General features: G+C 38.4%; 1 protein-coding gene and 1 pseudogene across 2 annotated transcripts; both read right to left on the bottom strand.

Annotated features, from left to right (window-relative positions):
* Positions 1 to 24,323: 24,323 nt before the first annotated feature.
* LOC145106960 (RING-H2 finger protein ATL29-like) lies at positions 24,324 to 54,888 on the bottom strand. Its single transcript, XM_079043869.1, has 5 exons — positions 54,682 to 54,888; positions 54,388 to 54,477; positions 34,729 to 34,780; positions 25,756 to 26,477; positions 24,324 to 24,641 (listed from the first exon to the last, which is right to left on the bottom strand). Exons 1-5 carry the CDS (start codon positions 54,886 to 54,888, stop codon positions 24,324 to 24,326), a joined length of 1,389 nt encoding a protein of 462 aa, XP_078899995.1.
* Positions 27,346 to 28,721, bottom strand: LOC145109310 (zinc finger CCCH domain-containing protein 12 pseudogene; annotated as a pseudogene). The gene is made up of 2 exons (XR_013708929.1): positions 28,459 to 28,721; positions 27,346 to 28,141 (listed from the first exon to the last, which is right to left on the bottom strand). The product of XR_013708929.1 is annotated as a zinc finger CCCH domain-containing protein 12 pseudogene (transcript).
* Positions 54,889 to 72,089: the final 17,201 nt, after the last annotated feature.

The raw sequence follows: 72,089 nt of genomic DNA, 5'->3' as shown, positions 1-72,089 counted from the left end.
TAAAGTTGACTATGCATCTGAGTTCTATGAGTTCTCAATTGTTTGCATAACAACTTGGAAGACATGGTAGGCCCTTGTGCTATCAAGTGGCAAGAAATTAAGATTGAACAAGTTCAGTCCATATGAGTTTGGATTTGTCACTAACCTTGTCTTGTGATTATGGTTTTGACAAATTCTCATGGATAGGAACACATACACTATAAAAATCTAAGTGTCATAAGGTTTCTCTCTGATTCATGAAAATGATGGTGAGGAAACGCTGTCACTAAGCAGATTTTAAATAGTTAGAAATTGTGATATTTGCATTCTCAAATTCGTCTATGATTATGGCATCCTTTTTCATAATTCGAATTGTGAACAATGGGAAAGGTCTAAACATTATGATTACAACATCCCTCTTCATAATTGTTTAGACACACATGTGAGCTATCTAAGGAAAGGCGTATGATTTTGGGAAGCTTTGATAAAGTTTTATCAAAGCATCTCATATCAGAAACTGAACTTTGGTAAGAAAGTCAACAAAGTGTTGATTTCTAGAAGTCCAACTGATTTCTGAGTACATGTCAGAGCTAGTGGGAGCATAAGTGTTATACTAATAAGGACATAATCATCAAGCTAGTGGGAGCATGATTATTATGTTAAGTGTTGCAAGCTAGCAATGTTAATTATAGAAAACAAAAGTTTCAAATTTGCAAAGTTGCAGGGTTTGAAAAGTTGTTTTGCTATAATTAAGGGAGAGGAAAGTATACTTCATTTCAATTCCAAAAGCTTAGATTGAGATTTTAGTCAAATTTAGTCACGTATATATATATATATATATATATATATATATATATATATATATATATATATATATATATATATATATATGAATGTTATGTTGGAATGGTTCAACATAAGGAAAATTCTATATATGGGAACATTATTTGCGTTCTAAAAATTCGATTATGATTACGACATCCCTTTTCATAATCTGAATTATGAGAGCATGGCAAATAGTAATGTAAATATTATAGCAAACAACTAGTCTAGTATCATGTCTTTATGTGAGACATCATGAGTCGTGTCCCATATGCTTCAGATATAGGATCGATTACATGTGCTATAATATTCATCTGTTCTAATTTTTCCAAATGCCTAGGGCATTAAGAGGGAAAAAAGTACTAGAACTGGATATGACTAAAATGATTAAGCAATTTTCGAGAACAATATGAGGTTTACCAAAGATTGGTTGCTCATGGACGGTTGGAAGTATAGTGTTAAATTTTTTAAAGGACCATATTGACATATTCTGAAAAGAGGCAACTCTTGTTCAGAAGTGATAGTTAAAATGGGAATATGGAAATGTTTCCATAGGTGGAAGTTATTCTTCAAATCTGTGTAAGATTAGAAAACTTAATGCAAGAAAGATATTCAAAGGAATGTACTTTGAATGTGAGACTTCGTTTCCATGGAATTGCTCTCCATTGGAATACTTTGTAATCTCTGTTGCCAAGTCTTTGTGACTTTTGTGCATAGTCATTACAAGAGGATCAATGCATATAAGTTTAGAATCTAACAGATTTCGGTAAATGGTAAGAATTTGGTATTCTTACATTTATCATAAGGATTTGGAGTTGTGAAATGAGCATCATTGAAATGTTGTCAATTGATCTATTTCACAAAGAAAGGACCATAGGTAAACATAGTGTGCATGCTTGGAGCGTGGCATAACTATTGTTTTAATTCAAGTATAAAGTTGATTATCCGAAACATTATACAATGAATAATGAGTAATCAATATGACTCAAAAGTGTTTGGGCCATATATGATTAGTATTATTATTGTGTTTCACTTTGTATGTTTTGACTTCCTAAATAACTAGGTTATTCAAACCATCCACAGTCAATCATACTTTGGAAGTAGGTATTGAGGCAAGACTGTCATGAATGGGTCTGTAGTTTGTCTTGGCAGCCTAGACATAGCTGCAGTATTCATGGGTGCTCCTGGAATAAGATTCGAGTATTGGATTAAACCCACGCTCATTTGAATCACTTCATGGATTTTATCACGAGTGATCATGAGATGATAATATCTTATATTCTTGAAACTGAGAGATATGAGTTGCAGTCTACAAGTCGGTTACACATTGATAATGTGAAAACGCACCAGTAACTTGGTGTTATAAAACGCATTGTTGTGTGTGATTTGATGAGTAAATAGAGCAAGCATATGAGTCAAAGTTTATCCATTCCTTTTACCCTTGGAGGGATAAAAGCGATATATATAGGCCCCTCGATGATTTAGTGATGACAAACCTAAGTGCTCGCTCGGGCCTGGACTGATTTGATTTGTTCGATTAGTCAGTCGTCATAAATCGGAAATCGGGAAACAACAGATGGACAGAGAGACTGATTGTAATCCATGTCTCAGTCCATATGATATCCAGAATGGAGGAATATATGATCCCTTATCTAATGGACACGTCATTTACTAGGCCGGAGTTCGACAGTGGCTTTTAAGAGCTACGATTGCTAGTCGGGATTTTGGAGTCATACTTGCAATAATAGTTTTAGACTTATCCAAGTGGGAGACTGTTGGATTAGATGTCTAAGCCCATAACTATTATTGGTATGTACTCAACCCGAGAGTAGCATGGTCCATTTGGGTTGCATAGCACCAGGACAATTTGTTAGGATGGACTCTTGAGAGAAAGGTTATATATGATTTATTAATATATTATAAGTTCTAATATATTAATATGAAATCATATGTTTTAATTAGTATTGATCAAGAATTAATTTGGAATTAATTTAGTGATCAAAAGAGACTAATTAAATCTATGGGGACTAATTATGGTAATTAGTTATATTTATATGTGTTGGGCTTATGATCCATGTTGGACCAAGTTTGTGTATGGATACATAAAGAGTTGGGCCACATGAACCATGGATCATAAAACCCATGGGTATGGATTTGGGTTATACCCATGACCCTTGAAATCCAACATATAAATACATGCTCTTACCCTAAAAAACGCCTACACACATGTTCTTGGAGTTTATAGTGGTTTTTAGTGCATGGAGTTTCTCTCTCAAGAGTCACCTTTGTCCTAGGTGAGTTGTGATTCCATTTGAGGTGCAACACTTGGGGCACTAAGTTCTTAAAGGCCAAAGTCTTTCTAGCAACATCAAATACATCAAGGTTTCAAGCTACATAACAAGTATGTCACCCTAACTAGTATTACATATTGTTTATGTCAATTGCATGCTAGTAATAGGCTTAAAGCTTTGGAAACCATTTGCATGTATAACTAGTGAAAACATAGATCCAAAGCTTCTAGGGTTGTATGTGCATCATAGGATGTTGTAGTATACAAAACCCAACACTGTTACAGGTGTTGGAACTTTTGAATGTAGGACGACTAAGATGGAGGATGTGTTTTACGTTGAGGGTATGAAAGACAACTTAATCTTCATCATTCAACTTTGTGACACTGGTTATAAAGTTCTTTTCAACCGTTATAAGGGAAAGGTGTTTGAGTCTGAGAACAAAATCTTACTTTCTGCACTAAGGGACAACGATATTTATATGGTTTGATTTTATTGGTTTAGACATTGATACTTTATTTTGTTTTTGCTTCATGCTTTGCTACTCTTAAATTTCTGAACATAAGTTGCCACACTTTTAGTTTATTTTTTGTTTTTTTGCATTATTTTTTTTTACTTTACCAACGGATTATACATTGTACATACACATTTTGCTACTAACAATGACAATGTTCGTTCTTCTCTTTCCTCTGTATGTGTCAGGACCTTTTGTCTCCATCTAAACATTGATCTTAATTGATTAGATCAGCATGTCATTCCTTGAATGCATCACCCTCCTTGAAAGAGCTAGTTGACACTAATTATGCATCTTTTATTCAACACCAATTGCCCTTCTCACTGAAGCTAATGCTCACGCTGATGAAACTAGATGGGGGATAACTGTGCCACCAAGTGTTCTTCTGGACACATATCTCTTCTATCTTGAATAACCTATTTTGGTTGCAGTGAGATGAAGTGGAGTTTGGTGACATAGCACATCTAAATTTCATTAATGTTGTCACTACTACCTCTCCATCACCTCAAAGATCCAAAGATGTCTTCAACAAGACAGTGGTCCCACCTTCTCTTCCTTCATGGATCACAATGATTGGAACCTTCGAGTACTGTCTTAGTGACTCTCATAACTCGAAGGTTACAAAGATTGGATCCCTTTAACTCGTTGGTTACAAAGACTGGTTCATGCTCTTCTCTTGTTCTTGGTGAACATGAAGCTTAGAATCAACTTGCAATATCTCAATGATTAAAGGCATTCTCTCTTGTTGGTTACTTGGAATTGTATTTGTGTGTGATATGGTTTATCTTGTTTTCTCTCTTTTATAACCAAAATTCAAGGGGTAGATATCTCAAAAAATGGAAGTACATTTATGACCATTTAATTCAAAAGGTTTGATGGAATGGGTCTTTATCACCATTCTGAAAAAGCTTGTAACTCCCCGATTCTCAGGTATTGATTTTGTTATAAGATTTCCTTGACTTCAAGGTCTACTCGACGAGTTGGTTTCCCTGACTCGTCGAGTAGCAGCGGGTTGGTCCACGAGTTTAAGTGACCTACTCGCCGAGTCCAAGAAGGGACTCGACGAGTAGGTGTTGGGGGATGAAACCCTAATTCCCGAGGTCTTGTACCCTATTTAAAGGATCAATGGCCTCCTACAGCCTCTTATGAGACCAGCAAACCGTATTTCATGTGAGAGCTTCATTTGTGTGTGTTTTTGAGCATTGGAAGGTGGATATTGTGAAGGGAGCTTGAAGGTCAAGTGGCTAGCAGCAAGGGACTCGTGTGGATCTACAAAATCTACCTCAGTTAGCTTCATTTAAGATATCAAGTCCTGATCTTGGCATCATTTCTTTCTAGATTTCATATGGGTAAAGTTTAGGGCTTTTTGGCTTGGTTATGAAGCTATTGTTGTGTATAAGCAAGATCTGAAGTTGCAACTTCGGATCTGAACTCTCCTTGGGTTCTAGGTTCATAAAGTTTTTAGCTTTGTCATGTATGAAACCTTCCTTATGAGTTGAACTCTATTGCAAGCTTGGGTTTTGGCTTTTAGGTCTTTAGAGCCATGCAAGTACGTAAAAGTGGCAACTTTACGTAGGAAACATACCTTAGGAGCTTAGATCTACCATTTGGATAAGATGAATAGCTCAGAATCGACTGGACATATGTTGGGTTGCATGGACTCGGCGAGTTGGATAATCCAACTCGGCGAGTCGATGAAAGGTTTACGGCCATGGGTTTACGCTTAGACTCGGTGGGTCTGGGAGATGACTCGGGAAGTCTTCTGGAGTATTCTCGACTTCTGGACATGCTTGGACTCGGCGAGTTGGTTGGAAACTCGGCGAGTCAAGTGGAATGATTTATGAGTCCCTTAAGGACTCGACGAGTCAGGAGCTGCACTCGGCGAGTAGGGTCAACATGGACTGTTGACCGTTGACCTTAACCCTGATCAAGGGGTAGACCAGTTAACTTTAGAGGGTATTTTGGTAAATTGGGATTGATGGTGGGAACATTGGTGGAATAGGTGTTGGTGTTCGGGAGCGTCATTTGGAAGAGTCGACTACAGTATATTCGAACTACTTGCGAGGTGAGTTATCCACACTATATCAATAGGGTCTAAGGCACCAAGGCCGACCCTTTATGGATTGTATTTGGATTATCGTATGATATGCTTACTGATTTACATCCTGGTATTTAGGATGATGATATGCTATGCTTAGTGATCTGGTTAGGTCGGTGTACCTGGTATATAGGATAATGCCATGTTAGAGATCTGTTAGGTCGGTATCATGGTTATAGGATTGTTGCTATGCTTTGTGATCTATTAGATCGGTTTGACTGTTACATGCATGTTATTGCTTATATGATATCTATGTGCACAAGATTGTTTGTGGTTGGGTTGAGGCGGTCCTGCTTCGTGTTGTAGGCCAACATACCTAGGGCGGTCCGGATAGGCTGTAGGCCCTGAGGAGGCGGTCCAGTCAGGCCGAAGGCCCGAAGAGCGGTCTGGATAGGCTGTAGGCCCTTCAAGGCGGTCCAGTCAGGCCGAAGGCTCGGAGAGCGGTCCAGATAGGTTGTAGGCCCTGCGAGGCGGTCCATTCAAGCTGAAGGCTCATTACATGCTTGTTTGTTTATATGTTATTTATATGCTTCATGGTGTTGGATTCTGGGGGAACACACTAAGCTTTCGGGCTTACAGTTTCAGTTTATTTGTTTCAGGTACTTCTAGTGATCGCGGCAAGGCGAAGGCTTGATCGTACGTCTCCTCATGTTTTATTTGTTTCTGGGAAAAACTCTGATATGATACATTTTGAAAACAAGTTTGTAATGATTTAATTATTTTGAAATGTTTTTAAAAGTTCAAATTTGGCATGATTTTATGGGTGTTACAAGTTGGTATCAGAGCCTTGGTGTGAGTGAATTGGAGGAACACTTGTGTGAATCCAGTCTCAAATAAAGGAAAAGAATTTGAAAAGGATTTTCAAATGGTTTTCAAAATAATAAAGGAGGATGCAAGCGTATGATCAGCCGGAGTTTGCGGATAGACCCCAAAATACCATATTGATATTTGATGTTATGATTTGATAGAACAACATGCTAGAGATTGGCTAGGGATCTTCAGGAATTGCATGATAGAATTGCCTGATTATACGATGCCTGCTAGCCTAGGGTTTTTCTTATATGAGATTGACATCATTACTGTAGTCGCTTAGTGTATGCATCATGGTTATACATAATTAAGATCTTATAGCCTGAGAATGTTTGGTTTGGCCTTATGTCCTGTTCTTGTTTGATTGGGGGCTTAGGGTAGGATCGAATATTCGAAAGTCTATAGGGTCCAACGTTATGTGTGACTAGCATACACTAGTACTGCAGGGTTGGTGGAAGTTTCATGAGTGTGTCGCGAGAGGCCGAGAGGCTAATTATGAGATACTTAGCATTCCTCTAAGAGTGAGGATTGGAGCTCGCTATGTTTATGTATTTTGTTAGGGCGTTGTGGTGATACTTGGGATAAATATGGGTAGGTGCGGAAGGTAGTATGGCCCCGTACTACTGGAAGCACAAGATCCATACCCGTACCAAGGAAGTTACAACCCCTGGAATTTCGATGGGAGTTGGGTCCCTGTCATTTATGCAGATTATCTGATATCTTCCTGGTATATTTTCAGTATGGTGGTTACGAGGCGCTTTGCGACTGGATTTGGGTCAGGATCAGGATCAGGTGAGGGCAGTCAGGAGGGACCGACATCGCTCGAGGTTGTTGTTCAGATAGGGACTGATGAGATGGACGCCAGGATTCAGGAAATCCTGCATGATGAGGTTGCTACTTTGTTCCGGGCACAGCTGCTGGAGATGTTTGGGTCTATTAAGACCGCCATGGTCGAGTATTTCGATGAGTGCTACGCAACCCTTGCAGAGACGGCTGCCGTTGCAGCTGCATCGGCTGTATTTGCGGCGGGGAGTGGAGCCAGCCGGGCTTTCCAGTATCGGGACTTCGACAATACGAAGCCCCCGACTTTCGATGGGGTCCAGGACCCGAATATAGCCATGAGGTGGATGTCTGATGTAGAGGGATGTTTCTTCACATGCTCGTGTCCTACTGACCAGAAGGTCAGATGTGCCCTGAACCTGCTGAGGTCTGGGGCAAAGGACTGGTGGAGGTTGATGACAGGGTCGTACACAGATGAGCAGAGAGCTGCGGTTTCTTGGGAGCAGTTCAGGGATATGTTCCGCACTCGTTACATCCCTTGGGTTGAGCGTGAACGGTTAGCTCAGGAGTTATTGGAGTTGAGACAGGGTATGGAGTTGGTGACGGAGATCACCTGTATGTTCACTGAGAGGGCGATGTTTTGCCCGAAGTTTTCTTCAGAACAGGCTCAGATGACGCGTTATCTAAGCATGCTCAAGACTGACATCCGTCAGTTCGTTTCTACCCATCGCTGTGATACTTTGTTGGACTTACAGGAGGCCGCTAGGTGGCGAGAGCTGGAGATTGAGCTACAGCAGAGGGAGAGGAGGCAGGCCCCGACACAGTCGCAGCCGGTGCCGAAGCGGTCTAAGACCGCTGATTCCAGGTCAGGGGGACAGCAGAGCCGCACTTGTGGCAAGTGCGGGAAGAGTCATTTTGGGGTTTGTCGTTCTGGTAGTGGCTGCCACAAGTGTGGCAAGGAGGGGCATTATGTGAAGGATTGTTGCCAGGCCGCCCCAGTTCAGGATACGAGGATCTGCTACCAATGTCATCAGGTTGGTCACGTGAAGACCAACTGCCTGCATCTTGCTGATAGGCCAGCGCAGGCTCCAGCGCCGGCTACTTTGCGGAGTACCGATGGGAGGCAGGGTAGGGCAGAGCCTCCGAAGGCTCAGGGGCGTGCTTTCCAGCTTACTGGCGAGGAGGCCAAGGCAGCACCGGATGTGGTTGTTGGTATGTTTCTATCCTTTATCTTATCGATTGTATATGTTTTATGCTTATAGGTTGTACCTGTGATTAGGTACGTTTTTAGTGAATTCCTTGCCTGCATTGGTTCTTTTTGACTCGGGGGCGAGTCGATCTTTTGTATCTCAGACGTTTAGTAGGGAGTTCGGTATGCTAGTAGGAGAGTTAGAGTGTCCGTTGCGAGTCTCTATCGCCAAAGAGCACGGGGTTTCTGCTTCTTCAGTCTATCGAGGGTGTGAGTTAGAGATCTTCGGGGTATCTTTTCCGATCGACCTGGTTCCGATCCCTATGGGGGATGTTTGTGTGATTGGGGGGATGGACTGGATTAGCCAATTTGGTGCCATGATCGACTGCGAGGGTCAGAGGGTGGTGGTTCGAACCCCAAGTGGTGGAGAACTGGTTTGATTATGGCGAGGGCACCAAAGTGGGATTAGGGGTTTGTTCGGCTGCCAGGGCTTGGCAGTACCTTCAGCACAGGTGTGCAGGTTATCTAGCATATGTGGTGGATACGCGGGTCGGGGATTAGGTCTCAGTCTTAGAGGTTCCAGTGGTTAGAGAGTTCGCAGATGTGTTTCCAGAGGAGTTACCCGAAGTGCCCCCGGAGAGGCAGGTCGAGTTTAGGATCGACCTAGTGCCAGGTGCGACCCCTATCGCCAAGGCGCCATACCGATTGGCACCACCAGAGATGCAGGAGCTGTCATCTCAGTTACAGGAACTGCTAGGCAAGCAGTTCATTCGCCTGAGCAGCTCTCCATGGGGAGCACCGATCCTCTTCGTCAGGAAGAAGGACGGTTTGCACCGGATGTTCATTGATTATAGGGAGTTGAACAAGTTGACGGTGAAGAACCGTTATCCACTCCCGAGGATAGATGATCTCTTTGATCGGTTACAGGGTGCATCTTGGTTCTCCAAGATTGATTTGAGGTCGGGGTATCATCAGGTCCGGGTCAGAGAGGAGGACGTAGAGAAGACCGCGTTTCGAACTCGTTATGGTCATTACGAGTTCGTGGTGATGCCGTTTGGGCTCACCAACGTTCCAGCAGTATTCATGGACCTGATGAATCGGGTCTGCAGACCGATGCTTGATCGCTCGGTCATCGTGTTCATAGATGATATATTGGTGTATTCCAAGACCCGAGAGCAACACGAGGAGCACCTCAGGGAGTTGTTGGGAGTTCTGAGACGAGAACGAATGTATGCCAAGTTCTCGAAGTGCAAGTTTTGGTTACGAGAGGTCCAGTTCCTTGGACATCTCGTTAACCAGGATGGGATTTTGGTCGATCCGGCCAAAATCGAGGTGGTTATGTAGTGGGAGGTTCCGAAATCTCCCTCAGACATCAGGAGTTTTCTAGGATTAGTAGGGTACTACCGAAGATTCATTTGGGATTTCTCTAAGATTGCAATACCCCTCACTCATCTGACGAGGAAGAGGGTGGACTTCCGGTGGGGCCCTGAGCAGCAGAGGGCGTTTGAGACCCTCCGTCAGCGATTATGCGAGGCTCCAGTCTTGACACTCCTGGAGGGAGTTGAGGATTTTGTGGTGTTCTGTGATGCATCCATCTCAATTTTGGTGGCGGTCCTCATGCAGAGAGGACGAGTGATAGCCTATGCATCGCGGCAGCTGAAGCCGCATGAGACGAGATACCCTACGCATGATCTGGAGTTGGGAGCAGTGGTATTCGCTCTCAAGATTTGGAGGCATTACCTATATGGGGTCCGTTGTACCATATACACGGATCACAAGAGCTTGAGACACATTATGGATCAGCCAAACCTGAACATGAGGCAGCGCAAGTGGTTGGATGTAGTCAAGGACTACGATTGCGAGATCCTTTACCACCCCGGTAAAGCGAATGTGGTTGCGGATGCCTTGAGCCACAAGTCTGCTGGGTCTTCCACCCCAGCGATGTGTATGAAGATAGCGGTGGATTCTCCGCTTGTGAGTATGATCAGAGATGCCCAGGTCAAGGGCATGCGACCGGAGAACTGGAAGTTGGAAAGGATCAAGGGCGAGAGCGCCCAGTTTGGGCAGGATAGCCGAGGATTATTGACCCGATGTGGCCGGGTTTGGGTTCCGATGTCTGGTGGGGTCAGACAGACAGTCATGGAGGAGGCTCATAAGTCTCACTTCTTTATTCACCCGGAGGGCACCAAGATGTACCGAGACCTGAGTTTGAGTTACTGGTGGCCATGTATGAAGCGAGAAATCGCTTGGTATGTCGAGAGGTGTTTAACCTGTAGGATGGTTAAGGTCGAGCATCAGAGGCCGCATGGTATGCTGCAGCCTCTAGAGATTCCCATGTGGAAATGGGAGCAGATCACGATGGATTTCATTACCAAGCTGCCGAGGACGGTGAAAGGGTTTGATGCTATATGGGTCATTGTGGATCGGTTAACCAAGAGTGCCCATTTCTTGGTTATTCGGGAGAGTTCGTCGGCCGAGAAGTTGGCGGACGTGTATGTTTGCGAGATCGTCGCTCGCCATGGGGTTCCGGTCTCCATTGTTTCCGATCGGGATGTCAGATTCACCTCCCGTTTCTGGCAGAAGTTCCACGAGGAACTAGGAACACAACTGCATTTTAGTATAGCTTTTCATCCGCAGACCGACGGTCAGAGCGAACGGACCATTCAGACCTTCGAGGATATGTTGAGGGCGTGTGTCATTGACTTCGGTGGGAGCTGGGATTCCCACCTACCCCTTGCAGAGTTCGCCTACAACAACAGCTATCATTCCAACATTTGCGCCCCGCCTTTCAAGCTGCTGTATGGGCGGAGATGTCGCACCCAGGTTTGTTGGGGTGAGGTCGGACACAGAGTGATGGGACAGACGGAGGTAGTCTTACAGACTACCGAGAAGATTCAGCAGATTAGGCAGCGACTGCAGACCGCTCAGAGTCGGTAGAAGAGTTACGCCGACAGACGCCGATCTGAGTTAGAGTTCCAGGTCGGTGACATGCTACTCCTGAAGGTCTCGCCCTGGAAGGGTGTGATCCGCTTCAGGAAGAGGGGGAAATTGGGCCCCCTATATATTGGGCAGTTCAGGATTGATGCCAGGGTTGGCAAGGTGGCATACAGGTTGGAGCTACCGGATGAGCTCTGTCGGATCCACAACACCTTTCATGTATCACAATTGCGAAAGTGCATTATGGATCATGAGGCGATGGTATCTTTGGATGACATTCAGGTCGATGAGGGCCTGAATTATGTTGAGAGGACCGTGGCCATTCTGGAGAGGAAAATAAAGGTTCTACGGAACAAGGAGATACCTTTGGTAAAGGTACAATGGGAGCACCGAAGAGGGTCCGAGTGGACTTGGGAGCCGGAGGCAGAGATGCGGGAGTACTATCCGAAGTTGTTCACCGTGGCAGACTTCGAGGGCGAAGTCTAGTTCAAGTGGGGGAGAATGATAACGCCCCGATTCTCAGGTATTGATTTTGTTATAAGATTTTCTTGACTTCAAGGTTTACTCGACGAGTTGGTTGCCTTGACTCGTCGAGTAGCAGCGGGTTGGTCCATGAGTTTAAGTGACCTGCTCGCCGAGTCCAAGAAGGGACTCGACGAGTAGGTGATGGGGGATGAAACCCTAATTCTTGGGGTCTTGTACCCTATTTAATAGATCAATGGCCTCCTACAGCCTCTTGTGAGACCAACAAACCCTATTTCATGTGAGAGCTTCATTTGTGTGTATTTTTGAGCTTTGGAAGGTGGATATTGTGAAGGTAGCTTGAAGGTCAAGTGGCTAGCAGCAAGGGACTCGTGTGGTTCTACAAAATCTACCTCAGTTAGCTTCATTTGAGGTATTAAGTCCTGATCTTGGCCTCATTTCTTTCTAGATCTCATATGGGTAAAGTTTAGGGCTTTTTGGCTTGGTTATGAAGCTATTGTTGTGTATAAGCAAGATCTGAAGTTGCAACTTCAGATCTGAACTCTCCTTGGGTTCTAGGTTCATAAAGTTTTTAGCTTTGTCATGTATGAAACCTTCCTTATGAGTTGAACTCTATTTCAAGCTTGGGTTTTGGCTTTTGAGTTTTTAGAGCCATGCAAGTACGTAAAGGTGGCAACTTTCCGTAGGAAACATACCTAAGGAGCTTAGATCTACCATTTGGATCGGATGAATAACTCAGAATCGACTGGACATATGTTGGTTTGGATGGACTCGGCGAGTTGGATAATCCAACTCGATGAGTCGATGAAAGGTTTAGGACCATGGGTTTACGCTTGGACTTGGTGGGTCTGGGAGATGACTCGGAGAGTCTTCTGGAGTATTCCCGACTTCTGGAGACGCTTGGACTCGGCGAGTTGGTTGGAAACTTGACGAGTCAAGTGGAATGATTTATGAGTCCCTAAAGGACTTAACGAGTCGGGAGCTGCACTCGGCGAGTAGGGTCGACATGGACTGTTGACCGTTGACCATAACCCTGACCAAGGTGTCACAACTGGCAAAATTAGGTTAAGATGTGAACTCCTAAACAACATAATCTCCTTGTATAAGCCCAAAAACTCGATCCAATAAGCCAAATCCAATCATCTTTGGGCCTTAGCCCAAAAATCCTCAACTTAAAACCTTTTTTGGACCAAGACTCTCTTAGTAGGCCTTATTGGACCGTAAACAACCTTCTTGAACCTTATTGGGCCGAAAACCCACTTATTTAATCACTTTGGGCCGAAACCTCCTATCTTTGGGCTTTAAAACCCGAAAACCCTTTTCTTTTGGGCCAAAAACTCCCTCTTGGGTTTGGTTAGCCCATTTAAAAAAAAAGAAGAGGTGATTTATAATTGTGACACCTCACAATTACACCTCATGTTCCCATGCAATAAAACCACCATGCATCTAGGCTAAGAGTTATTGTCCAACATGTTTCTATGCTCTATCTCTTCTCTCTCTTTCTCTATTTAAGGCCGAGATCACCACCACCACCCTCACCTCATCTCATTTTCAACTCTCATCTCTCTCTAAAACACAAAAAAACTCCCTTCCTTCTTTCTCTAAAAACGTGAGATGTGGGTGTGTTCAAGGCTTTTTCTTCAAGAATCATTAAGTTGGTAAGTTTATATCATCATCCAAGTTTCACTTTCTTCTTATACTAAGATAATCCTCCTTACAACTTCATTCTCGTAATTTTGGACCTTAGATCCACCACCATTTCGAGATTCTCTCAAAGAACTCAAGCTAGGTTCAAAGAATTCTTCTTCTTCTTCATCTACATCTCAAAAACCCCAAGGTGAGCTTCATACCCCCTTGTTTTCGGTTTTATAATGTTTTTGGGGGAGAATACAAGTGCTTTTGTGTTAGATCTATGTATATGTGCATGTTTATGTGTTTAACTTTTAGATCTTTACTTGAAAATGAAGTTTATCACTTGGATCTTCATATAAACCTTGAGAAAAGTATGTGTCCTCACATATAATACTTGTAAACTTGTAGATCTGGGATTTATCCACTTAAAATAGCAAAAACAAGTGTTGTGAACAAACTTAGATAACTTAAACTCAAAAATCAGCCCTTGACAGAAAAGTTTTAGTCCAATCTCGAACTGTTTTGACCTCCTTAATGGTAATATTTTTCAAAATTGTTTTACATGCAAAACGTTCAGGTTATTACCTTTAACATTACTACTCTCACGTTTTCATACGATTTTTCAACTATTTTTGGCGAATTTTACAAAACTGCCTATCAGATTTGAAATAATTTCGGACCAACCTGTGAAGGTGAGCAATCTCACACTTGTTAGAGGCCAATAAAAATTATGAGAAAAATTGTGAACAAAGTAGACAAAATTTCCAAACTTCCAGAATTTACGGATCCAAATTTCGACTTACGATGATTTTTCTACAAATTTTCCAACAACTAGGTCAGAAAAGCCAAAAACCAGAAAAATGTGTATTTCACAAAAATCAAGCAAAAAATGATATTTTTGACAAAAATGGGTTTAAAATGTTATTTTTACCACAAACTAGTCAAAAACACAAGTTTTGAACAAAATGGGGGCTAAAGTGTTATTTTTACTATAATCGGGCCTTAATTGAAAACTTTGTGGCTTATTGGGCCAAGAACGTCATTTTTACAAAAAGTGGGCTTTTTATATCAATTTTGTAAATAATTGAGCTAAAATAAACAAAACAATAACAAACGGGTTAAAAACGATATTCTTATCCTTATTGTGCCTGGAAATAATATACATGCTTAGTGGGCCTTAGTGTCCTTTTACATGTATATTGGGCTCATAGTAGACATTCATATTCCTTTTGTGCCTGGAAATAATAGATACGTATAGTGGGCCTTAGTGGTCCACTTACATGTTTATTGGGCCTGGGAATGAGTTTTATAGTGGGCCTTAGTGGTCCACTTACAGTTAGACTAGGCCAGTCTAGGGTGACAAAAACCTTATTCTATTCCGTCGGCGTCCCAAAGACGCAAAGACAGGCGAAATTGTCATTATTTAGTATGGTTATGACGACTCACTTAGAGGAATTAACGTTATAAGATTTACGGGAAACCATTCTATTTTCTTTTTGGGATAAAACAGGAAACCATTCTATTTTCTTTTTGGCATAAAATGGGAAACCTTCTTTTTGATAAAACGACAATCTATAAGCATCGGTACTCAACCACCGGGGTTGAGATTTCAGCATTATCTATTTCAGACAACATCGGGTTGTCTGGAAATCATTCTCTTTCTATTTTTGTAACCATTAACACACATGCATTAATATAAGATCGGACACAAATATTTCAAACCATTTCTTTTTAGAAAGTATTATATATTTTTGAAAGCACTTTGAAAACGATTCTAAACAAGTACAAAAACCATTTTTATTCAAAACTGCTTATGAACTCACCAACTTTTTAGTTGACGCTTTTCAAAACGACTTGTATTCTCAAGAATTCCAGTAGCAGGTAATAAGTTCGACTATAAGATTAAGTGGTGCGACTTCAAGAAATTTTACTTTCTTACTTTTGTGTAACTGATGAACAAGATTCAATATGTAAACTATGTAAGTGTGTATTTCCAATGTATGATGTTTGGTTGCTATGTTTCATTCATATCCAATTGTTATGATACTTTACACGAGTCATCCACCCCCGGACGTTTCCGCCGTCCAGGTTCGGGGGTGTGACAGGTTGGTATCAGAGCATTGTTTATAGTGAACTAGTATATCTAACAATACAAGATATACAACTATAAATACAATGGGACTAAAAACACTCTGACTAAAAGTATACCTTAAGAATATAAGTATCTTCTAAAAAGTATACATACTTGCTAGAACCGTATCATAATAAGAACAAAACAAAAGTAATTAGATGTTGAACACTACAGTCAAACCTGGGCAGTTATGTAATCATATTTGGAATAAATAGAGCCTGATGAACTGTATTTATTTGAGATACGACCAACATGTGTTTGGGAGTGATGGTGGTGTTGCAACAAGTCTAAAACTTACAAATCCTACTTGAAAAGGAGCATTAGAACCAAACCTAAGGTTTAAAATACTATAGGAGTATTTTATGATACTAAACAATAACAACAAGTCTAAAAACGTATCGATTTCGTACATCAGGAAGCCCTATGATCAAACATGTAATACTATAGTAGCATTTTAGAATACCATATGACCTCCACACTTAAATCTTCTACATGTATCTCATACCTCCACTCTCGCGAAGGCAACATGATTGAGCTTCACCCCGAAGACCCCTACTACCCTACGGTGATAGCCAACGAATGGACCGAGGGAGAACCAGAGGAAGTGCAAAGGGAGAACCCAAAATTGGGTCCTGAAGAATACCAAGAGCGGAACCCCGAGGGAAAGGATTCTGATGAGGAGTCAGACATGGATGAAGGCGCCAGAGAGATCCTTAGCGAGCCTTACCCCCTTGGAAGCAATACCGAACCAACACGCAGAACAGGAAGACCTTACCAATCATCTCCGCCCCTTTGAAGAGGAGGTGACCACCCTAAGGCAATAGCTCATGGAAGCTGAGGCTAGGGCAGCCTTAGCAGAGCAGAGAGCGGAAGAGGCCACTCGTGAGATGAGCGAAATGGTTGGACACCTTTACGCTATTTAGACATATGAGGGTCATCACACTAAGTCCTAGGTCTACCATGTAATTCGTCACAACTAGTAGTAGTGAATCGAGAGAGGTACGCCCTACGAGAACTCATGTAACCTGAGCTAGCTTAAGGATCTGATATCTATAATCTATTAGGGTAACTTAACATTTGTACAATACCTATTTCTACATACTACCATTTATACATCATAGGTATGTAGGTCGAAACCACGAGAATCGTACAACAAAACATGTGATGTATATGCGTACACGCATAAGTTCATATCTATAATCATAGATGAGATACGACTAGGAATAACGATAGTTACTCATGAACCTGTTTCTCATCATGCCACAAAATCATGTCTTCCCATGGAAACAACCAGCTAGCCGGCGAAACACCAGTTCTGCAGATGGACCCCGCAACCTTCCAAGCCGCTGTAACGGCTGCCGTGACAGCCGTCATGGCGCAACTCAACGCCAACAATCCAAATGGAAATGGAGATGGTGTCAATAACTCCAACCGTAGTATCAACCAAGGAAACCAACGAGGGACAACTTACCCAGACACCCCAAACTCCAAACCTAAGGTCATGAAGCGAAAGCGGGGGAACAAGAAAGGAAGCGGATCGACTCAAGGGCCTACCAAAAGGCAACAAGTTGTAGCAGCCCCTAATCCCACTATCCACTCTACCCCAGCACCGAGAAAACCATATCATGGAAACCTCCCGCTCTGCAGCAAGTGTCGCTACCATCATCATGGAGTCTGCCGGGAATTGCATTGCAATATGTGCAACAAGAAGGGGCACATCTCCCGCATCTGTAGGGCCCCGGCCCCATGCGTCACTCCAACCCTCAACCCAGAAGTAAGTCCAGTATGCCACGCATGCGGTGATACGGGACACTTCAAGAGGAATTGTCCAACAGAGAAGAATGACGAAGGACCAGGAGGAGTTTAACAACAGGACATGATGAAGCAACAAGGAACCCTACTGGTATTACCGGTACGTTTCAAAACAACAAAAATTAAGCATCGCATTTTCACAAAATTTTTTGCCAATTAAAAATCATAATCATAAAGTACTCCCTCATCCGAACTAATCATATCCTTCGTAGGAAAACTAAAGATCCTTGCGAAAGTTATGATAACTTAGTGTAAACGTAAGGCCGTGTGTAATTAAGATTCTACAAACTTAGAGTGTGTGGACCCGCCTTAATTCTTATTCCTTGGTTGACTGTGGATTTAGGGCATAACCACTCAGTTTACAACCTTTTCAATCTTGAATTACGTACGACTAGGCTACATCAAACCATCATAGAGAGGTCTAATAGAAATCATACTACGAAATCACATCGTTTATATCAAGGCACTCGTATTGCTCGGACACCCAAAAATTCAGAACGAAATAACCACAGTGGTAATATTGAGGACAAAATTGGTAACATTACAAACTTGTGCATAGAACACACTATCATTTCAACCAACTACCCCTTTTCATATCTATCTAACGTCTATTACAATAAGGAGCCCAACGGTGTCAATTGACATGGGCTGACTTGATCCTCACCATACGAAATTCGTGTGCCAACGAGACTCTTTACCTTAACCAATTGATTAACGAAACCCCTACAACTTATAACGAAAATCCTCGAATTATTCCGGACATCTAGACCCTTAGGTACCCGTGCAAGTAATACCACACTCATTTCTAGCCCATAATAGGGATAAGAAACAAGGAGCAAAGGATACCTAGGGTAACCTAGAGATTTATAAACCCCCTAAGATGTTTCCAAATCCCTTTCGGAAACATCACCTACATGCCAAGATCGACTCAATTCATGGAGCCATTTTCGTAGCCAGACCACCGAGACCACTTAGCACCAACATAAACACCGAAGGTATCCGGTCGATGGAACGACCCAGTAAGTATGAGGTTATCAAAACAATACTTGAGCCTTAGAGAACGCCTATCCAACTCATAAATAGGAAGGGCTAAGTGTCCATAGGACCACTGACTACTAAGAATCAAACGAAACCATCCTCAAGGATCGATATCCCTTATCCCGAATCGAAGATTTACTCGACCTACTCGTAGAAACAAGCAAAGATCAACCTCCCACTAGTTCAAAATCTCTTAGTAAGAAACTCCCAAGACAACTTAAGAATTTTAAGACCAACTACATCATACGACCATAACTTTAGTGACAACAGTGTTCGTCCTAAGGTTTAGAGGCACTACTTTTGGGGCGTCAAATACATGATCCTCATTAACCATGACCATCCATTCACTTCACCATATAGGATGCAAAGGCAGAATACCTGTGTGTTGGGCTGAGATGACTAACACCTAACTAACCAAAAGAGCAAGGTCAAAGGCCAGTAGCAAAGGCCCGCTAGAACACTAAGCAAAGACTCAAATTCTCCTAAGAACAAAGAGACTAGACATAACAGAGACACTCACACCTTTTCCTTGATGCTTGAAATGCTGCTTTAGAATGAATTTCGGGACGAAATTCCCACTAACGGGGGGATGATGTCACAACTGGCAAAATTAGGTTAAGATGTGAACTCCTAAACAATATAATCTCCTTGTATAAGCCCAAAAACTCGATCCAATAAGCCAAATCCAATCATCTTTGGGCCTTAGCCCAAAAATCCTCAACTTAAAACCTTTTTTGGACCAAGACTCTCTTAGTAGGCCTTATTGGACCGTAAACAACCTTCTTGAACCTTATTGGGCCGAAAACCCACTTATTTAATCACTTTGGGCCGAAACCTCCTATCTTTGGGCTTTAAAACCCGAAAACCCTTTTCTTTTGGGCCAAAAACTCCCTCTTGGGTTTGGTTAGCCTATTAAAAAAAGAAGAAGAGGTGATTTATAATTGTGACACCTCACAATTACACCTCATGTTCCCATGCAATAAAACCACCATGCATCTAGGCTAAGAGTTATTGTCCAACATGTTTCTATGCTCTATCTCTTCTCTCTCTTTCTCTATTTAAGGCCGAGATCACCACCACCACCCTCACCTCATCTCATTTTCAACTCTTATATCTCTCTAAAACACAAAGAAACTCCCTTCCTTCTTTCTCTAAAAACGTGAGATGTGGGTGTGTTCAAGGCTTTTTCTTCAAGAATCATTAAGTTGGTAAGTTTATATCATCATCCAAGTTTCACTTTCTTCTTATACTAAGATAATCCTCCTTACAACTTCATTCTCGTAATTTTGGACCTTAGATCCACCACCATTTCGAGATTCTCTCAAAGAACTCAAGCTAGGTTCAAAGAATTCTTCTTCTTCTTCATCTACATCTCAAAAACCCCAAGGTGAGCTTCATACCCCCTTGTTTTTGGTTTTATAATGTTTTTGGGGGAGAATACAAGTGCTTTTGTGTTAGATCTATGTATATATGCATGTTTATGTGTTTAACTTTTAGATCTTTACTTGAAAATGAAGTTTATCACTTGGATCTTCATATAAACCTTGAGAAAAGTATGTGTCCTCACATATAATACTTGTAAACTTGTAGATCTGGGATTTATCCACTTAAAATAGCAAAAACAAGTGTTGTGAACAAACTTAGATAACTTAAACTCAAAAATCAACCCTTGACAGAAAAGTTTTAGTCCAATCTCGAACTGTTTTGACCTCCTTAATGGTAATATTTTTCAAAACTGTTTTACATGCAAAAAGTTCAGGTTATTACCTTTAACATTACTACTCTCACGTTTTCATATGATTTTTCTACTATTTTTGGCGAATTTTACAAAACTGCCTATCAGATTTGAAATAATTTCGGACCAACCTGTGAAGGTGAGCAATCTCACACTTGTTAGAGGCCAATAAAAATTATGAGAAAAATTGTGAACAAAGTAGACAAAATTTCCAAACATCCAGAATTTACGGATCCAAATTTCGACTTACGATGATTTTTCTACAAATTTTCCAACAACTAGGTCAGAAAAGCCAAAAACCAGAAAAATGTGTATTTCACAAAAATAAGCAAAAAATGATATTTTTGACAAAAATGGGTTTAAAATGTTATTTTTACCACAAACTAGTCAAAAACACAAGTTTTGAACAAAATGGGGGCTAAAGTGTTATTTTTACTATAATCGGGCCTTAATTGAAAACTTTGTGGCTTATTGGGCCAAGAACGTCATTTTTACAAAAAGTGGGCTTTTTATATCAATTTTGTAAATAATTGAGCTAAAATAAACAAAACAATAACAAACGGATTAAAAACGATATTCTATCCTTATTGAGCCTGGAAATAATATACATGTTTAGTGGGCCTTAGTGTCCTTTTACATGTATATTGGGCTCATAGTAGACATTCATATTCCTTTTGTGCCTGGAAATAATAGATACGTATAGTGGGCCTTAGTGGTCCACTTACATGTTTATTGGGCCTGGGAATGAGTTTTATATGTGTTCTTCTTTCTTTTCCGTGTAAATTTTCGATTAAGGATCTAGTGAGACCTGTCGGTTGGCACCTTTGAGTGTACAATCGTAGCCTGTAGTTATAACCAGAGTTTCCTGGAGGGAAAGCGGGAGTTTGTGTGTAGATCTATACGGGGGTGACACCCCACACCTAAGCTGTTCGCTACAGTTAGACTAGGCCGGTCTAGGGTGACAAAAACCTTATTCTATTCCGTCGGCGTCCCAAAGACGCAAAGACAGGCGAAATTGTCATTATTTAGTATGGTTATGACGACTCACTTAGAGGAATTAACGTTATAAGATTTACGGGAAACCATTCTATTTTCTTTTTGGGATAAAAAAGGAAACCATTCTATTTTCTTTTTGGCATAAAATGGGAAACCTTCTTTTTGATAAAACGACAATCTATAAGCATCGGTACTCAACCACCGGGGTTGACATTTCAGCATTATCTATTGCAGACAACATCGGGTTGTCTGGAAATCATTCTCTTTCTATTTTTGTAACCATTAACACACATGCATTAATATAAGATCGGACACAAATATTTCAAACCATTTCTTTTTAGAAAGTATTATATATTTTTGAAAGCACTTTGAAAACGATTCTAAACAAGTACAAAAACCATTTTTATTCAAAACTGCTTATGAACTCACCAACTTTTTAGTTGACGCTTTTCAAAACGACTTGTATTCTCAGGAATTCCAGTAGCAGGTAATAAGTTCGACTATAAGATCAAGTGGTGCGACTTCAAGAAATTTTACTTTCTTACTTTTGTGTAACTGATGAACAAGATTCAATATGTAAACTATGTAAGTGTGTATTTCCAATGTATGATGTTTGGTTGCTATGTTTCATTCATATCCAATTGTTATGATACTTTACACGATTCGTCCACCCCCAGACGTTTCCGCCGTCCAGGTTCGGGGGTGTGACACAAGGGTTGACCAGTTAACTTTAGAGGGCATTTTGGTAAATTGGGATTGATGGTGGGAACATTGGTGGAATAGGTGTTGGTGTTCGGGAACGTCATTTGGAGGAGTCGACTACAGTATCTTCGAACTACTTGCGAGGTGAGTTATCCTCACTATATCAATAGGGTCTAAGGCACCAAGGCCGACCCTTGATGGATTGTATTTGGATTATCGTATGATATGCTTACTGATTTACATCCTGGTAGGTAGGATGGTGATATGCTATGCTTAGTGATCTGGTTAGGTCGGTGTACCTGGTATATAGGATAATGCTATGTTAGAGACCTGTTAGGTCGGTATCCTGGTTATAGGATTGTTGCTATGCTTTGTGATCTATTAGATCGGTTTGACTGTTACATGTATGTTATTGCTTATATGATATCTATGTGCACATGATTGTTTGGGGTTGAGTTGAGGCGGTCCTGCTTTGTGTTGTAGGCCAACATACCTAGGGTGGTCCGGATAGGTTGTAGGCCCTGAGGAGGCGGTCCAGTCAGGCCGAAGGCCCAGAGAGCGGTCCGGATAGGCTGTAGGCCCCGCGAGGCGGTTTAGTCAGGCCGAAGGCTGAAAGAGTGGTCCAGGTAGGCTGTAGGCCCTGCGAGGCGGTCCACTCAGGCTGAAGTCTCATTGCATGCTTGTTTGTTTATATGTTATTGATATTCTTCATGGTGTTGGTATTCTGGTGGAACTCACTAAGCTTTCGGGCTTACAGTTTCAGTTTATTTGTTTCAGGTACTTCTAGTGATCGCGGAAAGACGAAGGCTTGATCGTTCGGTTCCTCATGTTTTATTTGTTTCTGGGAAAAACTCTGATATGGTATATTTTGAAAACAAGTTTGTAATGATTTAATGATTTTGAAATATTTTTAAAAGTTCAAATTTGGCATGATTTTATGGGTGTTACAAAGCTGCACATATTTCGTTGTTTAGACTATTTTATTGTTTGACTAACTCTTTTTGTTTTATTCTTATTTTTTATTTTGTACCATTTTTTCTAAAGGGATCTGACAGTAGCTTTTCTAAGCCTAGTATGCAACTTTTGACACATCATCGCCCTAGAAGCATGTTGTTGTATGTGACAAAATCTCTTTATGTTTTAGCTTCAGACACAAATCACGACGTGAGACATGAGGTTCTCACGACGTGAGAACGAGGAAACTCGCGTCGTAGTTGTCTGAGTCTGGAGCGAGTCGCTAGAATCAGACATTGTCGACTCTCACGACGCGACCAAGGAATGATCACGACATGAGACCTTATATTAGGGTTTGTCTAATGGATTTGACCCGGTTGACTTTTGACTTTGACCAGGATTTTGACTATGTTTGACTTAGGGGTATTTTGAGTATTTTGATCTATAATCTGAGTTTTGGCCACTGTTATTTGTAAAGGTGATCGATCGAGTTAGTTTCAGAGCAGCGAGTTATTTCAGCCTTTATCCGTATGTGAGGTGAGTTTTCTCACTGTATCCATGGGTTGAAGGCACCAATTCCAGCCCATTATTGTGTATCTAAGATGATAAATGCTATGTGGCTTATGTGTGTTTGTATGCTGGGCTGAAATATACCCCAGGGCGGGGCCCACTATCGTATGTTCGGGTTGAAATAGACCCAAAGTTGGAGCCCACTACTGTAGGATTGGGTTGAAAGATACCCCAGGGAAGGGCCCATATGTATTGTCGGGTTAAAATACACCCCAGGGAGAGGCCCCAAGGTGGGGCCCATGTGTATATGTCGGGTTGGAAATACCCCAGGGTTTAGCCCAGTTGTATGTTTTGGTATGTGGTACTTTGGGGAACTCACTAAGCTTTGTGATTACAGTTTATGTTTATGGTTTCAGGTACTTATGGTTCAAAAGGGAAGGACTCGACGTGATGGCACAACATCCTACCCTCATGATTTTCCGCGTTTGAAATAATTGTACTATGATGTATTGAATATTACGTTGATGATGGTTTTTACTTTTTAGGACAATTAATGAATGAAATTAATAGACTTTGAACGAAAACTTTTATCACTGTTTTTGGGCTGTTACACATAATGTTTGGCTATGCATTCGCAAGAAATCAAACTTCTAAATTTGTAATTCTTAACACAATGATGTATGTCACACATGGATTTTATTTGAAATATCCGTTTGTACTTCCAAACAACATATACTATAAAAGGGGATGGATTTTTTGAACAGATTTTTCCATACCTTGTAATGACTCTGTGTTTATCACTCTTCATAAACTATAACTGATATCCATTAGCTACATCATACTTTTTTAATTCAAACCTGAGTTGAGCAAGGGACTCATATAACTTTCCTACAACCGGCTTCATTTTTTTTTTCTATTTTACGTTTAGATCGTGCACCCTATACTCTGCACCAACTTCAAGGTCATTTTCATCATCAATATGTTCATGTGCTTGCTCGTGGACATGTTCATTGTTATCATTTTCTCCCAATCTGTCAATAGTATTCCTTAACATATTGTCATCACACAATATGTTAAAGAATGGGTTATCAGAAAGCGTAGAAGTTGGTTTAAAGGTCTCTAGTTGAAAATCTAAGAAGGAAAGGTCGATCATGTCATCATCAGAGTCTTCGTTAACCATGTCGATTTTCTCATGCCCTTTCTCTATTCTTGTGGTAGATATAGAAGCCATCTATAAAAAAAACATAATGTGTTACACATTAAGAACACTGATATTAAACCATATACCTTCAAAAGAGTTTCCATTTGATCATATCAAACCATGTATCTTCCAATTTCATTTGATTATCACTTTAACCGTCAAGCTTCGGTATGCAACAATGGTGTAAAACATATTCAATATCAAAACCCTCGTTATACTCTGTAAATCACTGAGAAAACCCTATTTGATGATCAACTTGATAGCAAAAGTTGAAGTTGGTACAAATGATACATATCTTCCATAGATATTATCGTCAATCGAATGGGCAATCAGCTAAAGAGGGTTTATCGGTGGTGATAGGTAACATTACTATATTGAAACAAACGACCCTAGATAATGGTCTTTGACTAACAAAAAAACAAATTGGGGCTAATTCAGATCAAGACTGTAAAACTAGTGTCTTTTATGGTAATATCAAAACCGTTCATAAATTATTTTGTATAAATTACAATATTAGTACTTTAACTTCTTCCACCTCAACATAAAAAGAAAAGACAAATTGGAAGGACATTTGATTTGATAAGAGGTCTTTTTATAAGTGATGATATTAAAAATAAGTATTCTAAAATACTAATTGATTTGAAATCTACAAATTTACGCTTTACACATTCTACATTTATTACTTAAACATGTTTATATTAAAAATTAGTCCCTTATTTTCAGGCCTTAAACTATTGTACCTCATCTTGTTATTCTTGTAACATTACGCTTGCACACAAAAACAAGGTTTGAAGGGAAGTGACCCAAGAACATGGATACAATTGAGAAAAAAGATATAAAAAACTAATATCATAACTTTTAAGAGTTGTCTCATTGATCCATTCTTGTATAATAATATATTTGGTTAATATATCCAAAAATGAAACAAGAAAAATAGTATCTCATCTTACAATATTCCTAACTAATCCTATAAACTTTCTAAATTTTGATAATAAACAAAATTTCTATAAACGGCTTATACTTTGTTTACATCTCTAGATGTCGATGTCTCGCCAAATCCTATACTACTAGCGGAAGTTCTAGTTTTGAATTCTCCAAACTCGGTACAACTTCGTGTCCAACTATGTCCATGAATGAGTTTTGCCTGTATATGTTCGGGCAATCTTAATGTAAACTTATCTTCGTCCTCACTTGCCTTACTATTCTTAGTAATCGAATGACCCGTTGAGTTGCTTCTTGGAAAATTTTCTGTTCTCTTAACTTCTCCTCGATCAATATCAATATTTACATGCTTTTCTTTCTTGTTGTCTTCTTTGGTATCCGTATTATTGTTCCTTTCATTTTCATCCCTAATATTGATAGTAAATGTTTCTTCGAGCAACTCATTTTCTTGGATCTCATGCATGGATGTACTATTTTGTGACACCGGAGATTTTGCTGGCGAGGCAAGCGGTGTTTCGAGGCCACGTCGACAAAAAGGGCATGATTTATGTGACTCAAGCCAAAGATCTATACAATCTTGATGGAAAACATGGTAACACTTTGTTAAAAGTCGAAGGACATTTTCGTTCTCAAACTCACATAAACATATAGCACATTCTAACCCATATGTTTCACGTCGAAATTCTTTAACATCAGAGTAGATAAAAGTAGGGAAAGTATTAATAATATGTTGGTCGAGTCCAGGGGGGGCACTGCTCCCTGGACCGCCCATCTGTGTCCCAGGAGGGTTATGACGAGTATTCCATGTGTAAAGAACATTTTGCATGAAACACCTGCAAAAGTATATTGTGAAGAAGCCAATAAAGAAAATGGCGAGGAGAATAGTGGTTAAAATGATGGTGATAGGAGGGGATGCATGTGGATCTGTTGCCGGTGCAACGGTTGCAACCTCCGTCGTCATTGGCCGAAGATCTAAAATTCCGGCCGGTGTCCTTTTCAGGATAAGGAAGAGATGGGAAATAACGTGATTCAGGTGAAATTCGACCGGAGTGTATTAAATTTTGGGCGTGCATTGTTGCATAGTTTGTGGGAAAATAGAAAGAGAAAAGGGGATGGATAAGTGATAAGGTCCAATATATGTGGGAAGATGGTGTGATGTGGCGTTGGTTTCCTTTAAATGGTAGAGCGTATATAAAGTCATTGAACCAGTCATATGTGGAACTTGGATGCAATAACCACTAATATACATTACCTCAGGGTCAAACACTTATCCACTTTTTTTTTATTACTTTTTAAACCATTTTATTTAACAAAACATAAGTCTTAATAATTTATACAAGCTACATTTTATTTTTCTTTGATAATTTGAAAACCATTTACGAAATTGGTAACAAATTAAAATTTGAATACATAATTAAATCTTGTTTGCATAAATATACAATTAACCCTTAGTCAAAGGACCCCAAAAAGTTGACTTTCAAGTAGTATGCTAAGCATGACCGGCATACGTGTTGTAGAGTATTGGTTAAATTAATGTTGATCAAATTTTACTATAATATTTTTAACTTAATATATAATTATCAAATCTTATACGGTGATGACATGTACAAAACTTATCTGATCATAGAGATACAAAGAGAAAAAAGGAGGTGAAGATGCATCTTTTTGGGCACAAAACAAAATCTTGACATAGGGAAATTGTTTGTTCACATATTCTTTTTTATTTTAGACTTAAGAGTTAAGAGTTTAGAATGATAATATCTTTATTATTAAAATTATTTAACAAGTCAAATTGGAGGAAATTAGTACATTATATTATAACAAACATACTAATAACAAGAATACCCGAAACACTTTCAATGAAAGAGCATTCAAAGATCCATACAAAAGCTATACATAGAGAAAAACAAGCACAATAACATTAGCGAAGTCCCCGTAGATCCAGGACCTAAGCTTATTACAACACTTTCACGAGCTTTAGATTGCTCATCATGAAGAAACGTGCAGTTGTCACCATAAGGACACCCTTCTTCAGTATAAAACTTCTTACAGTGTCTTTCTTCCTTTATAAGATCTTTGACTATCAACTGTAAAACTAGAAGACCCGAGTAATGGAATTTGAAAATTTTCTCTTGGTTCTGACGAAACTGCCCTTTCTTCCTCATGAGCAGCCACAATTTCTTGCCAATTTGGTGGAGGTCGTCTTAGTTCTTCAATGCTATGTGCAAAATTACAGTTTGTAATGTAAGGGCAAGTTCCTGCTCTGAATTTGCAACATAATTTTGTTTTGAAAAACATTTTTCCAATTGCTTTTGAGCGAATTGTGGCTTGTGCATCACCTCCTTGACCATTTCTTTTCTTGTTTGTGATTGTCTTCCATCGTAGTTGGAATTAGAAGTGTTATCAATGGATGCTTCTCTATCCCAATTCCCAAACACCATATTCGTCTTCAGTTGCCCATACGGGTTGATCCCCCCAATAATCACCGCCGTTTCTTGACCCTCCGGTGATTATCTGGACAACGTTTCCACTTTCTCGACCATAATCCATTTCGAATTCTTTCCAGTAAAAAGGTACAAGATAGAGCCCTAAATATTTGATGCGCGATTATGAGTGATGCTTGAATGTAAAACGAACAACAGGGTGGTTGAATTGAGTATTGGCGATAATTTGAGAAAAATGAAAGCTTTGAAGCTCTAAACACAACAAAGAGGGGTTGAGAAAAATGGACGATTAAACCACCTAAAGAACGATATCGATGGAGTTACAAATGAACCCAGATGGGAAATTATAAGAAAGATACAATTTTTGTGACAGAAATGGATCTAGATACTAGATTTTCTGAACATAACTTAGTAAATTTAAGAACTGAGAGCAGTTACAAGAAAGGAAACAGAGAAAGTACCAGATGAAAGCAGTTATTGTCTGATCCAAGTGATTAAATTAAAACTCAAGAGATTCAATTCTGAGAGATGGGTTCCCTTTTATTTAGGGTTTTTGGTAAGCTTTCTGCCATTGTTTGTGGGGAGATTGAGAAAGAAGAAGCCCTGTCATCAAGGAAGCGCAGGGTAACAAGAGATTGAGATTTGACGTTCTGATTTTACCATTTACAAAAAACCATGTAGTTTTGCTTTTGTTACTTTGATACCTGCGAACTTATCGGTGGTAGTTTTAAGGCCCTCCTATATGAATGTTCTACATCCTACTCGTGAAAATGATTTATCAGGGTAATTATTTTTGTCCTTTTGTTTATATTTAGGTAATATTTTTATTTTTTATATATTTAACCATTTAATTTGTTATATGTGTTCACATATTATTATTGTCACCTGCTATACCAGGTGACAATGGTAATATGTGAACACATTAACAAGTTAAATGATTAAATATGTATAAAAAAATTGTCTAAATGTGAACAAAGGAAAAATCAATTCTAAACTTTATTTTTTAATTAATAAATATATTTTTATTTTGTGAAATATTTTATATATCTTCTTATAACTTTTTTTTTTCTTTTTTTAAACTCATACAATATTTTTAAAGTAAATAGTATCTAACAATAAAATTAAATAAATTAAATATGTAGCAATAAGTATGAAGGGTCTTTAAAAAACATAAAAATAAAATATTACTTAGCAAATAAAAAAACAAAAAAAATCTATATAATGAAAATGTTTTTAAATTATTACAAAATTTTAATACTTTTTAATTAGAAGTTTATAAATTTTTAATTTTTTTATTACAACGTTTTAGACTATTATTTAACGAAAATATTTTAATATGTTATAAAAACTATTAAATTGTCATATAAAATCTATGAAACACTTTAAAAATGTTATAAAAGAAAGTTTAGAAATAATTGTATGAAAGTTATAAAAAATTGTATGAAAATGTAAAAAAAATAAGTTCAAAACTTGTAAGAAAAATTTAAAACATTTATAAAATATTTGGTTTAAAAGCACTTGTATTAAAATTATATGAAACTATAAAAAAGTTTTAAAAAAAAATTATAAGCAAAATTTAATACATTGTACTAGAAAAACCTATAAGAAAAAATTATCATAAAAATATTGTAAGAAATTATAAAAAGTATTGAGAAATTTTGTAAAAAAAAATTGTTCACATTTAGACAGTTTTTTTTTTTTTTTTTGTACATATTTGACCATTTAATTTGTTAAATGTGTTCACATATTACTATTCAGGTGACAATGGTAATATGTGAACACATTTAACAAGTCAAATGGTTAAATGTGTACAAAAAAAATAAAGTTGTCTAAATAAGACGAAAATGTAATTACCATCCCAAGTCATTTTAATTACACTCACAAGTTATTTTCCCCATTCTACTCTATCAAAGATCTTTTATTAATACAAACCAATTGAACATTCACATTTTGATTCTTTTTATCCGTTGTTTATAAATATAGACATTTCTACGTTGTTAAATACAACTAATATAATAAAAAATATAATAAAAGAGATGTTTATTAAATTTTGACATGTAATACTAAATTATAATACTTATATTCAGATTTGACATGTAATACTTATATTGTAATATTTATATTCAATCATATAATTTTACTTGTTTTTATCGGTAGGTTATACGTAAATAATTTTTTTGTACAAATTTTGATTTAATACTATTTTTAAGTATTTTTAAATGCAATTAATTTAAGAATTACTCATTTGTTTATTTTTTTTCAACCATATTCATTTGAACCCTCCCCCCTCTCTCACAATTATTTTAACTTATGGTATTTAATGGATTGGTTAATTAAAATATTTTTACTATATAACTTCTATAATTTTTAAGATTATGTTAATTACTTCATTCCTTAATCAAATTATATAAATTTAAATTGACCATATCGCTATTATTATTATATATAAACACTCTTTCTTAAAGTGTGTCATGATCTAGTAAAGTATAATCGACGAAAAAAAAATAATAATTCAGATGCCAGAAAAATGAGCATAATTTTTTTTTGTGTTGGTGGTGATTATCATAATCTAAAAAAAAAGTTAAGAACTTAATGAAGTTCTATCTCTACATAAAAGTTATTAATATAATTAGAAAAGTATGAAAAATAGCTAAAATGATTTATACAACACAATTATACCACAATCCTACATCAAACAAATTGTAACAGGTTAATTAGAAATGTATCATCCTTTTATTTTGCCTCTAAGTGTACAATTATAAACATTTTCATGAAATTTAAAGAAACTAACAAGAGAAAGAAGTGGAAATAATAAAGAAAATACAACATTTTCATGAAATTCAGATGTTTTGAGGTGCTTAGAAGCATAAAAATGTGGTCTTGATCATTTCTTCCCTTCAATGCATGTCCTACAAGGTCTTAATTGGTTAAGTAGTTAAGGTTTTTAGTGTTAAGCACTTCTTGGCAATGCAAGACCATAAAGTTGGAAACTTTATGGTCAAGGACATAAACTGGGGCTTGGATCTGACTTTGGACGTAAAGACTTCATGAATTAAGCTCTTAATGAGAAGAAGGGTTGACCAGGTGTGTACGTTGGGCGTACCAAGCTGTACGTTGCACGTACGCGGTCAAGGGTCCGACTTCTGGGTCAATCGGAGTACACCCCACGTACAGATGAGTACGCCCAACGTACTCGGCTAGTTTGTTGACTTTGACCTTTGACCAAGTTTGACCGAAGGGTAATTTAGGTCATTTGAGTGCTTTTGATTGGTCATTATTTGGTTTTTAGGTGACCGGTTGAGTTATCATTTAGAGCTGTGTTATGTTAGATACCTTTTTCAGACTGAGATGTGAGTTTTCCTCACTGTACTCGTAGGTCGAAGGCACCAATGCCGACCTACTAGATTATGTATCCTGGTTATAGGATAGTGATATGCTAGTATATGACTGATTAGTAGATCTGTATGATTATATGTATCTGCTGGTTATGTGTTTATGTTTTTTTGTTACATATGTCAACATATTGTGTTTGGGTTAATGTTGTCTTGCTTTGTGCTGAAGGCCAAGATACCCGGGGACGTTTAAATAGGTTGTAGGCCCTACTAGGAATTCCAGTCAGGCCGGAGGCCCGTAGAGCGGCCTGGATAGGTTGTAGGACCCACGATGCGCTCCAGTCATGCCGAAGGCTCGTAGAGTGGTCCAAATAAGCTGTAGGCCCTGCGAGGCGGTCTAGTTAGGCTAAAGGTTTATATTTGCATGATTTGTTTGTTATGTAATGTGTTGGTACTTTGGGGGAACTCATTAAGCTTTGGCTTACCATTTTAGTTTATCGTTTTAGGTACTTCTAAGGATTGTGGAAAAGCAAAGGCGTGATCACGCACATCTTCCTGTTTTATGTCACTGGGTCTTGGGAAAACTCTGATTTTGTATCTCAGTCTTTTAGTAGGGGTTTCGATATGACCCTTGGAGAGCTAGAGTGTCCGTTATGGGTTTCTATCGCCAACAAACACGATATCTCCGTCTCGAGTGTTTTCCGGTATTGTGTTTTGGAGATCTTTGGGGTGCCTTACTCGATTGATCTGATCCCTATTCGCATGGGATATGTGTGTGTGTGATTGTAGGGATGGACTGGCTGATCAAATTCGGGCTATGATCGAATTGTGAGGGTCAACGGGTGATAGTTCGAATCCTAAGTGGGGGAGAACTGGTTATTTATGGAGAGGGAACCAGATTGGGATCATCCTTTTTGTTCTATTGCTAGAGCTCGACAATATATTCAGCACGAGTATATGGTTTATCTTGCTTATGTGTTTGATGCTCAAGTGGGGAAATAGGTTTTGATTTTAGAGGTGTCAGTCGTTAGAGACTTTGTTGATTTGTTCCCGGATGAGTTTCCTGGTGTGCCTCCGGAGACACAGGTCGAGTTCAGGATTGATTTGGTTCCAGGTGCGGCCCCTATTGCTAAGGCACTGTACCGTTTGGCACCACCTTAGATGCAGGTGTTGTCCTCTTAGCTCCAGGAGCTATTGGGCAAGCAGTATATTAGACCAAGCAGTTTGCCGTGGGGAGCACCGATTTGTTCGTCAAGAAGAAGGATGGTTCACACTGGATGTGCATTGATTACCGAGAGTTGAACAAGTTGACGGTGAAGAACCGTTATCCCCTTCCGCGGATTGATGACCTCTTCGATCAGTTGCATGGTGCATCTTGGTTTTCCAAAATCGACCTGAGGTTAGGGTATCATCAGATGAGGGTCAGAGAAGAGGATGTGGAGAAGAACACGTTCCAGACTTGTTACGGTCGTTACAAATTTGTGGTGATGCCATTTGGGTACACCAATGCGCCTACCACTTTTATGGATTTGACGAGTTAGGTATGCAGACCGATGCTCGATCGATCAGTCATTGTTTTTATTGATGATATCTTGGTGTATTCCAAGACCAGGGAGCAGCATGAGGAGCACCTTTGAGAGCTTTTGGGAGTGTTGAGGCGAGAACGACTGTATGCCATGTTCTCAAAGTGTGAGTATTGGATACGATAGGTCCAGTTCTTGGGACATCTCGTTAACCAAAACAGGATTTTGGTCGATCCGGCCAATATTGAGGCCGTGATGTAGTGGGAGGTTCCGACGTCTCCCTCTGAGATAAGGAGTTTCTTGGGTTTAGCGGGATATTATCGGAGATTTACTCAGGATTTCTCCAAGATTGCAGTATGCCTCACTCGTCTGACGAGGAAGGGCGTGGATTTTCGGTGGGGCCCTGAGCAACAGGTGACATTTGAGACTCTGAGACAGAAATTATGTGAATCCATAGTGTTGATCCTCCCCGAAGGCGTTGAGTTTTTTATGGTGTTTTGTGATGCATCCATCACATGTTTGGGCGCAATGCTTATGCAGTGTGGGAGAGTTATTGCTTATGCGTCTCGGCAACTGAAGTCGCACGAGGTCCGTTATCTGACTCATGATTTAGAGTTGGGGGCAGTTGTGTTTGCTCTCAAGATTTGGCGACACTACTTGTATGGGGTTCTGTGTACTATCTACACGGATCACAAGAGTTTACGATATCTTATGGACCTTTCGAACCTGAACATGAGACAACATAGGTGGCTTGATGTGGTCAAGGATGATGTATATGAGATCATGTATCATCCCGGGAAAGCCAATGTGGTGGCTGATGCTTTGAGCCGCAAGGCAGCTAGTTCTGCGACTGGAGGTCGGTGTATGAGGATTTCGATTGATTCTCTATTGTTGGATTTGATCAGGGAGGCTCAGGCTGAGGGAGTCAAGAAGGAAAATTGGAAGAAGGAGAGGCTCATGGGAGAGATTGACAGGTTTGCTACTGACGGTCGTGGATTATTGTCCTGGTATGGACGGGTTTGGGTGGAAAACTTTGGAGGGATCAAATAGACTATGTTGGAGGAGGCACATAAGTCTAGGTTTTCAATACACCTTGAGCCACCAAGATGTATTGGGATTTGATACTTAGATATAGGTGGCCGTGCATTAAGAGGGAGATAGCATAGTAGTTTGAGAGGTGCTTGACCTGTCGGGTAGTCAAGGCCGAACACCAGAGACCGCATGGAAAGTTGCAGCCACTGGAGGTTCCCATGTGGAAGTGGGAACATATTACTATAGATTTCATTACCAAGCTACCTAGGATAGCTAAAAGGAATGATGAAATTTGGGTGATAGTGGATCGGTTGACTAAGAGTGCTCATTTCTTAGCTATCCACGAGAGCTCATCGGCTGAGAAATTGGTCGACTTATACATGTGCGAGATCATTGCTTGGCATGGTATTCCAGTGTCCATCGTATCTGATCGAGATGTTAGGTTCACATCTCGTTTTTGGCAGAAGTTCCATGAAGAACTGGGTACGAGATTGCATCTCAACACTGCTTATCATCCGCAGACGGACGATCATAGTGAGCGGACCATTCAGACACTTGAGGACATATTAAGAGCTTGTGTCATTGATTTTGGTGGGAGTTGGAAATCCTACCTTCCTTTAGATGAGTTCTCATACAACAAAAACTACCACTCCAGTATCGGTATGCGACCTTTCGATCTCCTCTATGGGAGGTAGTGTCGCACCCCAGTGTGTTGGGGAGAGGTTGGTCATAGGGGTCATGGGAACGAATGAGGTAGTTCTTCAGACGACAGAGCACATCCAGAAGATCAGACAGAGGCTTCATACAACTCAGAGTCGACATAAGAATTATACCGACAAGCGGCGATCCGATTTGGAGTTCCAGGTCGGAGACATGGTTTTGCTGATGGTGTCATCCTGAAAGGGTGTATTACGCTTCAGGAAGAGGGGAAAGTCGGGGCCTCGATATATTGGGCCATTTCCGGTGATATCCAGGGTTGGCAAGGTAGCATAAAAATTGGATTAGTTTGAGGAGCTCATCTAGATCCACAACACCTTCCACGTGTCTCAGCTTCGGAAGTGTGTGGCTGATGATTCATCGTTCGTTCCTTTGGAGGATGTACAGGTTGATGATGGCCTGAATTACATTGAGAGGTTGGTGGTGATATTGGATCGGAAGACGAAGGCTCTGCGCAACAAAGTGGTAATGTTAGTCAAGGTTCGGTGGAAGCATCATAAGGGTTCTGAATGGCATGGGAACCTGAGTCTAAGATGAATAAGCATTTTCCAAAGTTATTCGCGGCAGCGGACTTCGAGGACGAAGTCTAGTTTAAGTGGGGGAGAATTGTAACATCCCGTTGATGATGTATTTTCAATTGTAACCCTAAGTATGAAGAATTATTGCATTTTGGCCCTTGTGCATGAGAAAGATTGCAAAATGGCCCATAGTGGCATTTTTGTAATTTTTGTGGCGGGCTCACGTATGCGGGGCATACTCCTAGAGTACGTGGGGCGTACGTGTGTGAGCCACAAACCCTATTTTTTAGTTTTTGGCCCTATTTAATCATTTTATGGCCTCCAAACCTCATCCCTCATCAGCCTCCAACACCTCCATACGACCCTAAACAAACCCTAATCCATTTTGGGCAATATTGAGCTTTGAGTGTGTGTTTTGGTCACCTTGAAGGAGAGAGATAGAAGAGAAGATTACCTTGGAGGAGGAGGACTATTTGGATCTGAGATATCATCACGATTTGTCATCACATTGAGGTAAAAAGCTTTAAACTTGATGAAGCTATGCATAGATCTAAGTTAGCCATGAAGTTTGTGTCCCATCAGTTGGGTATTTTGAGTATGAGCTACTCCAATCCATTTAAGCTATCCTTTCAGATGTTTTGAGGTGCTTAGAAGCATAAAAATGTGGTCTTGATCATTTCTTCCCTTCCATGCATGTGCTACAAGGTCTTAATGCATTAAGTAGTTAAGGTTTTTAGTGTTAAGCACTTCTTGGCCATGCAAGACCATAAAGTTGGAAACTTTATGGTCAAGGACGTAATTTGGGGCATGGATCTGACTTTGGACGTAAAGACTTCATGTAGTAAGCTCTTAATGAGAAGAAGGGTTGACCAAGTGCGTACGCTGGGCGTACCAAGCGGTACGTTACATGTACGTGGTCAAAGGCCCGACTTCTAGGTCAATCGGAGTACGCCCAACGTACAGATGAGTACGCCCAACATACTCAGCTGGGTTGACTCGACTGGCTTATTGAATTTGACCTTTGACCAAGTTTGACCTGAGGGTATTTTAGATCATTTGAGTGGTTTTGATTGGTCATTATTTGGTGCTTAGGTGACCGATTGAGTTATCATTCAGAGCTGTGTTATGTTAGATACCATTTTTAGACTCAGATGTGAGTTTTCCTCACTATACTCATAGGTCGAAGTCCCCAATCCCGGCCCACTAGATTATGTATCCTTATTGTAGGATAGTTATATGCTAGTATATGACTGATTAGTAGATATGTATGATTATTTGTATCTTCTCGTTCTGTGTTTATGTTTGTTTGTTACATATGTCAACATATTGTGTTTGGGTTGAGGTGGTCCTACTTTGTGCTGAAGGTCAAGACACCCGGGGACGTCCAGATAGGCTGTAGGCCCTGCGAGGTGGTCCAGTCAAGTTGGAGGCCCGTAAAGCGGTCTGGATAGGTTGTAGGCCCTATGAGGCGGTCCAGTCATGCCGAAGGCTCGTAGAGCGGTCCAAATAGGTTGTATGCCCTGCGAGGCGGTCCAATTAGGCTGAAGGCTCATATTTGCATGCTTTGTTTGTTATGTAGTGTGTTGATACATTGAGGGGGAACTCACTAAGCTTTGGTTTACAGTTTTAGTTTATTGTTTCAGCTACTTATGAGGATCGTGGAAAAGCAAAGGCGTGATCGTGCACATCTTCTTGTTTTACGTCACTGGGTCTTGGGAAAACTCTGATTTTGTATCATACTTTTGAAACAATGCCTCTTTTGTAAACAATGTTGGTTAATGGTTGATTTTAAAAATATTAAATTTCTTTTATTTTTTTAATGTTACAGGTTAGTATTAGAGCCTTGGTTTAGTGAATTGTGTAACACTCGTGTTTCTAGACTAGGCATTAATATTAAGGTGATAGTCTAGGTTAACCTTTGTAACTCATTTTGAAGAAATGAAAAAGGAATTATGTGAATTCTATGTGTTTTATGTGTTTTATGCTTAATTACTAGGAGTTAGTTAATTAAGAATAAAAATGAGCGTCAAAATTAAATTTTAGATAAAGCCGCTATCTATTAAGAAAGTTGTAGTGGTCGTGACAAGGATTACGGATATATAAAGAGTGCCGAAATCCGAGTTATAACGAAGAAGTTATGACCTGTCGAAGTTTCACGACAAAACCGACTCGGTGCTAAATGTCGTAAAAAGTGAGTTTTCGATAAACTACCTTTTAGCCTTAGTGATCTAAACGAAACTCGTAGTGTTCGTTAAACCGAGAGTAAGTATAAAAAGAACGCCCAAATCTGACTTCGTATGAGGAAGTTATGATTTTTCGAAGTTTCAGCTTAGCAGTAGACAGCTAAAAACTCGAATTTTAGATCGAGTGATTTTTAGCCAACACAACCTAAACGAGAATCGAAGGTCTCGTCATTAGTAGCACAACGGTCAAAAGTCTGACGAAAACGGACGTCGGATGAAGAAGTTATGAATTTTTAACGGATTTCCTGTCCCGGTCTGTTAAAAATAATAATATAAAAATTAAAGTCAAAATTAGCCGACGAAGTCTAAACGGAAGTTGTAGAGCGTAATTTTACCAACGCGTGCATATAAAGAACGTCAAAAACGGAGCTCGTATGCGAAAGTTATGGATTTTAGAGTTTTTGCACAAAAACCGAGAAAATTCGCATAGTCACGATTTGCCACGTCACCCTCGCTTAGAAGGTGCCACGTGTCCGTAATTGGTGAGTCAGGCGAGCCACGTGTCCGAGCTGCTGAGTCATCCGAGCACCTGCCCTGATCTGAAGTGGTCCAATAGCGGTGCGACACGTACTCTCTTCCCTCGTGTCTGAAACCTCGCAAGAATGCCACAGATCCCCCCTACTTCGGACTAGACCTCGGTCCAATCAGGAGAGGACGGCGAGGCCTTCACACGTGCAGCCACCTGCGCACCCTCGCCTGCGGACGCCACCACCAGAACCGACTTCGGACCTAGGCTTCGGTCCAATCACAAGAAGCCAACAGCCACTTCGCACGTGCAGCCTCGTGCGAGCCATCCCCTGCGAGTCCTCGGATCAGCACACCTGGAGGCTTCTCAGCCGTTAGATCAGGAGGCTCGCCCCTATAAATAGAAGGGTGCGAGACCTCCTGGGGGTATTTTGAAAACTTGTCACTTTTAGCCCCTAAACTCATATTTCTTTCATATTAACATCCCCCGAAGCCCCGGTATCAATTATAAGCCCCAGAATACGCCACGAAGTGCCCGTGAAGCCCGAAAAATTTATCTTTTCGGTTTCGAAGCCCGACTTTTGCAGAGCCCGGTTTCTCAATAAAACTCCCGGTTTTATTAGAAACGATCGTTTTAGGAAACGAATTGCTGCCCGATTTTCATCAAAACAAGTGAGTGTGTAGTTACTTTCAATTTACACATAGATATGAAGTATTTACCTTAAAATACGTGTTATGTGTAAATATGTTAATTGTTTATTTGAGGTGACTGTTGAATTGATGTTTTATACAAGTTTTAAACTGTATATGTATTTTATCTACAAATATGTAGGGTAGAACATGGGTAGACAAAATAGTCGGTGGGTGTTAAAAATGATGAGAGGCCTCGGTGTCGGTGTTGTTGTTGGTGTTATCGTTGTAGTCATCTAGCGGAGTATAGATGACGATCACGGACCTTTCTAGACAGTCCAGTGGTACACTAGCAAGTTCGCAACTTGTAAGTGTTGATGAACTAAATGTTCATTGGTGTACTCCAATCCCCCTCATGGTTGCCTTTAGGACATGTATGGCTGAGGAGTCCCCTTAGCAGTAGTGTCAAACCCGATGATATTCCTTAGGTTAAGTCCCTTGTGTTAGGTGTTTAGGGACATAAAGTGAGGACAACGGGAATGAGTAATCAGGGTTATTGTTGATTGGTGAACTTAATATGTTATTATTATTGTGGGTTGAAAACCCTATATGCTCACCAGGCTCCCAAGCCTGACCCACTCAGCTTTTTATGATTACAGGTAGTGGACCCCGAGCATAGTCGGAGGACGATGAGAGATTTTTGATTATAGGTCAGTAGTTGTAAATAACCGTAGTAAGGCTTATAATGTCTTGTTTATGCTTTTGATCTGTATCGGAACATGACATCCCGAGGTTTTGATATATATATGGAAAATATATACTTTCTTAAAGAAGGGTTTTGATAAACATTATCATGTTTTATATTGGGGACCTATTCCGCAATATCTTTTGAAAAGATTTCTCTGATTTTATTTTAAAAAAACATAAATTAAATCGGTCTTTTCTGGCCGAGAAATTAGGGGATGTCACAAATTGGATGAACATTTCTGTGAATCCAGACTCAAACCAGGGAAATGCAAAAGTTTTTTAAAATGGTTTTTAAAATGATTTTCAAAAGTAACCAAGGAAGGATGCATTGTGTACGATCAGCCAGAGCAAGAAAGTATACCCCATGTTACATACACTATTATTTGATATTATGTTTATGATAGAACAACGTGCTAGTAGTAGGCTAGGGATCTATAGGAATTACAAGATAGAATTGCCTGATATATGATGCACGGTAGCCTAAGGATATTACCTATATGGAATTGACATTATTACTGTAGTTGCATAGTGTATGCATCATAATTGTACATAACTAAGATTTTTTAGCCTGAGAATATTTCGTTTGGCCTTATTTCCTGTTCCTTGTCTGGTTGTGGGCTTAGGGTAGAATCAAGTATTCGACTGTCTGTAAGATCCAGTGTTATGTATGACTAGCATACACGAGTGCTGCAAGGTTGGTGGGAGTTTCATGGATGGGTTTGTGCATGAGCAGTCGACTAGTTGAGGAATGTCTAGATATTCTCTAGGGAGTGAAGATAGTGTTGGATTAATGTCTAAGTCCATAACTATATTTGGTATGTACTTGACCCGACCCGGCATGGTCCATTTGGGTTGCACTTCACCGGCACAATTTATATGGATAGTCTTTTGAGAATAGTATATTTATGATTTATATTAATATATTATAAGTTCTAATATATTAATATGGAATCATATTATTTAATTAGTATTGATCAAGAATTAATTTAGAATTAATTAAGTGATCAAAAAGAACTAATTAAATATGGACTCTTATATATATGGAATGGGCCAAGTGTGTGAAAATAAGAGTGGGCCGATTTTAGTGTGCATACATATTCTCTTAAGTTCTTCCAAGGTGTTTTGGTGATTTGTGATTCCATTTGAGGCTTCCACACTATTGGGGCTAAGCTCTTAAAGCTTGAAGACATTAAGCTACATCAAAAGGTATGTCATCTAACTAGAACTTTGTAGTATAGGTGCTTCATAATATGCTAGTTAGGATGAAACCTTGGAATAGTTAATATTTGCATGTATAATAGAGAAAACATAGATCCAAGGTTTATAGGGTTGCATGTACACCATAGGAGTGTTAGAATGCTCAAAACCCAACAGTGGTATCAGAGCCATCGGTTGTTTTCTGTTATATTGATGCAAATATTTTATTTTCAAGTTGAAAAAAAAAGGAAAAAAAAAACATGACGTTTTTCAAATTTTAAGATAATTACTTGTTTTGTGAAAAACGAATTATTTGTAAAATTTGAATCATTTGTTATATGAGTTGAATTAGGTCAAATTTTGTAAAAGATAAAATGATATGAATATTTTATTAGTTTTAAAAGTTTGATCTAAATGTTTTAAGGAGTTACATATTTTGTCATAAAATTTTGGAGCTCAAAAGTTTTTTTTAAAGTTGTAATCTTAAGGATTTTTGAAACTTCCATAAGTTATGGATATGAAAGTTTTTTTTTTTTAAAAAAAAAAATTTGATTCAAAGTTTTTATGGAGTTACAAAATTTGGTGTTAATGTTTTAAAGAATTCCATAACTTGTTCTTAAGTTATGGAACATGGAAAGTTTCATCATAAAACACCATTAATTCCATAAGTTATGGAATCCAAAGGTTTTCAAGAATTACAAAACTTGCCCTCAAGTTTTGAAATTTGAGAAAAGTTTTTTATGAAAAAAAGAATTGAATTCTAAAACTCTTGGGTTCATAACTTAAACAATTAATTAAATGGTTTTAATTTTGAGTTTAATAATTGGAATTATGATGTTTTGTTGAATAGTTCAAATTAACTCTTATGGACTTTATTAATAGTTAATTAAAGCGTTTAATTAAAAGAGTATTATTAAATCCATAAATATATGGTTTGAGTTTAATTAAATTAAAAGTCTAGTTTAATTAATAGATTAAACCACCAAGTATTTTAAATGTCTAAAATACACCCTTATACTATTATAATATTAAAAGTTTAATATATTATATGTATAAGAGCAAGTCGTCTTACCATTAGTAGGTCTCATTCACGAAGCCGGTCTATAAGGGGGGTATAAGGTTACTACCTATAAAATGGCAGTTTAATGGGTGTCCACTCTCACTCACCGCTTCCTTGACCGGTGGAGGGTCGTTAGCCGAACAGGTAGGACAAGGACTATAATTCTCCCTTCATTATAAGTATAATGATAAATACTAAGTAACTAAACACTTATAAATTCCCAATCTTAGTTACTTAGGAAAATGTGAATAAGGTGCTAATCCATGAAATTACACTTTGCACTTTGTTTAAGCTGTTAGTGGAGCGTGTGTTGTTAACCGGCACACTAACCTGGACCTAACAAGGTAGGCAAAGGGTAACTTAATGTTTATCATAGTATCGTTGGAGCGTGTGTGGTTAACCGGCACATCGATTGAGGGGTAAATATTAAGGGTACCAAGTATATTTGCATGGTTACTTCACACCTTGTTTTGTGATCCTCGGCATCCCAGTCACAAAACCTGAAGGGCACACTCGAGATTGAAACATGCCATTGAAAAGTTCAATGAATCTCAAAAGAATCTATGAGTTTCAAAACCAATTAAAACCTAATAATACATTTCGTTTATCTTGGTGGAAATTGGTGAATCGTCATTCACCTACCTTCAAATATTTTATAGCTCGGATTACGGCATCCCTCTTCCAAGTTATAAAATAGTTTGTTGGGTCCTAGCCTTAATATATCATATTGGGTGTTATATTAAGGACTTAAATCAACTTTACGTGAATTTCTCCCATTGTTGATGTCTGGTTTAGACAACAATGATCTTCCCAAACCAAGCTTTCCTAATGAATATGACTTCCCGAGTTTGGCTCATGGAAGTCATACTTCTCTTCCTCCACCTCCTCCAATTATTCTCCCTAACCCACAAGTTCAAGGTCACTCAAGCCCTAATGGCAAGCAAGGTCTATGTGTGATCACATCTTAGAGATGAAGTCACATATTTACAAGCCGGGAGAGTTGGGTGTCAAAGTCTTGAAAAAGTTGGATGTTCAATCACTTTCTAAGTCACATAGTGAGTTCCTTTGGGACTACTATGAAACAGACTATGACATGAACCTTAATGATCATATCTATTTGCTTGGTGCTGCTGAATCAGCAATGATTTGGAACGATAGTAAAGCAAATTTGATTAGAAGATCAACTTCCCAAAAACTTTATGGACAGTGATATGGTGACACTGGAAATCCAGAAAAAGCATTCTCTTCCCAATGGAAAGGGATTGGCCATAGTTAACCCGGTTGACCAAATGGTAAAGAGAAAGGCTAAGTCTGAGATAGTCCCATTACCAAAGGGTCCATATGTTTATTTTGCCAAAGGAAGGGGCGTTGATTGCAAAGCTGCCAAATTTACCTAAGGATGTTAAAGTCAATAAGTTTGACTCTACATCAGGTAGAGCCCATTATCTAACTCTGTTAAGTTCTATTCTGAGATCCTCATTACATGATGTGACTGGGTCACATGTTGATGTTTTAAGAATCAAAGAATAGAGAGAAATCTTAAAGGAAGTATATGCTGATTCAGATCGCGAAGGTGGATTTCGATCGCATCAGAATTTTGAGCAGTTGCTTAAGAAGCTATGATATATTGCTAAGGAATAGATAACAACAATTTTCCATGTGGATTGTAAGGATAAGTTTTTCCGCAAAGTTTTAAAATAAAAGAACATTGTTTAATTTTATTTATTTGAAGTATCCTTACAATGGCATTTGTGGAAAATTGTTGCTTATATGATTCCACTGACAGCAATATTGGAAAATGGATTTGATTCTTTCATTTGTGGTAGTGTCTAAATTTACCAAATCAGGAAAGTTCCTCATCACCCAAGTTTCAATTGGACCGAAACTTGGAATCATGCAAGTTGAATAGTATGATGAATGAGAACTTTCAAGCATTGGAAAATCAAGACTAATTACTTGTTCACATGGATGTGTGAGTCAAGTGAAGGACTAAAGGGATCGAGTACACATTCTTGTGCACTGGTCATGTCCACCACAAAGCTCGTTAAGACTATTTGATTTACTAAAGTTTAGTAAATGTGGTTATACTTACAAGTTTAAGTATAATTCTGAAACATTGGAAAAGTCTGAATGTATGGCAGAACGAATGGGAAGAATCAAATTAGGCAGAAAGATAAAAGTTTCTCAAATCTAAAAAGATGGGAGAGTACTTTAGTATCATGTTTGTGATCATCTTAATGATTTAGAAATCATATCACAATTAGTCCTCTAAAGGTCATCTTAGTGCATTCTCATGACTAAGAAGAGGAGTCATGAATTGTTGAAATGGTTAGATCAGGAAGATGAGTCATACTTCGTTCCAAAACAATTCTTAGAGTCATACTCCAAGATTGTAACTTGAGTGACATATCTTAAAGAAAGGTTTAAAACACTTGTCAAATGTAAGAGTAAAAGTGTCCTACTCTTGTACATTTGAAATTGGTAAGTTGTGATGTTTTGGATAAAACAAAGACCAACTAAGGCCAATTGTGTGAAGTGTTTGTCTTGATAAAGAATCCGCACTATCTCTTGAATATTTGGCAAGATAGTCTTATAAGTTCAGTCCATATGAGTTTGGATTTGTCATTATCCTTGTCTTGTGACTATGGTTTTGACGATTCACATGGATAAGAACACATACACCATAAAATCTAAGGGTCATAAGGTTTCTCTCCGATTCATGAAAATGATGGTGAGGAAACACTTCCACCAAGTAGATTTGAAGCAGATGGCAAAAGGTCTAAACAATTGAGACTATGATTACGGCATCCCTTTTCATAGTTCTAAAATTGTTTAGACACACATGCATGCTATCAAAGGAAAGGTGTATGATTTTGATAAAGTTTTATCAAAGCATCTCGTATCAGAAATCTGAACTTTGGTAAGAAAGTCAATAAAGTATTGATTTCTAGAAGTCCAACTGATTTCTGAGTACATGTCAAAGCTAGTGGGAGCATAAGTGTTATGCTAATAATCATCATGTTAGTGGGAGCATGATAATTATTGTTAGTGTTGCAAGTTAGCAATGTTAATTATAGAAAACAAAAGTTTCAATTCGTGAGGCTGCAGGGATTGAAAAAGTTGTTTTGCTATAATTAAGGGAGATGATATACTTCATTTCAGTTCTAAAGGCTTAGATTGAGACCTTAATCATCTTTAGTCAAGAATATATATATGAATTTCATGTTGGATTGATTCAACTTAAGGAAATTCTATATATTGCGTTCTCAAAATTCGATTATGATTACGACATCACTCTTCATAGTCAAATTTTGAAAACATGGCAAATAAAAATATTGTAGCAAAAGACTAGTCTAGAATCATGTCTTTATGTGAGACATCATGAATCGTGTACCATTTGCTTTGGGTACAGGATCGATTGCATGTGCTATAATATTTGTCATTTCTAAATTTTTCCAAATGCCCAGAGGCATTAAGAAGGGAAAAGGTCTAGAATTGGATATGACTAAAATGATTAAGCAATTGTCGAGGACAATCTGAGGTTTACCAAAGATTGGTAGCTCAGGGACAGTTGGAAGTATAGTGCTAATTTTGGAAGGACCATATTCACATATTCTGAAAAGAGGCATCTCTTATTCAGAAGTGATAGTCAAAATGAGAATATGGAGTTGTCTCCATAGGTGGAAGTTATCTGTGTAAGATTAGAAAACTTAATGCAAGTAGCATGTCCAAAGCAATGTACTTTGAATATGAGACTTAGTTTCCATGGAGTTGATCTCCATTGGAATACCTTATAATGACTGTTGACAAGTCTTTGTGACTTTGTACATATTCATTACAGGAGGGTCAGTGCATACAAGTTTAAAATCTAAACAGATTTCGATAAATGATAGGAATTTGAAATTCTCACATTTTTCGATATGGATTTGAGAGTGTGAAATCAGAATCATTGAAATTATGTTCAATTGGTTTATTTCACAAAGTAAGGATCATAGACAAACATAGAGTGCATACTTGGTGTATGGCAAAGCTATTGTTTAAGAAAAACATAGTGTACATGCTTGGAGCATGGGACAACTAGTGTTTTTAATTCAAGTATAAAGTTGATAAAACCGAAACAATGAATAATGAGTAATCAGTATGGTGATAAATAAAAGTGTTTATTTATATTCATAGGGTTTGATACCATATTTGATTCATTTATTCTTGTGTTTCACTTTGCATGTTTTGACTTCCAGAATAACTAAGTCGCTCTTCCTGAATGATTAAGTTATTCAAACCATCCACAGTCGGTCATATGTTGGAAGTAGATATGAATCAAGACTGTCATGGGTTGGTTTGTAGAGGTCCAAGTTGGTGGACAAAGTGGTGCTACAACACTCATGAGTGCTCATAAGTTCTGAGTATTGGATTCAACCCGCGCTCATTTGAATCACTTCATGGATTTTATCACGAGTGATCATGAGACGATAATATCTTATATTCTTCAAACCTAGAGATATGAGTTGTTACTATGAGTTGGTTATACATTGATTGCACGAAAACGCATTTGGTAACTCGATGTTATAAAACGTGCCTTTGTGTATGATTCAACAAGTAGTAGAACAAGCCATATGAGTCGAAGTTTATCCATTCCTTTTACCTTCGGGATAAAAGCGATATCTGTGGGCCCCTCGATGATTTAGCAATGACACATGTGAGTGCTTGGCCAAGCCAGGACTGATTTGATTTGTTCAATCAGTCAGTCATCATAAATCGAAAATCGGGAAACAACAAATGGACAGAGAGAATGATTATAATCCATGTCTCAGTCCATATGATATCTAGAATGGAGGAATATATGATCTCTTATCTAATGGACAAGTCATTGACAAGGTCAGAGTTCGACAGCGGCTTTAAGAGCTACGATTTCCAGTTAGGTTTTGAAGTCATACTCAATAATAGTTTTAGACTTATCCAAGTGGGAGACTGTTGGATTAATGTCTAAGTCCATAACTATATTTGGTATGTACTTGACCCGACCCGACATAGTCCATTTGGGTTGCACTTCACCGGCACAATTTATATGGATAGTCTTTTGAGAATAGTATATTTATGATTTATATTAATATATTATAAGTTCTAATATATTAATATGGAATCATATTATTTAATTAGTATTGATCAAGAATTAATTTAGAATTAATTAAGTGATCAAAAAGAACTAATTAAATATGGACTCTTATATATATGGAATGGGCCAAGTTCATTTAGGTTGGGCTAAGCTTTCATGGATGGTCCATGGAGCTTTTAACCCATGGATCCTATGTAAATGAAAGGTCATGGGTATTAGGGTTTACATGGATGTAACCCTAATCCTCCATAATATATAAAGGGGTCCTTGGCTCACAAAACTGGCACAAGTGTGTGAAAATAAGAGTGGGCCGATTTTAGTGTGCATACATATTCTCTCAAGTTCTTCCAAGGTGTTTTGGTGATTTGTGATTCCATTTGAGGCTTCCACACTATTGGGGCTAAGCTCTTAAAGCTTGAAGACATCAAGCTACATCAAAAGGTATGTCATCTAACTAGAACTTTGTAGTATAGGTGCTTCATAATATGCTAGCTAGGATGAAACCTTGGAATAGTTAATATTTGCATGTATAATAGAGAAAACATAGATCCAAGGTTTATAGGGTTGCATGTACACCATAGGAGTGTTAGAATGCTCAAATCCCAACTGAACTACCATGCAAATTCGAAATTAACATGTAATAAGGGTTAGAAACATTACCTTGATTGTTATGTAGCAATAACAATCACAATCCTTCTTGATCTTGACTTCTGAAAGCTTAGTGCCCTAAGTGTTGCACCTCTAATGGAGTCACAAACACCACTAGCAACTAGGAAGAACAAAGGAGAGAGGAGAGAGGCACAAAATTCGTCCAAGGTACTCTTGGTAGGGTTAAGGACGAATTTGGGTGGCCATAAGGGTTCCTTTTATAGTTAGGCTTCTAGGGTTATCAACTAGGAAACCCTAATCCAGTTGCTTAGTTCTTAAGCAGCCCAAGGATCCTTCCAGAAGGACCCTTTGGACGACTTCTATATGGACTCCCATATAGAATTCGTCCATTGCTTCCTTATGGATCCTAAGCCCAACTTTGTAACTATCTTATAATTACAGTATCAGTACCCTTTATTTAATTAATCTCTTTTGACCACAAAATTAATTCTAAATAAATTCTTGATCAATATTAATTAAACAATATGATTTCTTTTTTAATATATTATTCACATAATATATTAATAAATCATAATTAATCCTGTTTCTCCTTAATTCATCCTATCAGTTGCTATGGTGAAGGCAACCCAAAAGGACCATGCTCATAATCGGGTCAAGTGCAATGCTACTTAACTGCGAAAGGGGATAAGCTGACGCGAAAAATTTTGAAAGATAAGAATTCAAACGGGCGCATGAAAAGTTGAACGAACAACTATATCTACGCCGCATGACGTACGGGTGTGACACATAACAATTGTCACATCGCGCTTTTTCAGGCGACGTTTCAGTAACTGATGCACTCTCTCTCCGGATTTCACTCACAAATCAAATCGTATATAAGGATTTTGACGTCTCTATCTCTTATTACCACTTTCAAAATTCTCTAAACGATTTCCGGCGATCAAAATCTCTCCACTGTTCATCTTCTTCATCGAGCTTCTACCATGGCGGGTTCATCTGAAAACCTCTCTGTTCAAGACCAGATGGTTCACTCTTCACTCTTGGAAATCAAACAACACCAAAACCTTGTGATTGATCTGAATCCATGTAAGTATGAAGCTTTTATGCTTCCGATCGTCGAGTGCCTCAAATACTCTCCACTGACGATCGCTCTCACCCAACTGGAGAATGTTCCTATGTCGATTCTCTCCAAAGCTTACACGACTGATAACTACGTCAAGGATGAACAAAAGATTTACTTCGACATCCATAACCGTACCACCTCCATTACCAACCCCGTTTCTGCACTCTTTTAGGGCTTCCACAGACAGACGATATGATCAACTCGGAAACCATCTCTAATGCTGCTCTCTTGGAGATGTTCTATCAGATGGGATACAAAGAGACCCTCACTGCAGTGTCTAAGTTCAGGAAACCTAACCTTCCTCCTACGTGGAATGCTCTTTTCACCATCCTGTTCAAGGCCTTTTCTGAACGGGTTACTGGCAATGACTGTGCAAGTAAGATGTTCATGGGATTGATGTATGGTCTCTATACTGGGTCAAAACATTGATTACGGTTTCATTCTTTGGGCTCAAGTCATCCAGAGCACACATCAACCAATTCAGTCTGTCAGAATAGAAGTGAAAGAAGGTATTTATGCTCGTCGTGTCCTTTATATGGACATCAGAGGCCAGGGAGCCATTCCATTGACTCGTACTGATGAGAATTTTACTCCATGGGAAATGGAACAAAAAGCTGCTGAATTGGCCTATTTCTTGCGTCTCCCACAACCCCGTTTTCACGGTTTAGGCTGCTCCCATTTCGCTCGCCGCTACTATGGGAATCGCTTTTGCTTTCTTTTCCTCTGGCTACTAAGATGTTTCAGTTCGCCAGGTTGTCTCGTGCCTGCCCATGGATTAATTAGAAAAAGTGAGTCACCGGTTCAGGTACAAGATACTATCATTACCGCCTGGACAATTAGACATCCAACCCGTAATCGCAACGACCCAATTGCAAGAGCGGAGCTCAAATCGACCATAGATCAATTCCTTTTTTGGGGAGTGTCTCGAATACATCCCTAATTCCGAGCTTCATGTTACTCCTACCAAGAAACATGTCAGGTACAGGGCATCGCCCCTGGCAACAAACATGATGTTGTTATCTCTGTATGTTCTTATATGCTTTTACATGGTATCAGAGCCTAGAGGTGCTCCGATTGTTCATCTCCGTTCATCAATCTTTTTTGAACTATCATCTAACTTTTGAGGTACAGTTCGGTTCTTCAATTTATTTGTTCTTTCTTTCTTACGATCCTTGTATATATGTATTGCTTGAGTCGGTTTAGTGTTTTCTTCATAAAGCTCTGGACTCTTGACGGTGACTGTACGGATCTAGGATTCGTTATGTCGATTTAGGGTTTCTCTATATGTAAAACTCTAAATCTGACTTTGTGATATTTTTTCTTTTGAGATCTCGGTTACTGTAATTTTTTTGTGTGCTTGTATATCTGTTGATTCCTTTGTTGTGGTGTCTGAAGCGTCACTATTGTTCTTTGATCGGTTAATCTCAGAAATGTTTTGAAATAACTCTGCTAGAGGAAGGATTTCATCACCGAATTAACTCTAGTGGGGAACGAAACTAAGAGATCCAATCCTTCTTATGCTTGTCTATTCCTCAAGTGTGTCCTTAGGACCTTTTGTGAGTGATTTCTTATTCCCTTCTTCTTCTTCTTTTTAGCTATGGATATGTGAGATCATGGTTGTCTTGAGTACACCAGTTATTTGTGATATTTTGCTTATCTTCTTAATTGTTTGTGTTTTTTACTCTGTGATTGTCTGTCCTTGGCCCCCACATACTATGGTGACCATCTGGATGATATAGTTGTTACATTTGTCTGTGTTTTTCTTTGCTTGGATAATTGTTTTTTGTGTGTTCGTAAATGACGGGTCCTGCTGATGGATCTGGTGGTAGTGGTTCTAAAAATAAGATTGAAACATCCAAAAACCAAGTCCAAAAATTCCATTTTAAAACTTAATATAAAACCAAAAATCATCCATAGTCATAAAGAAAATCATGTATCAGGTGTCTCAAAACATAATATAAAAAACTATATCAGAGTCAAATGGGAAAATATCAAAGTATAAAACATCCCAGGCCAAAATGTGGTGTGTGCCATGCGATCATCCTGAGCCCTTCCCTTTGCTAGAAGAAGTACCTGAAACCAAAACTGAAAACTGTAAGCACGAAGCTTAGTGCGTTCCCTAAACTACCACATACCATACAAGATCATGCAACTAGGAGATACGGGCCCCTCCCACACTGCGGGAGATACGGGCCCCGCCCACACTCCGCTACTTGGATATACGGGCCCCGCGCACACTCCGCTGCTATGAGATACGGGTCCCGCTCACACTCAACTACTGTGAGATACGGGCCCCCGCCCACACTCAGCTACTAACATGCATAAAAGTATCACACGGACAACAAGTATATCTACAACTAATAATCAATACTAAACTCATACTCAGATACTCCTGTGAGATACGGGCCCCGCCCACACTCAACGACTAGCATATATACAACATATACGGGCCGTCCTTGGTGCCGTAGACCCGTCCTACTAGAAGAAACTCACCTCGCAAAGCTGACTGCTGAAAACTCGAGTGAGGAATCCCTGTTGGCTGCTCCCACGACCCCCTGACTATCACTATATAATAACACTTAGTCAGAAATCTATAAATCTTGCTTAGGGTAAAATGACCATTTTACCCCTGGTCAAAGCCAACACCCTGGTCAAAGTCAACCTTCTGGGTTGACCCAAATCGCCGAGTCAACATATCGACTCGTCGAGTTCTATAACTCAGAAACCCTAGAATCGTGACTCAACTCACCGAGTCGCCCTATGACTCGCCGAGTTCCCTGGCTACTCAACATTGCGACTGTACGAACTAACTCGTCGAGCCATCCTCAAACTCGACGAGTTCTAGCATATTCAGAACGGGACAAAATGATCCAACTCGTCGAGTTCCTTTCCAACTCGATGCGCTCGATGAACATCACGGGAATCTTCGACCGGACTCGCCGAGTTCCCTTATGAACTAGCCGAGTTCCCTTATGAACTCGTCGATTCCCTTGCAGATCTAATCCAAAAAGCCATTTTCTCAAATCCAGAGTTCCAAATTACAGATCCTAACTTTTCCCAAGACCCAAATCGATAAAGTTGTTGGCTTGATGGCTTTGCACACCTCAAATGGACCCAAACTTAAGTTATAACAATCTACTTTCATGAACATGGTCATTACTTGGACCAAAACGGGTTCAAGACCTCTTTTATGACTCAAGAGGCCAAAATCACACAGGAGAGGAAATGCTTGGCATACAATCCATGGAGGGTTTCTTATTCTTCTCAAAGGGGGCAAAAAGACCCAAAAATCGAAACTAGGATAGATCTAAGCTATGGTTCATGAAGTTAGGAGATTTTTACGTCAAAAGGTTGCCAAAGATGGTTGAAATCCCGGATCTTGATCTTCTCCACCAGCTCAATAGCTCCAAGCTCTTCCAACACCTTTTTATATTACAAAATCACACCAAAACTTCAAGAATCTCTCGAGAAAGAAGATCACAACGAATTAGGGTTTTTGGAGGACAGGGAGGCTGGTAAGGGAGGCCCAAAAGTGGGTTAAGTGGATTAAATAGGGTGCAAAACCCCGAGAATAGGGTTTCCTCCTGGCAGCCCTACTTGCCGAGTCAAGCTCTCGACTCGTCGAGTAGGTCATTTAAACCCCGCGACCAAACAGGCATCTACTCGACGAGTTAGGGCTACCAACTCGTCGTATAGCTCTTACAAATATGGATAAATAAATGAATTAAATGCGTACCAGGAACGGGGCGTTACAAAGATTATTAATTTTGATGATCCTTTGTATATACACTCGTCTGATAATACTGTCACCACTATTGTTACTATTAAATCGACCGGAATTGAGATTTTTTGTGTTTGGCGTAATTCTATGATTAGGAGCCCTAAGGCTCGCAACAAACTAGGGTTTTTCAATGGGTCTTTTGTAAACGATAGTAGTGATGAAACTATATCCTCTAAATGGGAGTGTGCTAATATTGTTTGTTCCTGGATACTTGGTTCTATGTCTAAGTCAATATATTTTGGTCATTCTTACTCTGAATCTGTTGTATATATTTGGAATGAATTATATAAAACTTATAATAAGGTTGACGGATCTGTTGTCTTCAACATTCATCAACGTATAAATTCATTAAGTCAAGATGGTTCTCCTCTGTCAGAATACTTTAATAAACTTGAATCGTTGTGGAAGGAATTTGATGGTCTTACTAATCTTTCTGAATGTACGTGTGAAGATGCAACTAAATTCAATGATCACTCAAAACTCATGAAACTGATGTAGTTCTTGAGTGGTATTGATGCTTATTTTAATCAAGTAAAAAGTCATATTCTCTTAATGAATCCTTTACCTAATGTAAACATTGTTTTCTCTACTATTTCAACAGAAGAGCCTCATCAAAAAACGGGGCTCTTATCTCTTCTACTTCCACTTCAAAAATTCAATCCTCTGCTTTTAATAGTAGATTTAATGATAATAAGAGAAATCAAAACTTAATCAAAATCGAGGGAGGAATTAGAATTTACAATGCAAGAATTATGGTCTTAAAGGACATTTAATTGAAAAATGCTACAAGTTAATTGGGTATCCTAAAGATTTTAAACCTAAGAGTGAATATAATTGTCAAAACAATCAGAACAAGTCATTTCCTGTGAACTCTTCTTTCGTGTCTAATAACTCTTCTAGTAGTTCTTTAAATGTGTCTAGTAAGTCAATCGGATCTGGTGATTCTCATTTCCTTACCACTGAGCAGTACAACAAGTTTCTTCATCTTACTAATCATAAATTCATGACTAAAGATGTTGTCAGGTTTTTATTAAAAAATAGCCTAACTATAGAGAAACATTCGACGTAATTAGCAACAAAAGCATTTTTAGATTTGAATAAACTAAAACCATTTTACCCACCAAGGATCATTTTGCAAAGCTTAGGAAGATTAAAATAACCATAGAAAGGAAGAAGTTTACAACCTTTGAAGACTATGGTTCATTTTGGCAATTATTAAGTTGATGAAGATGACATTAAACTCCAAAGAAGAAGCTCACTATAATGTATCCACCAAGCAATGAAATATCACCAAAGATGCTAGTCTTCACTTGTAAATATGTTTTCCTTAAGATAAGAGTTCATACCAAATGAACCTTAAAGAGAACCAAAATATAACACCTTTAATCTTGCACCAAATTACAAGAAGAATGAAGGGAGAGAGAGAGGATAAAACCACAAAAATGGCAGCCTATTTTAGAGGAAATGATGATAAAAAAACTCACTAGTTTTTGGTTAGTTAGTCTCCTTTATATACCAACATAAGAGAACTAAGGTACCATACTTTCAATTAGTCAAAGCAAGGACCAAAAGGACAAGCATGGGAGAAAATACACAAGACAAAAAGCAAGCATTTTCTTGCCTTCTTCAACCTATGGTTTTCTTGACAAAAAGTTAAGACATTGAGTGTCTTTTACACAAGCCTAACTAGCTAGTTGGTATGCAACTTAATTGGTTACTCAAAGTGGCCAAAATGGTGTACACAACATTGATAATCATACCATATTGTTATAAAATATGATCAAATAAGAAGATATGAGAGTGAAGAGTACTTTTATTCCAATACTTGTGATGAAATCATCAAGTTTCTAATACATACGGCTCACTATTTATACTATCAAAATAAGATGAAATGTGAGTTATAATATGAATGCACATTATGATGGTGCATTATTACATTCATAAAACACATTGAAATGGTTGTTACTAATGCTAAATAATGATGGGGAGTTATGGGAGAAATGCAGAAGCCAATGATCATTCACAAACTAATATTTCATAACACACCCCAACGAATGACGATTGTATCATGCCTCGTTAAAACCTTAATAGGTAAAACCTCATGGGAAAAAACCATTTATTAAGGAAAAAGAGTACATGATTAATAATAGATATTTGGAACAATTGCCTCGTTAAAAACCTTACTAAGAAAACCCAATGGGAAAAACATAGCTAAGGAAAAGAGTACAATATGTTTCCAACTCCCCCTGATCATCACATCACTTGATTTCCTTAAAGCGTCGCATTCCAATGTTTCGTACCATGTTTTCAAATTTGGATGTAGGAAGCGCTTTAGTGAACAAATCTGCCAAGTTGTTACTTGATTGAATTTTCTGGATGTTGATGCCACGCTGTTTTTGAAGATCATGAGTAAAAAAAAAGTTTGCTGATATATGTTTGGTTCTGTCTACTTTGATAAACCCTTCCTTAAATTGGGCTATACAAGCCACATTATCTTCATATAGTATGGTTGGAACGTCCCTGTTAGAAGTTAGACCACAATTCTCACGAATGTGATGAGTTAAATTTCTTAACCAAATACATTCACGGCTTGCCTCATGAATTGCTATAATCTCTGCATGGTTAGAAGAAGAAGAAACAAAAGTTTGTTTAACAGAACGCCAATAAATTGCGGCACCTCCACAAGTGAATAAATAGCCTGTTTGGGATCGAGCTTTGTGTGGATCAGACAAATATCCAGCATCTGCATAACCAATTAACTCCGCATTTGATGAATTTGAATAATATAAGCCCATATCCATTATACTTCGAAGATATCAAAGAATGTGTTTGACTCCATTCCAGTGTCTTCTTGTTGGGCAAGTGTAACACCTGATTATTTATTAGTTAAATAAATAAAATTAATGGACGAATGGTAGCCTAAAATAAGTAATTATATATGCAAGGTGTTAGGTTCGAGGAGTTAATTGCCACATTTTTGGAAGCCGGGGGTTAAAAGTGTGAGTTCGGGACTCATTTTATAAATATTTATGAAGACAGGGGCTCCGTGGTAATTATTTGGATTTAATTTAAAGGAAATGAGGTGAAAGGGGCTGAATATGTCATAATTAAGGTATTGGGGGTTGTTTGGTCAATTTTGTACCAAAGTTGTAAAGGATTTTAATGCTAAGGGTTTAAATGGTAATTATCGGATTCCTTTTGAAAGGAAATGTTATGGAGAGGGGCCATTCCTGCCATTATGGAGGGAAGTTTGATGAGACACAGTATTTAACTGTTGTATTGCTCTCCGTAACCCTAACCCTAAAGTAGAACATCAGCCGCCACCCCACCCTTATGTCCCCCCATCGACGGCGCCGACATGCCACCTCCGATCAGCCACCGACGACTAGCACCACCGAAGCCAACAGTCGTGCCCCATCCACCTGACCGAGAGAACTGTTGGAGACCAAGTCGGAGCAAGGTTCCCTAGCCGCCGCAACCTTTGGAACGACTTTAATTGTTGCTGCTTCGCCGGGGGTTGCCTCCGTCACAGCCCCGCTACCGGAATCGACGTGTTCGCCGAGATAGCTGCCAAGACCGACGATCGAGTGGGGTTTTGCTGCTGCGAGGGTCGTGAGTGAGCGGAAGTTCGTTGGTAAGCCCATCTGTCGCCATAGAGCCGCCGTTCGCCACTGCTGCTGATCCTTTCCATTGTCAACCAGCTGCCTACCGCCGCTAACTTCGTTGTTGTTGCCACCATCTCGTATTGTTGTCGACGCCACCCACCGTAGGTGGGTGTTGGGTGTATTTGTCCAAGAAAAAGGATTTGTGTGCGTGTTTTGGTGCATGTAAGTGTGTGTATTGCTGATGTGAGAAGGTGTTGTATGGGTTGTTTGGCCGGAAATCGCAAGAGCCGCCACTGCCGCCACCATGAGGTGGTGGCTGCCACCTTCTACCACCACCGGCCACCATAGGGTGGCTGTGTGTCTTATTATGTTGTTTAGTGTATGTGTTCATTTTGATTTTCAGCATTGTAAAGTGTAAATTACAAATTGAATAATGGAAAGAAACTAAAAACCACCACCTTAGGGTGGTGGTTGCCGCCTCCTGCCGCCACCGGCCGCCGTGTCGGGTGGCGGTGTGCTTTGATGGTGTTTTGACTCGTTGGGATGTTTGGTCAAGGGGCTAAGAAACCCTAATGGTCCCAATGAGGTTTAGTGGGCTTAATGAACCCTAAGGGGCCCAATGAAGCTTAATGGACCTAAAAGCCCAAACAGATGACTAATGGGCCTAGTGAAACCTTAATGAGTCTAGTTAACCTTAATTGATCAAAAGACATATCATTTGGGCCTAATGGACTAAGATGGGGTTGGAAACCCTAATTAGGGTTTAGAAAACCCTAATATTGGATTTATGGGCTTGGACTTATTGGGACCCACTTTTGGGCCATCGGAATAATGGAATTGTGTGATTAAGCCCAATCACACCATATGACTTATTTAGAAGAATGAGGGACTTAATGGATTAAGTCCTTAATGGATTAAGTCCTTAATGGGTTAAGTGAGAAAAACTTAACCCTAATCGTCATTTTATGTGAAACCCTAATTTCACATGGGTGTATTGTTGGGCCTTCTATTGGGCCTTGATGATTGCGTTATTAATGGGCCTGGGGTAAGGCCCATGTAAGGGGTTTGGGCCCAATTTGGAAAATTAGGCCATAGATGGGCCATAGTTTGGGCCTTAATGATTATATGATGTTGGGCCTTAGAATGAAGCCATGTATAGGCCTAGGCCCAATTTGGAAAATTGGGCCATGTGTTGGGCTTTGATTCCTAATTGACTTTGGGCCTATGGATTGGGCCTTGGGCTTGAATAAGCCAAGCTAGGGGTAATGTGGTAATTACCCAAAGAACGTACTTATGGTTATGTAGTAGGACCCAATTATTAATTGGGTGTTATTTTGGTATTGACAGTTCGGGAATCTGTCATCCAGCAGCTGGGGTTGAGTCTGCAGGACTTCAACAGTGTGGGATTGTGTCTACGGGACTTCAGCAGTGTGAGGTGAGTTACCTTCCAGTAGCGGTGGGTCTACGACCACAATGCCGGCCCACCAGTAGGAGTTGTATGTTAGATGATTGTCTTTGTGATATTCATCTAGATTTGCTACTACCTGATATGTTATATGCTGGCATGATATGTTATATGTGATAGTGGTAGTAGGGGGGAATAGTCCCCAAGTTCGGTTGTTAGGATCGATGGGTAGGTCGGACACCCCAGATATGTCTGACAGTATGTTATGATATGTTTATATGCTGGCATGATATGTTATATGTGATAGTAGTAGTAGGAGGTGAAATAGTCCTCGCATCTCGGTCGTAGGGACCGAAGGGTAGGTCGGGCACCCCAGATATGTCTGACAGTATGTTTATGCTATGATATTATGTGGTAGTAGTAGGAGGTGAAATAGTCCTCGTATCTCGGTCGTAGGGACCGAAGGGTAGGTCGGGCACCCCATATATGCTTGACAGTATGATTATTTTATGATGTGTGATAGTAGTAGTATGGGGTGAGATAGTCCCCGGAGTTCGGTTGTTAGGACCGAAGGGTAGGTCAGCACCCCAAAATGGCTTGACACGGGTAGGTCAGCACCCCAGAATGACTTGACACGGGTAGGTCGGGCACCCCAGAATTGCCTGGCAGTATGTATGCTATGTGATTGTATGGTATGTGATATGATGGGGGAACTCACTAAGCTTCGTGCTTACGGTTTTTAGTTCTGGTTTCAGGTACTCGTTTTTAAAGGAAAGGAGTCGACTTGATCGCAGCACATCACACTATGTTTTCCGCACATGAGATCCTTGGGATTACACTCTCATATGATTTTATGTTTTGATTACTGACATTTTGGTTTGACACGGATGTTATTATGAATGATTTTATACTGATGGTTTTATGTAATAACTTATTTAAAAATGAAATTTTTGGCCTTGAAATTTGGGATGTTACAGCAAGAACTATATCTTGCTAATAAGTTTACAACAAAAGATATATCAGGATGTGAGTACTTCGGGACCAAGAAGTTTTTCATGTTTTTCACAAGGCCAAAATTGGTCCTTTTTGGCATCTAAATGCCTTACTACCATCGGGGTACTCAATGGATGTGAGTTATCTATATAAAACCTTTTAAGCAACTTTTCTAGATAACTGGATTGATGTACAAAAACTCCAATTTTGGTGTGCTCAATTTGAAGACCCAAACAAAATTTCATTTTACCAAGATCTTTCATTTCAAAATTTTCTTTCAAACAAGAAGTTGCATTTTCCAATTCTCTAGGAGTTCCAATTATGTTCAAATCATCTACGTAAATAGCAATTATCACAAATTCTGATCCAAATCTTTTTATGAATACACATGGGCTTAATGGATCATTTTTATAACCCTCTTTCAAAAGAAATTTACTTAAAGAATTGAACCACATACATCCAGATTGTTTCAATCCATACAAAGATTTATTTAATTGTATCGAATATACTTCACGAGAATTAGGAGTTTGTGCTTCTGGCACCTTAAACCCTTCTGGGATTTTCATATAAATATCATTCTCAACGTGGTAACTACATCCATCAGACGCATCTCTAGTTTTTCATGTGTTGCCAGACTTATTAGATAATAGAATGTAATTGCATCAACCACAGGAGAGTATGTTTCTTTATAATCAATTCCAGGCCTTTAGGTAAAACCTTGTGCAACAAGTCTTGCTTTATATCTCACAACTTCATTTTTCTCGTTTCTTTTGCGCACAAATACCCATTTGTGTCCCACTGGTCTTACTATGTTTGGTGTACGGACTACAGGTCCAAAAACTTTTCGTTGAGTAAGAGAATTAAGCTCTTTGTTGATTGCATCTTTCCATTTTGGCCAATCTTTTTCGATTTCTACATTCCTCTATAGATTTAGGTTCAAGATCCTCATTTTCTTCCTTAATCTTGCGCACAACATGAAATGAAAAAATTATCGTCGGCGTCTATCCTATTTTGGTTCCATCTTATTCCTGTCATGACATAATTTATTGAGATCTCTTCATTTTCATAATTTTCAGGTACCCCGGTTTCTTTTGTTATGTCATTGGGATCTTCTGGAGCTTCATTAATCTTTTCAAGAGATTTTGTTTTCTCTTTTGGACCATCAATTATATTTGCTCCCTTTCGTTTTCGAGGATTTTTATCTTTGGAACCGGTTGGTCTTCCACGCTTCAGGTGTGCCTTTGATTCATTTGTAGTTGTATTTTTTCCTTCTGGGATATCAATTCTAACTGGAGCATTTACAGCTGGTACATGAGACTTTGTTACTCTCTTAGGTTCAGTAAATGCATATGGCAATTGATTTGCTACATTTTGTAAATGAATTATCTTTTTTCACTTCAAGTTCACATTGACTTGAACGAGGATCTAAAACTGAAAGTGATAATTCATTCCAAGATATTTTATTCTCCAGCTTCTTTATTTCTCCGATAATGTTGGAAAAACTGATTCATCAAAATGACAATCGTCAAATCTAGCTGTAAATAAATCTCCAGTTGATGGTTCTAAATATTTTACTATAGATGGAGATTCATATCTAACATAAATTCTCATTCTTCTTTGAGGACCCATTTTTGTGTAACCTCAAAACCACTAGATAGCTAGGATAAGTAAGGGTCGAATCCACGAGGAGATCGTGGTTAAACCTTGTGTTAAAATAGTTAACGAAAAACTACTAGCAATTGTCACGAAAAATATTTAAACTAAGATTTAAATAAAAAAAACTAGAACTTTATATTGCAAACGATTACCAATGAGAAAAACAAGGTTACTTCAGGTTCAGTGTTGGATGATTAAGAGTCACGTGTTTATCTTCCCTTAAATTCCAGTTTAATTATGAAAACATAACTAAGGTCAATTAACATGCAATAAATAACTTTGGGCACACAATATGTTATTCCTACTAATTGTCTTACTCCCTACGTCTAAATGGATTAGGAACAATGAGTGGCTTGGCAATATTGTGTCTTATGATTACCAATTACCATGTTTAGCATTTAAAATCACAAGTTTGGAATAGTATATGTTGATTCAACAGATCGTCTTAGTTCCTAAACTATATGAATTCGGCACGATTAGTGAATTGACAATAAACTATCTTAATTGTAAAATTAAACACATGAATAAAACCCAACTTCAATTATCATTAATAGAAATCATAAATTTAAGAACATATAATAACTAAAGTTGATTGGAATAGAAGTAATAATCAAAACACGTTCATCAAATCATCCTAAACATCCCCCAAAGTAACCTAGGTGGTTTAGCCTTCCATAGAATTCACAAAACACAAAACTTGAATAAAAACAATGTAATTCATAATAAAATTCATAAACCAACTTGAAATCATAAAACTAATAACATCTAATGATCAATCAATCATGGAACGATGAAACCTTGGAGAAGAAGTAACCAAATCTGGAGTTTGATGAAATTGATGACGATTCACCGGTTGAATGATCTTCAAACGTTGCTTTATGATGAACTTGGTGATTTCTCATCTTGGATTTGGAAATTAATGATCAAAAACATGTTTGGAGAATGTTTGAAAGTGTTTGGAACCCTCCAAAACTGTGGAAAATCGCAGGGGAGAAGTCCCAAGTCGATTAGGGTTTAATCCCCTTTAAATAGGTGCTGAAAAACGGATTTTTCGGAGCTGTTTTCCGCGTCGACGTCATAGTGGGCGTCTTAGACGTCATATAGGACGTCTGGGTGTCCTTCGTGACGTTTTACAGGCTTTCTGTCGTCCTTGATTTGCACTTGAAAATGGCCTAAAACGGGTAGGCGTCCTAGGGGGCGTCTTAGACGCGTTCTAGGACGTCCCTCATCATTGTTGCCCCTTTTTGGTGATGAAAACGATAGATTCAGTAAAAACGCAAAACATAAAAGTTGTAGAAAATTTTGTCTAGTTTCCGAAACTTCTTTCTTCATGTCAATCGGAGCTCTAGATCTTGAGATATGATCAAAACATTGAAGAGTGGTCAAATTTCTCAGCACCATTTTTCTTCATTCTTTTACCAATTCATCTCCCATGCTTGTTAGCTTCCTTTTGCTCATTTTTCTTGCGCGTTTCGCCCACTTTAGCACTAAGTAGTTGCCTGCACATAATGTTCAACATTTCATCAAAGTAGTGCCATTCTTGGACAATTATGCATCAATTCAACATATTTATGACAATTTAGTACATTAATAAAATAGACTTATCAATGGTTCTAAATATTTTACTATAGATGGAGATTCATATCTAACATAAATTCTCATTCTTCTTTGAGGACCCATTTTTGTGCGGTGAGGTGGAGAAATGGGTACATAAAATGCACATCCAAACGTCCTTAGATGGGAGAACTTATGATAACTAGTTGGCCTGATGCGTATAAGTGATGTTGCATGTAAAATTGCATGTCCCCATGTCGATGTAGGAAGTTTAGAATGCATTAGTAATGGTCTTGCAATTAATCGAAGGTGTTTGATTAACGACTCAGCTAAACCATTTTGTGTATGAACATATGCAACAGGATGTTCAATAGTTATCCCAATCGACATGCAATAGTCATTAAAAGCTTGTGATGTAAATTCTCCAACATTGTCAAGTCGAATTTTATTAATTAGGTAATCGGGAAAATGTGCCCTTAGGCAGATTATTTGTGCAAGTAATATTGCGAAAGCGAGAGTACGGCTAGATAACAAGCACACGTGTGACCATCTTGTTGACGCGTCAATTAAGACCATAAAATATCTAAATGGTCCACATGGTGGATGAATTGGTCCACATATATCCCCTTGAATTTTTTCTAAGAAACTAGGACTTTCATACCCAACTTTATTCAATGATGGACGAGAAATTAGTTTTATTTGAGAACATGCAACACAAGACAATTCATTAGCTTGAAAAATATTCTGGTTTTTCAAGGAATGACCACTTGAACTTTCAATTATTTTGCGCATCATAATTGATTTGGGATGGTCCAACCGGTCATGCCAAACTTTGAAGGTGTTATCATACCTTTTATTTTCAATAGCATGAGATTCAATCATTCTAATATTTGTATAATACAATCCGGAGGACAATACGGATAATTTTTCCAAAAGACTTTCTTAACCAATATCATTTTTGTAATATTGAGATACTCTTTATCACCATCATTAGTTGTTTCAACATGATATCCGTTGGACCGAATATCCTTAAAACTTAATAAATTTCTTGGTGATTTTGATGAAAATAATGCATCGTCAATTGTAATTATTGTCCCTTGTGGTAATATGATATTCGCTCTTCCGGAGCCTTCAATCATTTTTGCACTACCCGTTATTGTATTAATATTTTTTTCTCCAATTGATAAGTAAGCAAAATATTTTTCATTATTAAAAATGCTATGTGTTGTTGCACTGTCTGCAAGACATATATCTTCCTCATTTCTTTTGCGAATATCTATATTTCTCTTCAAAATAATAATAATAATAATAATAATAATAATAATAATAATAATAAGAAATAAGAAATATTCAACTTAGAGAAATAAAGTCATATTTTATTATTTTGAGAAAAACCATCGAGATCTCTTCTCATGAAACGAATATGACATAAAAATCATTAAAGACATTAAACAAAACTACATATTATTCTTGACCATGACAATGACTCTAAACAACATAATGCAAAAATAAAATGATACTAGAAAACCAACAATTTCATGATATGGCATATCCATCTCCTTTTATGGGAAAAATTGGGTACTTCTATCACCATCTATAGCACCGTTTGTCCCTTCCGTATAGGCAAGATAATCGGCAACATCCAAATGTCCCATTTCTAGTTGATCTTTGGAAAAATAATTTTGAACAAAATTTGTTTCCGCATTTTTTCCTTCTTTATATTTTAGAGAAGCTTGATAAAGATCAACAAAATGCTTTGGAGTGCGACATGTATGTGACCAATGACCGGTCATTCCACATCCGTGACAAACATTTTCAACTTTCTTTTTGCCTTGATCACTTTTATCATTAGGATGTAGGTTTTTGTTATTTTCCCACTTCTGGTGGTTACTTATATTATTATTATTGTTGGGACGATTATTATGACGGCCTCCACCACATCCACGACCATGACCACGACCACGGTTAGACCCACGACCATTATAATTAGATGATGTCGCATTCACTTCAGGGAATGAACGGTGATTTTTTATTAAGAGATCATTATTTTGTTCAGCCACAAGAAGACATGAGATTAATTCACAATATTTTTTAAAACCTTTCTCGCGATATTGCTGCTACAGGAGCATGTTAGTGGCATGAAAAGTAGAGAAGGTTTTCTCTAGCATGTCTTCATCAGTTATAGTCTCATCGCATAGTTTTAGTTGGAAAATAATTTTGAACATGGCAAAATTATACTCACTCACAGATTTAAAATCTTGTAGCCGAAGGTGTAACCAATCAAAACGAGCTCTAGGAAGTATCACTGTTTTTTGATGATCATACATCTCTTTCAGATTATTCCAAAGATCAGCTGGATCTTTGATAGTGAGGTATTCAGCTTTTAATCCTTCATCGAGATCGTGGCGAAGGGAAATCATCGCCTTAGCCTTTTCTTGGCTTGATGCTTCATTTAAAGGATTTACATCCATTATGGTGTTTCCAAGACCCATAGCATCAAGGTGGATTTCAGCATCAAGGATCCATGATAAATAATTTTTTCCACTAATGTCAAGAGCCATAAACTCAAGTTTCCTAAGGTTTGCCATAATGAAAGTACTAATCAAAATAAAGAGTTGTAAGTTAGAGGATTGTTAGTTAAGAAGTATCATAAAATTACTTGTGAGCATTATATTACTTGTGAGAATTATACATATGAACTTTAAATATATATATATATATATATATATATATATATATATATATATATATATACCTGACAATGACAAGAACGACAAGAAGTTGGAGCTCTATGGTAGAGTCGTGATGATAACGTGCTATAAAATATGATCAAATAACAAGATATGAGAGTGAAGAGAACTTTTATTCCAATACTTGTGATGAAATCATCAAGTTTCTAATACGTATGGCTCACTATTTATACTATCAAAATAAGATGAAAGATGAGTTATAATATGAATGCACATTATGATGGTGCATTATTACATTCATAAAACACATTGAAATGGTTGTTACTAATGCTATATAATGATGGGGAGTTATGGGAGAAATGGAGAATCCAATGATCATTCACAAACTAATATTTAATAACACATGATATTTCACTAGTTTTTTGTTCTCTTTATTATCATTTCCTAGAAACAATTATTCTGAATATGTTGGTAAATATTATTTTCATAAAATAATATTTTTCCAATTAAATACAGGAGTTGATATTTATTAGTAACCAAAATTACGGTAATAAATAATCAGTTAGTAGTAACTTGCTATAAGGTGTGACCCTATAGGATCATATGTCATTAGAAATGTCATTCTATAATGACTCTTGGGCATAAAGATCTTTCAATCTCCCACTCGCATAAGACTCGTCATAGATTGATATAAACAGTGGTGAATGCCTAGCAACATTTCACCGCACCCAATAACATACGACGAAAAATGCAATTCATCAACATCCAATTCCTAAAAGCTCCATGTTATAATTGATGTATAATGTAAGTTTATCAGTTATCCCTTTGTTACAGACATCTTGTTGAACATGAGACTTGGATCACTATCAATCTCATTTGGTGTTTAACTATGGGTACCATGCGGTAGATGTCTAACTCTTAACACATAAGAGGAACAAATCCCATATTGACCACAAAAGCCTCTATATAGTTACACTACACCTGAAAACGAATTTTATAACTTCCTAGTTAAGCACACTACAAGAAAAAGACCATTTTACGACGCGCAAACGACGACACTCATTGATTTATGTTACGCAAAAGAGAGTGACATTAAAAAAGTGCCATCTATTCAAAAAATTTAAGGATTTAGGTCACGCATTATTGTGTGCCCTTAAATTAGTGTCTAAACAAAAAAAAAACACAGAGGGCACCTATAATAAAATGTGTGTCGTCTAAGGATGTCGCTTTATAAAATTTAATGGAACCCGCGTTCCATCCTTTAATAGCCAGGCGGAAAATGAAATCCTAAAAAATTAAAAACCCCGCCTTCCTTTTTTCTCCTTTCCCTCTTGCCCTAATTATCGACGCTCCTTCCTCCCCCCTCCCGACATTGACTGCCTCCTACTTCTCCCCTCGCACTTCAACCATCGTTACTTGCCATTCCCAGTCGTCGCCGTCGATCAAGGCAACAGTAGGCACGCCATCTCCGAAGTTATGGGGCAACGACGATGGCTCCAAAGAAAAAAGACGCCATGCTGGTGACTTTAGGGATGGAAGATAACAATAATTGGACATTATGTCTTATAGATGAATTCATGTGACCTTCTCTAAAATTATGCTTGAACTTACTTTGCAAATGATTGATATATTACACAGAAATATGTTTATGGCGATCTTTATCGATATGATGTTGATAAAGGAGAATAGAAGCTAGTTTCTAGCCCTAACAGTCCCCATCCTCGCAGTCCATGTTCTGGTCATGGTATGTTCATATCTTTCTGATTTTGCTTATGTCATCCATATTTTAGGGTTTCCATGTAAACCCTAGACCTCATTAGTAGGTTTCGTTCTCTGATCAAGTTGTTGCTGTTTGGGAAGCTGCTGAATGTGCTGCTCGTGCTATGATGTCCCACCTTACTGCTCAGGTGATGAAGCTTCTTCTTCCTTCACTTCTCAAGGTCCCTCTCTTTTTCCTTCTTATTGTTATCAATAGCAGGATATCTGATATTCTTATATGATTTATGGCTTCATGATTTTTTTCAGGGTCTTTAAGATAAAGCTTGGAGGTTTCCATTATGGTAAGAAGTAATATTCTCACAATGATTATTATCTGGACCTTTGACCCCCAACATGGACCAGGTGCTAGTTGAAAATTGCTCATATGGGTACTTGTTCTTATTAGTATTAGTTGTCAATTGTTAATGTGTTGAATTATTTTATGCAGCTGTCATGGTTGAATATGGAATGGAGCTGCATTCTAAATCATGCATAGTTACATATGAGTCTTGATGCGACATCGGCCTCCGGCGATTCTTCTGGTCTTCTGTTGTGGCGGAGATCTGGATATCACAGAGCAAAGTCGTTAGAGCCCCCCAGGGACTGTGCCCCAGGAGCGGACTCCGAAGATCAATTCAGATCAGCTGGTAGATTTGAGATGGTCCTCCATAGCTGGAGAGAACCATCTTAGTGTTGGTGGTGGTGTATGGTGGCTGACAGCGGCGGGTGGCGGCTGAGCCACCCGGGCGGAGTATAGTGTGGCGGCTGAGCCCTGGGGGAAGAGTCCTCCATCATGGAGGAGGCACTATTCTATTTATAGGGGACAATTAGGTCAAGGGGAATTAGGTCAGGCCTTAGGCCAGCCCAATTCATGCCCAGCTAGCAAGGAGCTGGGTAAGGCCGCCCGGAGGAGCCGGGCGGGGTTGGCGGGCGCGCCCTAGGCAAGGCTGGCGGGCACGCACCAGGAGAGGCCGGAAAGGGGGCGCCAGGCAAGGGAACGCCAGGCCGGGCCGGCAGGAGAGTCCCTAGCAGGATTGGCAAGGGAACGTCAGGCAGGGCTGGCAGGAGCGCGCCAGGCCAGGCTGGCGCGCTAGAGCAGTCTAGGCCATGCTAGTGGAGCATATGTCATCAAGTCCCCCCAGTATAATGTTATTGGTACACGGCCAATGACATCGGACTGGACTTAGTCATATAAACTGTGCGTCGTCAAGTCCCCCTAGTCTGATGCGATTGGGTTACTGACAATCGGATCGGACTAGATAAAGCACAAATGCATCAAAGAGAAAAAGATTTACCAAACGTCACTCACGGGAGCCGTGGTGTTGCGTGATGAGTCAGACATTGCTTATACAGCTTGAGATGACTTGATACTCCTTCATTGAGAGGAGTGCGAGGTTGCTAAAGAGTGTTGTGTGACACTGATGTCGATAAAATGTCGGGCCGGGGTAACTAAAGAGCTTAACCTCGCCATGCAGTCTCTGAGACTGTTGTTCGGCACAGATGTTGTGTCGAGCTCCGAAGTCTGTAAATAAGTGCAACGTACTTGGTCCGTGATTCCCGCATTCCAGCCATAGCTAAAAGTTGTTGATAGAAATAGACGCTCTAAGTGTCGCGCGCGCACCCCGGTGAGGAGGACGAGACCCGCATTCAACACCGGGTGGGGAGTTATATTTCTATGCCCGCTAAATGGGAACTTTGAGTGACTGGTCAGCGGTGCACATTTCGCAAGTCCCCTGTAAATGATTTTCAGATCAAGCTTTGCTCCGCAAGTTTGTTGTTGGCGCACTCTGAGTGTCGCGGCGCTGGAGCGGCTTTCTAAAAAGACAACACAAACAAATTTAATAGTTAGTATTTTTTTATTGAAGTAATAAATTGATCGTTGTCCTGTCGGGGTTATTTCGAAATGCTTCCTGAGTAGTAGTAGCTGCGTACTACTCTTCTCCCTCCTTTTTTGAAAATGCCGAGAGAGTTCGAGTCACAACGTATTCTGTTGAGCGGAGCTTGCGGTGTGCGAATGTTAAACATTTGATTTTAGTCTTTGCAAAATTGGCCCATTAAATATCAACTTATGAAGTCCAGATTTGCTAAAACTCAAAATCACTATTATGGTTGGAGCCCGCTGATAATCAGCCCAAATTCATTTTTTTTGAAAATGTCAAGTGTTCTTGAATGCAACTGGTCTTCTGAAGTCGGGTTTTGTTCCGCTATTGTAGCAAATGAACCTTGAGTGGCTGTTTAAGTTTGATTAAACGAACAGCCCATTTAATTAATGTTGATGTAGTCCAGTGTAATATAGAAGCCCAATGTAAGGAGCCCACTTGCACCATAAGCCCAATTTTCTTTTATGTTGTATGTGTGTGGGAGCCCAGATGGCATTTGTGAGGTCGCCATTTGACGTGAACGACTGCGTTTTCCCTTCTTCCACGATCTGTTTCAGGTGAGCGCCCAAATAGAAAACGGCGACTGTCATTTGATGGATCTGGATAGTTGTCGGAGGCGTTTCATGTAATCCCCGGTCGTGACTTCCCCTCTTCTTCTTTTTTCTCTCTGTTCTTCTCCGGGTTTTAATGGTGCAGATGAAGTCGGAGTTGCAGGGGTTGACAGCCAAAATTGAAGATGTTGTTGACTAAGCATAGGCAATCGGTGAGGTTGACATCGAGCGGCGACGATAAGTTGTTGGTTCGGAGGTTGAAGGTGGACAGAGATGGCCATGGTCGTCATGAGGTGGCATAATGGTGAATGGCGTCGGGCTGCTCCGTTGGGTCGCTGGTGTTGAAGGAGATTGGTAATGGGTTCTGGTAATCTCGGAGCCACTATGATGGAGGAACGATGGGTGAGAGCGGCCGGTGACAATCGGGTTCTGATTTCCGACGATTATGTTTGCTTGGGGGCTAAAGGTCGCCGACTGGTGGTGTCATGGCTCTGATTCCCCAACGATGAATCAAGAAACAGGGAACAGTGGTGATGACGATTAATTGAGAAAACAGGGGTCGGCGCCTAGCGCTGGTGGCGCTGCTTTGTTTGGTTGGTAGTCGATTAGGTATCTGACGTCGACGATTGTTGATGTTGGAACTGTCACCGATGATCGAGTGAGGTTGCAGGCGTTGGTGAGTTTCAAAGGGATTCGTCGCCGGTTGGAGGTCTGGCAGTTAGCGGCGACAACGGTGGTCGTCAGTGGTGATTGAAGACATGTGGCCTTTCAATATGGAAAGGATTTGTTATTGTTTATAAAATAAAAGTGTCGGTAAGAAGTTTAGATAGAATAATTATTGAGTGTGTATTATATTATTTGATGTAATATAAAGTGTGTAAGTCCCTCAATAGTCTAGGGGGCTATAATGTAAATAGGTTTGTCATATTGCAATCAAACGATTGCAATTCAATTATGTACTCGGCTCCTTTGAGCCTATAAATAGGGCCTTTGCCCATATGAAATAAAGAAGCTAAGTTTGAGTGTTTTAAGACTTGAGTTGATCTCAATCTTCTTCTGTTGAAAGAGTTTGTCTATTTCAGAATAGCATAGCCCTATCCAAACATATTCATATATTCATATAATCATACCCAAACAATCCATCGTCAATCCATCCCGACGCAACATTCACGTACAATTCTATCTTAATCATATTAATTCCGTCATGTCTTTAAATTTGGTATCAGAGCTAAGTAACGTTCTTATTATTTTGAATATTCAATCTTTCGTTAATAAGAATATATGCATATGCAGCATCATAAACATGACAATGAATAATCATTATTTCAAAAACTCATACTCAAAAATCATCGTTATTAAAAATCAATAATAATTGTCGTAAGAAGGTTTTAATATCATTATAAATATGTCTCAAGAAATAGAAAATTCACCAATCATTATTAATAACGAAGAAAATGAATCTGGATATATTTTTGATGCTTTAATTAACAAAAATAACATTAATAAAGATGCTATAAAAAATCAATTTTTACACTATCAGAAAAACATCATTTTAAAAATAACTCATTAAAAAATTTCTTTTCTAGAAAAAATATTATATATTATGGAAAAATTATAGGAGAAGAAGCAATACCTATAGAATCAACTCAAGGAAATATTATTATACCCATAATAAATAAACAACAAATTAGAAATAGATTATGTAATATTAAAGAAGCAGATAGAATAAAAATTGCTTATATTCATATATCAACTATTCAAGTAATTTTAAAAAGTACTTTTAGCGACTTAGATACACCAATAAAATTAGAAATCAGAGATGATCGTATAATTAATAACCAAGAAGTATTATTGCAAAAGGAAAAGGTAATTTAATCGAAGGAAAAATAAAATTTGATATTAATATTCAATTAGGATTAAGTCTTAAAGATAAAATCTAAGTAATAGTATTACTGTACGATATAAATTATTAAGACAAAATTTTATGATAAAAGGTAATCATCCGTTTACTATTACATATCAAATAAATTATGCATTAACAAATTCTCATCATAGTATTACGTTTAAAACAGAAGATAGAATTTATATAGATAAATTATTTACTCCTTTATTATCACTTGAATCACCAAATATGACTAATAATAGAATATTCAATGAAACTAATTTTCAACTAATAATAACTACTCCGTTAATAAAAAGAAGTCCAATTATAGAACCTCCATTTTCAACTATAATGGGTAGATCTTCTATCTCGGAATGTCAACCTACAACATCTAATGAAAACAACGATGAAAAATTAGAAGATATTAAAGAAATGATCAGATCATTAAGTTTAAGAATATGACAGAATCATCTAGTAATTCCCTAAAATATTTTAAAACACTTGAAGGCTCATATCGAAATACAAAACCATGTATACCAGATAAAGAAATGATTATAGAAATACCATAAAATTTACCGCAAGGAACAATATATAATATTGGTCTTAATTCTGAAGAAGATAAATCAGTAGGAGATAAATTAAATATAATTAGTCAAAATTGGAAGATTAAAAATTGAAATTAATCATTTAAAAATAGTAATAAAAAAATATTAACAATTCAATTAATTTTCTTTCAGACGCTTTAATAATTTGTTAAAATGAATTCGAAAGTACAAATTAATTCTTTAAAAGATAACATGCTTCGGACTAATATATTAAAAAACCATTGGAAAATAAACTCTAATATCTCTAATACCATTCAACATTTAAAAAATGTTTTATTATATGAAGAAAACTATTTGTTAAAATTACAACCAAAGAAAGAAGAATATAATAAACAACTAAAAAAGATATCTCGATTAAAAAATCACAAAACCGTAATACATAATGTTTCAACAATACTAACAAACACAACTTGTTAATATGAATATTTCGCAAGAAAAAACATTAATTAATAGAAATTTATAAACTAACCCCAATGAGTAAAAGAAAAACAAATATTAACCCAAACAGTACCTTTATTACAACTAAATTACAAGATAAAGAATTAGTTTCTTATATAGATACAGGAGCTACTTTATGTTTTGGAAGAAGAAAGATATTAAAAAATTGGGAAAAATTAGAAAAACCATTAAAAATTACAATTGCTGATAAATCAATTCACAAAATTTGGTTCGTAGGAAGAGATAAAGATATAGTAATTGAAAAAGCACTATTTAAAACTCCAACTATATATCAACATGATTCAGGAATAGATTTAGTAATAGGAAATAATTTCTCTAAATTATATCAGCCATTTATACAAACAAATGATCATATAAGTCTCAATCATCCGACAAACGGTATTATAAAAACTACAATTATCAAACATTATGATCTTATTAAAATAATCAAACAAGAAGTTGGTTTTGAACTACGCATATTACTAACATTTGTTAAAGAAATTGCTGAAAAACAACTTGAAGAAGTATGTAGCGAAAATCCGCTAGATCATTTAAAAAATAGAAATAATCAAGAAATAATAATATTATTAAAAAACCCTAATGATGAAATTAATGTTCCAAATAAAATTCCATACAGTATAAAAGATGTTTCTGAATTCAAACAGGAATGCACTGAACTATTAGAAAAAGGAATCATTCGACCTAGCACGAGTCCTCATTCTGCACCTGCATTCTATGTAGAAAATAATAATGAAATAAAACAAGGCAAACGAAGAATGGTAATTAATTATAAAAAGATGAATGATGCTACTATAGGAGATTCATATAAATTACCACGAAAAGAATATATTTTAGAAAAAATAAAAGGAAATACACATTTTAGTACATTTGATGCAAAATCCGGATATTGGCAATTACACTTACATGAAAATACGAAACCACTAACCGCTTTTTCATGTCCTCCTCAGAAGCATTATGAATGGAA

The sequence above is a fragment of the Lactuca virosa genome, chromosome 4 (assembly GCF_052849685.1).
Source record: "Lactuca virosa cultivar CGN04683 chromosome 4, Lactuca_virosa_CGN04683_v6, whole genome shotgun sequence".
In the NCBI taxonomy this organism is placed as follows: Eukaryota; Viridiplantae; Streptophyta; class Magnoliopsida; order Asterales; family Asteraceae; genus Lactuca; species Lactuca virosa.
The sequence above is the reverse complement of the archived record's forward strand: the minus strand, read 5'-3'. Positions and strand labels throughout refer to the sequence as shown.

Bases quoted from the DNA above. Each gene is read 5' to 3' on its own strand.
- LOC145106960 (XM_079043869.1), bottom strand. From the start codon at position 54,888: ATGGATATGGGCTTATATTATTCAAATTCATCAAATGCGGAGTTAATT. The intron at 34,781-54,387 runs GTACGAAACATT...ACACCCTTTCAG, and splicing joins CATCCAAATTTGAAAACATG to GATGACACCATCAGCAAAAC. The intron at 26,478-34,728 runs GCCGCTTGTCGG...CACCGGCAACAG, and splicing joins CTGGAACTCCAAATCGGATC to ATCCACATGCATCCCCTCCT.